The following is a 50,531-nucleotide window of genomic DNA, read 5'->3' on the forward strand; positions in this document are numbered from 1 at the left end:
CATCATACATTGGGCTCCTGAGTGGTGCAACGGTTTAAGGCACTCTCAGTGCTAGAGGCGTTACTACAGACCCTGGTTCATTTCCAGGGTGTATCACAACCAGCTGTGATTGGGAGTCCCATTGGGCGATGCACAATTGGCCCAGCGTCGTTCCGGGTTATGGTTTGGCCATCACTGTAAATAAGAATTTGTTCTTAACTGACTTGCCTTATTACATAAAGAAAATACTTTCAAAATCGTAGCAATCAAGCTAGACAAGCAGTCATCGTCGTCAATCTAAAGGCAAATCTTTTTGATCCTTGACATATGAAGAGAAATTTAGATAAAACGTATCGGTGCTCATCGGCCATAAATGCGCTACTGCAGCCCCTGGTTTGATCCCAGGCTGTGTTACAGCTGGCTGTGACCGGGAGACCCATGAGGCGGTGCACAATTGGCCCAGCGTCGTCCAGGTTAGGGGACGGTTTGGCCAGCCGGGATGTCCTTGTCTCATCGTGCTCTAGCAAGTCCTTGTGGCGGCAAAGGAACCTGAAAGCTGACTTCAGTTGTCACTTCGACAGTGTTTCCTCCGACACGCTAGTGCAGCTGGCTTCCGGGTTAACCCGAGCAGTGCAACTTGACTCTCAACCTTAGTCTAGTCCGTAAGGGAGTTGCAGTGAAGAGACAATATCCTAATTACCAATTGGATATCACGAAAAAGGGGGTAACGCCATGGGGCATAAAGGTTTTAATACATTGGCTATGCTGTCAATCCAGCATTTTAATTTTATTTAACTAGGCAAGTCAGTTAAGAACAAATTCTTATTTTCAATGACGGCCTAGGAACAGTGGGTTAACTGCCTGTTCAGGGGCAGAACGACAGATTTGTACCTTGTCAGCTCGGGGGTTTGAACTTGCAACCTTCCGGTTACGAGTCCAACACTCTAACCACTAGGCTACCCTTCTGCCCCAGCATGACTTCTGCCACGTTCAAAACACCTGGAAACTCGGAAATCTACGACTCCAGGGCGTTCAAGACAACTGGGAACTCCGATAAAACTAGCTCCGACTGGGAAAATAAGGGAAATAATTTTGATAAATCATCCAATGCGGAATTCCAAGTTGAGATTTTTCTAGAGCCCACAAGGACTGCCGCGCCACCTTCCTGCTCAAGGGAGCACAGCACAAGGTGAGTCCAATAAATTGTAATATCCCTCAGAACTTAACTACTGTTCTGACTTGATGGTGCACATGTAGCCTATAACATGTTTCGAGAAATGTAATCATAGAATATTGTGAGAACTTTCATTTTCTGTTTATATGCCCCCTTTATTTGTCCTAAGGTTCTGACTTGGTGTACTGGGAGAATACTGCAAGAACATCCCATGAATTGTGTCACTATACATTTCAAAAGTGCTGAACAAATAGTTTTGACTACATCCCTACTAGCTCGCTCAAGAATGTCTTTAAACGAAATTACGGATTTCCTCTTATTTTCTCGTAGGTTCCCTTATGCAATAGTTTGTACGGCTCAATTGTCAGTAGAAACCACATTTGTTTAAGCAAGTCAGCCATATCAGCTATGTTTTTTTTTTTTTAAAGGCAGTATATGAGGCTGTATGAACTGTTTTGCTGCCAGACAAGGCTCCGCTGATAGCCAGGTGTAGCAGTGGTAAGGATTCACTCCATGATGCTGAAAAGAAAGCTATGCTGTTGGGACAGCTGTATGTAGGCCCTAACAGTTTGTGGGCACCGTTTCTCACAGTTATAGTGCAATTAATGTATTGTGGAGTGGCTTTGCTGGCATGCAATCAAATATAAAAAATGTTTTAGTTTGCCCCACCAACATTTACATGATAAAATTGCCACCGCCTCCAGCCATGCTTGACCAAATCCAATGCATGAGGGGAGTGAACACGTGCACACTTCTGGAGAAGGGTAGAGAATCGGAACGCAGCCCAAACCTGCTGAACCCCTCTGGTGTAACTTTCTCCTCAGACCTCGTTAATCACAGATAAGCACCTATCTGAAATCCTTTGTGAAGAGCCACAGCTGTCAGAGTAGCGAGCTTCACAGAACTGAAGCAGAGGCAATTCCTTTTGTGGACAATATTAAGTTATACTTTTTATGATACAATGTCTTTCATATACTGTACAATTCCTTTCATCCATTTCTTTGTTAAAGTCCTAAGGTTTATCTTACAGTATGTAATGAAAATATAAAACAATATGACCAAGTTCTTCCTTTATTATCATCAATGCTACATTCATTTTGACATTAACATGATTGAAGAAGTAGCCACAAGCCAATCTCTATTGATGATGGTACATATTCAGCAACACGACATACCGGTGCGACCATTACATTAATTTTAGAAATAGACCTGCAACCCCTGGCAAAGGCAATTGGAATATCAGGCACTAGAGCTGTTTGTGTGTGCTGCACCACTATTCCTGCAGGCTTGTCAAAATAGACTTTCACAAACAGGCAGTCCCCAAAAATACTTACGTAAAACCGTGAGTTACACGCACTCAAACTCTGAGTATAATCCTTTCCAATCCTTGTCATATGAAGACAAATGTAGAATACATAAAACAGTAGGGAACAAATGATCACCGTACACAAACAAGTGAAGTGGTGAAAAAAAAAAGGATCAAGGACAACAACCACCCGAGCCACTGCCTGTTCATCCCGCTATCATCCAGAAGGCGAGGTCAGTACAGGTGTATCAAAGCTGGGACCGAGACTGAAAAACAGCTTCTATCTCAAGGCCATCAGACTGTTAAACAGCCACCACTAACATTGAGTGGCTGCTGCCAGCATACTGACTCATCTCTAGCCACTTTAATAATTAAAAAATTGGATGTAATGTATCACTAGTCACTTTAAAAAAATGCCACTTTATAGGTTTTCATACCTTACTCATCTCATATGTATATACTGTATCTTGCCTATGCCGTTCGGCCATCACTCATCCATATATTTATATGTACATATTCTTCTTCATTCCTTTACACTTGTGTGTGAAATTGTTAGATTACTTGTTAGATATTACTGCATGGTCGGAACTAGAAGCAGAAGCATTTCACTACACTCGCATTAACATCTGCTAACCATGTGTGTGTGTGACCAATAAAATTTGATTTGAAAACAGAAGGGCAGATGGTTGATTGCACGGAATGTGACACCTGACCACAATATTAAAGGTCAACTGTCAAAGGACATTAGAACATACAACAAATAACTAGTAGGGGAGAGACCATGGGTGACTCTGAAATGGCACCCTATTTCCCCCTTGCATGCCATTTCAGATGGAGGCCATTTGTGAGTGCAGCACACACAACTCTGTACATATGAGGTTATTAACAGGTAGAGAGGATTTAGTCACAATGAACACAAAATGATGCATTCAAAGATCCCAGATACAAGGCTGATGTCACTGTACTTCCTCAAACTGTCCTTCATCAGAATTGTCCCAAACAGTCTCAGCCACCCAGAACCAAATCTCAACTTCATACAAAAACCTTCAACAAAGTAACTTGGTCTCTCCCCACATCTTAGTCATTTGATAAAATACCACCATGCACATATGCTTAGTTCCAGATGAGATCCTGGACAGATAAAGAATACAGAACATATTATTTAAAAAGGCCATAAATATAGTAAAAGTAAAACAGACTTTACATTCAGTAAATCAACAGTCAGAACCATGTAATTGATCCGCTTGGCTTGTGATGCATTGTGACGTTGAGGCTTGAAGAATTACTTTTTTCTGCAGTGGGTCTTTGAGACAATGGGAGAATCTCAATTGCATACTACTTGCATCCGCTCTCCTCGCCTCCTTCAAGAAACCCAAAGTTACCTCCTCTGACCTTCTCCTCCAATGGGTTTTGAGAAAGAGGCGAGGACATGAGAAGTATGCAGTGGAGATTCTCCCATAGAAGAGCCCATTCTCACGCTTTTCACATTATCGTGCCAACCCAAACCGTACTGGCTCAGATTTTGGTTTCACATTTTCCTTTCTAGCGTGGTTTCAGCCAGTACAGTACAGCTTGGATTGATTCAGTAGTGTGAAAAGGACCTCTCTCTCAGGGAGTAGTATGTTTCTGTCAGTGTTATAAATGTTCTATGAGTTGGTTTAGAAACCCAGAGGGTGAGGAGCGACGATGCCTCCATTCTCCACTACGGCAGCAGATATGGCCTTCATGTTCTTAAAGACCTGGGTGGTGGAACTAGACTTCAGGTCCTTGACGTTCTTCATGATCCTGTCATAGGCCTGGTGGTGGAGGGAGGAGAGGGGGGCAGAGATGAGACTTGTGTATGTACAATGTGCACACACACAATATACTGTCAAGAAAAAATTTGTGAACCCTTTGGAAATACGTGATTTCCGCATACATTGGTCATAGGGGCGGCAAGTAGCCTAGTGGTTAGAGCGTAGGACTAGCAAACGAGGTTGCAAGATCGAATCCCCGAGCTGACAAGGTAAAAATATGTTGATCTGCCCATGAAAAAGGCAGTTACCATAGGCCAATGGTGGCAATAAATAGGCCAACCGGGAACCCATTGTTCCCCGGTAGGCCTTCATTGAAAACAAGAATTTGATCTTAACTGACTTGCCTAGTTAAATAAAAGGTTAAAACAAATTGATAATATTTTCTTTATTTAACCAGGTAGGCCAATTGAGAACAAGTTCTCATTTACAACTGTGACCTGGCCAAGATAAAGCAAAGCAGTGCAACAAAAACAGTTAAACAGTTAAAAACAACAGAAAAGTCTATATACAGTGTGTGCAAATGGTTTAAGGAGGTACGGCAATAAATAGGCTAATGGTGGCGAAGTAATTACAATTTAGCATTAACACGGGAGTGATAGATGTGCAAGTAGAAATACTGGTGTGCAAAAGAGCAAAAAAGTAAATAAAAACAATATGGGGATGAGGTAGGTAGTTGGATGGGCTATTTACAGATTCGCTGCAGCTATACACAGCCATCGGTAAGCTGCTCCAATAGATGATGCTTAAATAGTTAGTGAATGAGATATAGGTGCTCTGTTAATGGGCTGCTGGAATACGTGCTACGGGTGTGTGTTATGGTGAACAGTGAGCTGAGTTAAGGCGGCGCTTTACCTAGTAAAGACTTATAGATGACCTGGAGCCAGTAGGTTTGGCGACAAATATGTAGCGAGTGCCAGCCGACGAGAGCATACAGATCGCAGTGGTGGATGGTATATGGGGCTTTGGTGACAAAACGGATGGCACTGATCGACTGCATCCAGTTTGCTGAGTAGAGTGTTGGAGGCTATTTTGTAAATGACATCGCTGAAGATGGAGGATCGGTAGGATAGTCAGTTTCACGAGGATATGTTTGGCAGCGTGAGTGAAGGAGGCTTTGTTGCGAATTAGGAAGCCGATTCTAGATTTCATTTTGGATTGTAGATGTTTAATGCAAGTCTAGAGAGTTTACAGTTGTCCACATATTCTAAGTCAGAACCTTCCAGAGTAGTGATGCTAGTCGGGCGGGCAGGTGAGGGCAGCGATCGGTTGAAGAGCATGCATTTAGTTTTACTAGTGTTTAAGAGCAGTTGGAGGCCACGGAAGGAGTGTTGTATGGCATTGAAGCTTGTTTGGAGGATTGTTAACACAGTGTCCAAAGAAGGGCCAGATGTATACAGAATAGTGTTGTCTGCGTAGGAATCGCCTACAGCAAGAGCAACATCATTGATCTATACAGAGAAAAGACTGAGAATTGAACCCTGTGGTACCCCCATAGAGACTGCCAGCTCTTTCAGAACATCTGCTATCTGGATTTGGGTGAAGGAAAAGCTGGGGAGGCTTGGGCAAGGGGTTGAGACCCTGTTGGCTGGGGTTGGGGTAGCCAGGAGGAAAGCATGGCCAGCCGTAGAGAAATGCTTATTGAAATTCTCGAATATTGTGGATTTATCGGTGACAGTGTTTCCTAGCCTCAGTGCAGTGGGCAGCTGGGAGGAGGTGCACTTATTCTCCATGGACTTCAGTGTCCCGGATCTTTTTGGAGTTAGAGCTACAGGATGCAAATTTGATCGTCATCTAGGTCACAACAAAAGACAAACACAGTCTGCTTAAACTAATAACACACAATTATAAGTTTTCATTGAACACACCGTGTAAACATTCACAGTGCAGGGTGGGAAAAGTATGTGAACCCTTGGATTTAATAACTGGTTGACTCTCCTTTGGCAGCAATAACCTCAACCAAACGTTTTCTGTAGTTGCGGATCAGACCTGCACAACGGTCAGGAGGAATTTTTGACCATTCCTCTTTACAAAACGGTTTCAGTTCAGCAATATTCTTGGGAAGTCTGGTGTGAACAGCTCTCGAGGTCATGCCACATCTCAAATTGGGTTGAGGTCGGTACAATGACTGGGCCACCCCAGAAGGCATATTGTCCTCTGTTGAAGCCATTCTGTTGTTGATTTACTTCTGTGTTCTGGGTCGTTGTGCTGTTGCATCATCCAACTTCTGTTGAGCTGCAATTCGCCGACAGATAGCCAATATTCTCCAGCAAAATGTCTTGATAAACTTGGGAATTCATTTTTCCGTCGATGATAGCAAGCGTTCCAGGCCCTGAGGCAGCCCCAAACCATGATGCTCCCTCCACCATACTTTACAATTGGGATGTTTTAATTTTGGTGTGCTGTGCCTTTTTTTTCTCAACACATAGTGTTGTGTTCCTTCCAAACAACTCAACTGTAGTTTCATCTGTCCACAGAATATTTTGCCAGTAGCGCTGTGGAACATCCAGGTGCACTTTGCAACCTTCAGACGTGCAGCAAATGTTATTTTTGGACAGCCAGTGGCTTCTTCTGTGGTGTCTTCCCATGAACACTATTCTTGTTTCGTGTTTTACGTATCGTAGACTCGTCAAGAGATGTTAGCATGTTCCAGAGATTTCTGTAAGTCTTTAGCTGACACTAGGATTCTTCTTAACCTCATTGAGCATTCTGCGTTGTGCTCTTGCAGTCATCTTTGCAGGACGGCCACTCCTAGGGAGAGTAGCAAAAGTGCTGAACTTTCTCCATTTATAGACAATTTGTCTTTCTGTGGACTGATGAACATCAAGGCTTTTAGAGATACTTTGTAACCCTTTCCAGTCAGCAATTCTTAATCTTAGGTCTTCTGAAATCTCTTTTGTTCAATGTATGGTTCACATCAGGCAATGCTTCTTGTAAATTGCAAACTCAAATTGTGTGAGTTTTTTTTAATACGGCAGGGCAGCACTAACATCCCCAATCTCGACTCATTGACTGGACTACAGGTTAGCTGACTCCGGACTCCAATTAGCTTTTGGAGAAGTCATTAGCCTAGGGGTTCACATACTTTTTCCAACCTACACTGTGAATGTTTAAATTATGTATTCAATATAGACAAGAAAAATACAATCATTTGTGTGTTAATAGTTTTAGCAGACTGCGTGTCTACTGTTGTGACCTAGATGAAGATCAGATCAAATTTGATGACCAATTTATGCAGAAACCCAGGTATTTCCAAAGGGATCACATACTTTTTCTTGCCACTGTGTGTGTGCTCATATATATAAAACCTCAAAAGTTTGGGGTCACTTAAATGTCCTTGTTTTTTTAAAGAAAAGCAAACTAAATGTGTCCATTAAAATAACAAAATTGATCAGAAATACAGTGTAGACATTGTTAATGTTGCAAATGACTATTGTAGCTGGAAACAGCTGATTTTTTATGGAATATCTACATAGGCACACATTATCAGCAACCATCACTCCTGTGTTCCAATGGCACATTGTGTTAGCTAATCCAAGTTTATAATTTTAAAATGCTGATTGATTATTAGAAAACCCTTTTGCAATTATGTTTACAGCTGAAAACTGTTGTTCTAATTTAAGAAGCAATACAACTGGCCTTCTTTAGACTAGTTGAGTATCTGGAGCATCAGCATTTGTGGGTTCGTTTACAGGCTTAAAATGGCCAAAAACAAATAATTTTCTTTTGAAACTCAGTCCATTCTTGTTCTGAGAAATGAAGGCTATTCCATGTGAGAAATTGCCAAGAAACTGAAGATCTCGAACAACGCTGTGTGCTACTCCCTTCACAGAACAGCTTAAACTGGTTCTAACCAGAATAGAAATAGGAGTGGGAGGCCCCAGTGCACAACTGAGCAAGAGGACAAGTACATTAGACTGTCTAGTTTGAGAAACAGATGCCTCAAGTCCTCAACTGGCAGCTTCATTAAACAGTACTCGCAAAACACCAGTCTCAACGTCAACAGTGAAGAGGCGACTCCGGGATGCTGGCCTTCTAGGCAGAGTTCCTCTGTCCAGTGTCTGTTGTTTTGCCCATCTTAATCTTTTCTTTTTATTGGCCAGTCTGCGAAATGGCTTTTTCTTTGCAACTCTGCCTAGAAGGCCAGCATCCCAGAGTCGCCTCTTCACTGTTGACGTTGAGACTGGTATGTGTTTTGCCAGTACTATTTAATGAAGCTGCCAGTTGAGGACTTGTGAGGCGTATGTTTCTCAAACTAGGCACTCATGTACTTGTCCTCTTCACCGCTCCTCCACCAAATGTTGCAGTGGGAGCAAGACACTCTGGCTTGTAGGCCTCTCCAGGTCTCGCACTCAATGTGACATTTGCTGGAGGATCGATGATGATCTGGGGGTGCTTCAGCAAGGCTGGAATTGGGCAGATTTATCTTTGCTTCCTTCTGCTCTGCCAATGTTCCCTAACTCTGAGGATTGGTTTTTCCAACAGGACAATGCTCCATGCCACACAGCCAGGTCAATCATGGTGTGGATGGAGGACCACCAGATCAAGACCCTGTCATGGCCAGCCCAATCTCCAGACCTGAACCCCATTGAAAACCTCTGGAATGTGATCAAGAGGAAGATGGATGGTCACAGGCCGAGATGCTTGATTTTTTTTGGCCTAAAGTCACCCAACATCAACGTGAAAGACTGGTGTAGAGAGTGCCAAGACACATGAAAGCTGTGATTGAAAATCAGGGTTATTCCACCAAATATTGATTTCTGAACTCTTCCTAAGTTAAAACATTAGTATTGTATTGTTTAAAAATGAATATTAAATGATTTTCTTTGCATTATTCAAGGTCTGACAACACTGCATCTTTTGTTATTTTAACCAGTTGTCATTTTCTGCAAATAAATGCTCTAAATGACAATATTTCTATTTGGAATTTGGGAGAAATGTTGTCAGTAGTTTATAGAATAAAACAAAACATTTCATTTTACCCAAACACTATAAATAGTAAATTATAGAAATGGATCATTTTGCAGTGGTCTCTTAATTTTTTCCAGAGCTGTGTGTGTGTGTGTGAGTGAGTGACATGCCTCGATACACCAGGTTTCACACAGGATCTTCTCATGCTGGGCAGAGGCATGACCCTGGCTCAGAGAGCGGGAAGCCCTGAAAGAGAGAAGGAGAGAGGGAGATATCATTCCAATTCATGCTTTCATCTTTTTCGCAGAATATAGCATGTTACACAAATGTCAACCTATATTTCTACTGGGGTCGTTCCAAACCCACCATCCCATATTGTTCTGAAATAGTTTCTGTAGTTAGAAAACAGAATAGATTAGCATTCCTGCAACAACATTTCTGAGAATCTAAGCTAATTGATTCAATCCAAATTGCCCATTTTAATTTATAGGATTCATATAATGTATTGTTTAGTCATCCTAAGTAATGCATTCTCGGGGAATTTTATGTTTGTTTTTTATCCTGTTCGGAGAAATCTGTCATTGAAGTTTAGGTTTAATTCCCATCCTACATCCTGATATTACCAGGTTCTGACGTTTAGATGGTTCTGTTCCCCCCTCAATGTTAACGGGATAGTTTACTCAAATTACAAAACAACATATTGGTTTCCTTAGTCTATGGACAAGGTATGACAGCAACCCAAGCTTTGGTGATGTTTTCCTGGCCACTGTTTGTGGCACAAATCCAATACAAGTCAATGGTTTATATTAGCATTTCCCGCTTTATATACAAATCATCTAAGTAGCATAATTTTGTTACTTTAGGAGGATTTGAACACGAATCGTAACTGCTATTATATGTACCATTGACTCGCATTGGATTTGTACCACAAATGCTAAAAAGCTATAATTTGAAATAGTTTCCAACAAAACCAAAGCATGGGTCGCCGTCATACACTATGCAGCGCATTCAAAAAGTATTCAGACCCCTTCACTTTTTCCACATTTTGTTACATTACAGCCTTAATCTAAAATGAGTTAAACATTTAAAAAAATGTTTAACTCATCTACACACAATATCCCATAATGACAAAGCGAAAAGTTTTTTATTTTATTTTTAGAAATGCCTATTTACATAAGTACACAGACCCTTTGAGCTCAGGTGCATCATGTTTTCATTGATCATCCTTGAAAGTCCACCCATTGTAAATTCAATTGATTGGACATGATTTGGAAAGGCATACACTAGTCTATATAAAAAGGTCCCACAGTTGACAGTGCATGTCAGAGCAAAAACCAAGCCATGCGGTTCGAAGGAATGTCCGTTGAGCTCCACGACAGGATTTTGCCTCGGAAGGGTACCAAAACGTTTCTGCAGCATTGAAGGTCCCCAAGAACACAGTGGCCTCCATTATTCTTAAATGGAAAAAGTCTGGAACCACCAAGATCCTTCCTAGAGCTGGCCACCAAACTGAGAAATCGGGGGAGAAGGGCCTAGGTCAGGGAGGTGGCCAAGAACCCAATGGTCATTCTAACAGAGCTCTAGAGGTCCTCTGTGGAGATTGGAGACCGTTCCATAAGGACAACCATATCTACAGCACTCTATCAATCAAGCACATGACCACCTGCTTGGAGTTTGCCAAAAGGCACCTCAAGACTGACTATAGAAACAAGTCTCTGGTTTGATGAAACCAAGATTGTACTCTTTGGCCTGAATGCCAAGGGTCACATCTGGAGGAAGCCTGGCACCACCACAGTGAAGCGTGGTGGCAGCATCATGCTGTGGGGGTGTTTTTCAGCTGCAGGGACTAGGAGACTAGTCAGGATCAAGGGAAAGATGAACGGAACAAAGTACAGTGAGATACTTAATGAAAACCTGCTCCAGAGCATTCAGGACCTCAGACTGGGGCAAAGGTTCACCTTCCAAAAAAACGACCCTAAGCACACAGCCAAGACAATGCAGGAGTGGCTTCGGGACAAGTCTCTGAATGTCTTTGAGTGGCTCAGCCAGAGCAGAGACTCAAGCATCTCTGGAGAGACATGAAAATAGCTGTGCAGTGAAGCTCCCCATCCAACCTGACAGAGCTTGCAAGGATATGCAGAGAATGGGAGAAACTCCCCAAATACAGTGCCAAGCATGTAGCGTCATACCCAAGAAGACTCAAGGCTGTAATTGATGCCAAAGGCGCTTCAACAAAGTAGTTTTTTTTTTTTTTACATAAAAATGTGCAAAAATGTCTAAAATCCTATTTTTGATTTGTCATCGTGGGGTATTGTGTGTAGATTGATGCGTGACAAAAATAATTTAAGAAATTGTTGAACAAGGCTGTAATGTAACAAAATGTGGAAAAAGTCAAGGGGTCTGAATACTCCGAATGCACTGTATATACAAAAGTAATTCGACCCCCCTTCAAATTAGTGGATTCAGCCATTTCAGCCAAACCCGTTGCTGACAGGTGTATAAAATCAAGCAAAACAGCCATGCAATCTTCATAGACAAGCAATGGCAGTAGTATAGCCTTACCGAAGAGTTCATTGACTTTCAACGTGGCACCATCATAGGATGCCACCTTTCCAACAAGTCAGTTCCTCAAATTTCTGCCCTGCTAGTGCTGTCCCCGGCCAACTGTAAGTGCTGTTATTGTGAAGTGGAAATGTCAAGGAGCAACAACGGCTCAGCCGTGAAGTGGTAGGCCACACAAGCTCACAGAACGGACCACTGAGTGCTGAAGCGTGTAGCTCGTAAAAATCGTCTACATAATATTCTGTCCTCGGTTGCAATACTCACTACAGAGTTCCAAACTTCCTCTGGAAGCAACATCAGCACAAGAACTGTTCGTCGGGAGCTTCATGAGATAGGTTTCCATGGCCGAGCAGCTGCACACAAGACTTAAGATCACTATGCGCAATGACAAGTGTAGACTGGAGTGGTGTAAAGCTCGCCGCCATTGGACTCTGGAGCAGCGGAAACACGTTATCTGGAGTCATGAATCATGCTTCACCATCTGGCAGTGTGAATCTGGGTTTGGCGGATGCCAGGAGAACGCAACCTGCCCCAATACATAGTGCCAACTGTAAAGTTTGGTGGAGGAATAACGGTCTGGGGCTGTTCCTCATGGTTTGGGCTTGGCCCCTTAATTCCAGTGAAAGGAAATCTTAACGCTACATAATACAATTAATGACATTCTAGACCTTTCTGTGCTTCTAACTTTGTGGCAACAGTTTGGGGAAGGCTCTTTCCTGTTTCAGCATGACAATGCCCCCGTGCACAAGCGAGGTCCATAGAGAAAATTTGGTTTGTCGAGATCGGCATGGAAGAACTTGACAGGCCTACATAGTGTTGACCTCAACCCAATCGAACACCTTTGGAATGTATTGGAACACTGACCAGGCCTAATCACCCAACATCAGTGCCCGACCTCAATAATGCCCTTGTGGCTGAATATTTTTTTACATTTTCACCTTTATTTAACCAGGTAGGCAAGTTGAGAACAAGTTCTCATTTACAATTGCGACCTGGCCAAGATAAAGCAAAGCAGTTCAACACATACAACAACAGAGTTACACATTGAGTACAACAAACATACAGTCAATAATACAGTAGAAAAATAAGTCTATATACAATGTGAGCAAGTGAGGTGAGATAAGGGAGGTAAAGGCAAAAAAGGCGAAGTAAATACAATAAGGCAAGTAAAACACTGGAATGGTTGATTTGCAGTGGAAGAATGTGCAAAGTATAGATATAAATAATGGGGTGCAAAGGAGCAAAATAAATAAATACAGTAGGGAAAGAGGTAGTTGTTTGGGCTAAATTATAGATGGGCTATGTACAGGTGCAGTAATCTGTGAGCTGCTCTGACAGCTGGTGCCTAAAGCTAGTGAGGGAGATAAGTGTTTCCAGTTTCAGAGATTTTTGTAGTTCGTTCCAGTCATTGGCAGCAGAGAACTAGAAGGAGAGGTGGCCAAAGGAAAAATTGGTTGGAGGTGACCAGAGAGATATACCTGCTGGAGCGCGTGCTACAGGTGGGTGCTGCTATGGTGACCAGCGAGCTGAGATAAGGGGGGACTTTACCTTAGCAGGGTCTTGTAGATGACATGGAGCCAGTGGGTTTGGCGACGAGTATGAAGCGAGGGCCAGCCGTTACACTACGGGTCGAAACCGTTACAGTACGGGTCGCAGTGTGGGTAGTATATGAGGCTTTGGTGACAAAACGGATGGCACTGTGATAGACTGCATCCAATTTATTGAGTAGGGTATTGGAGGCTATTTTGTAAATGACGTCGCCGAAGTCGAGGATTGGTAGGATGGTCAGTTTTACAAGGGTATGTTTGGCAGCATGAGTGAAGGATGCTTTGTTGCGAAATAGGAAGCCAAGTCTAGATTTAACTTTGGATTTGGATTTAACTTTCCTTCGACTCACCAGACACCTAGGTATTTGTAGTTGTCCACATATTCTAAGTCAGAGACGTCCAGAGTAGTGATGTTGGACAGGCGGGCAGATGCAGGCAGCGATCGGTTGAAGAGCATGCATTTAGTTTTACTTGTATTCAAAAGCAATTGGAGGCCACGGAAGGAGAGTTGTATGGCATTGAAGCTCGCTTGGAGGGTTGTTAACAGTGTCCAAAGAAGGGCCAGAAGTATACAGAATGGTGTCGTCTGCGTAGAGGTGGATCAGAGAATCACCAGCAGCAAGAGCGACATCATTGATGTATACAGAGAAGAGTCGGTCCAAGAATTGAACCCTGTGGCACCCCCATAGAGAATGCCAGAGGCCCGGACAACAGACCCTCTGATTTGACACACTGCACTCTATCAGAGAAGTAGTTGGTGAACCAGGCGAGGCAATCATTTGAGACACCAAGGCTTTCGAGTCTGCCAATGAGGATGTGGTGATTGACAGAGTCGAAAGCCCTGGCCAGGTCAATGAATATGGCCGCACAGTATTGTCTCTTATCGATGGCGGTTAAGATATCGTTTAGGACCTTGAGCGTGGCTGAGGTGCACCCATGACCAGCTCTGAAACCAGATTGCATAGCGGAGAAGGTATGGTGGGATTCGAAATGGTCGCTAATCTGTTTGTTGACTTGGCTTTCGAAGACCTTAGAAAGGCAGGGTAGGATAGATAGGTCTGTAGCAGTTTGTGTCTAGTGTCCCCCCCTGAAGAGGGGGATGACCGCAGCTGCTTTCCAATCTATGGGAATCTCAGACGACACGAAAGTGAGGTTGAACAGGCTAGTAATAGGGGTGGCAACAATTTCGGCAGATCATTTTAGAAGGGTCCAGATTGTCTAGCCCGGCTGATTTGTAGGGGTCCAGATTTTGCAGATCTTTCAGAACATCAGCTGACTGGATTTGGGAGAAGGAGAAATGGGGAAGGCTTGGGTGAGTTGCTGTGGGAGGGGGGTGCAGTGCTGTTGACCGGGGTAGGGGTAGCCAGGTGGAAAGCATGGCCAGCTGTAGAAAAATGCTTAACCTCTCTAGGGTATGTGGGACACTAGCATCCCATCTGGCCAACATCCAGTGAGGTTGCAGAGCGCCAAATTCAATTACAGAAATGCTCATTATAAAAATTCAGAAAACAAAAAACATATTTTACATAACTCCCTGTATATAGCTCCACATTGGTTTGGTACTCCCTGTATGTAGCTCCACATTGGTTTGGTACTCCCTGTATATAGCTCCACATTGGTTTGGTACTCCCTGTATATAGCTCCACATTGGTTTGGTACTCCCTGTATATAGCTCCACATTGGTTTGGTACTCCCTGTATATAGCTCCACATTGGTTTGGTACTCCCTGTATATAGCTCCACATTGGTTTGGTACTCCCTGTATGTAGCTCCACATTGGTTTGGTAACTCCCTGTATATAGCTCCACATTGGTTTGGTACTCCCTGTATATAGCTCCACATTGGTTTGGTACTCCCTGTATGTGGCTCCACATTGGTCTGGTACTCCCTGTATGTAGCTCCACATTGGTCTGGTACTCCCTGTATGTAGCTCCACATTGGTCTGGTACTCCCTGTATGTAGCTCCACATTGATCTGGTACTGGTGCTCCCTGTATATGGCTCCACATTGATCTGGTACTCCCTGTATATAGCACCACATTGATCTGGCACTCCTTGTATATAGTTCCATTATTGTGCATTTTATTCCTCATTACTATTTTTACTCTGCATAGTTTGGAAGGGCTCATAAGCAAATATTTCATTCAAATTCAGCAAATGTGACAAATACATTTGATGACTAATTTCTCTGAACAGAAAAATAAATTCACTGAGAATACATTACATAGGATGAAGAAACAATACTCTTGAGCCACAGCTCTATACTACATGTCAGACACAGAGAACTGATACTACATACTCGTTGTTGGGGTGGGATTGGCGGGGGTGTGGCGCGATTCCTCGTCTAACTCATTGTTAAACAAAAAGCTGTCCAAATCGGATGTTAGGTACTATATTTACCGAATATTATGATTCATATAAATTTAAAAAACGGCCAATTTGGAAGCACTTAAACAGCCTAAAGGAAAATTCCACACCAAAACTATATTTTGGTATTTGTTTCATTAGTCAATTGTTGATGTAGTCCCTAAATGTTTTGCATGTCAGCAATAAAGATCTATACCTTTCAAAAACGCAGAAATTCAGCTGGTATGATGCTGCAGATCTTGATGACAGACATGCAAAACATTTTGGGACTAATGAAACAAATAACAAAATATAGATTTTGGGTGAAATTTTCCGTTAAATTTCTCAGAGATGCGACTACATTTCAACAGAATAATGCTGCAGGAATGCCAATCTCATTTGTTTCTAACAACAAATTATTTCAGAGAAATCTGAGATGGTGGGTGTGGAAATCCTCTTTCTTGTGCTTTTTGAAGTGGAACGACCCATTGGGTAAGAGTGGACCAGAGAGCAGCGTTGAGGTCACAAAAGAAAAGAACATGCCATACAGTAGAACAACACCAGACAACATACAGATTCTAATCCAGCATTTCTACAAATAAAACCTGTTTAGTAAGGATCCGTATTACCTGGACAGGACAACAACCATAGCATACAGGTCAATGGCACTGTCTGCCACTCTCTTCAGCACAAACTGCTCATCTGCAATGGAGAGGAGAAATAACATTACAATACAACCATATAATATTGGCCATTAAACACTACCCAGCTAGCACATAACGTTCTGAGAACCATATGTTTCTTAGAGCTTGGTCAGAGCGTGTTGTCCTATGGTTATTTTACATACAACCTTCCCACAACGTTCTGGGTATGGTGCAGGATACCCGGCTAGCAGCATAACGTTTTCTACAGGTTTACTCATGGCTCTATTTAAAAAAAGGCATGTTCTCAGAGCATTCAGAGAATGTTAAGAAAACTTTCTTCTGTGGGAATTTAGTACTTCAGCATAACGTTCTGCGAGGGCATTTTGAAGTTAAACCTTACTAATGCTTGTGTACTGAAATATCCGTCTTTACGCCTAGGCATTGGGCTTGAGATTGTCAAAGAAAATAACTCGATAGATAAGAGAAGTGTGTGTGTGCATTAATAAGAGGCCTGTTCTAACTGTTCTGTGTGTGTATAATGACCATGATATCTGGGCGCTCAGCCAAGAGCTGACAGAAACTAACTGGTTCCTCTTAGCTTAACTGAAGACAGAGCCGTGTTAAATTAAAAGTGTTAAATTCTGCACACCAGTGATAGAGCTATTGTTCGGTTTGGAGCCTGTTTCTGGGCGAAAGATTCATAGTTTGTGTGTGTGACCAGTACGACCATACATCATCTGGGCCGACAGTCAAAGGCACTTGCTTGCGCAGCTTGGGGGAACCGTTGAGCTACTGTTCGAGGTAGTATGTCTGGAGTGACTTCCTGTCATTCTGGCCATATTGTCCTCACTCAGTTGCGACAGACTGAGGCAACCTTTTCACCCAGTTGTCTCCACACACACACACTGCAAATGCTTGCATTGGGTAGCTTGACTAAATAAATGCTACTGTTCTCTTTGTACAGTGGGCTCTCACTCCATTTCACCTGCGTGGGTGGTGTGACCAGCCTCCTTATTATAATACCTTTTTTAATAAAAGTAACACCATGATTGATTATTGATTTTAACTCTCCTCATTATTAGATAAAAAGGTAGAATTTCCACCACCGTTTTCTGCAGGTTTCCTCATGGTTCATTTTAAACTCAAACTTCTCAGAACATTCAGAAAACTTCCCATAACAAAAACAAGAAAACATTTAGTAACGCTCAAATAATGTTCTAAGAATGATTTAAAAACATATATTCCATTTTGAGCTTCAACAAAACCTTTCTCTATCCTCTCACTTGTTATGGGGTCTGTTTGAATAGACAAATGTACAGCTTTCATTCTGGTTCTCATAACCTCCCAGCAACCTAAAAATGTATGTTCCCAGAACAGTCGAAAATGTTCGCGTCCGTTCTCAGAGCTTCCGTTCTCAGAGCTTTTAAAAAACATTTTGTTTTACTAGTGTCAGGAAATGTATGGCTTCGTTCCCAGAACCAATGGGGAAACAAAAACCTAAGTTCCCACAACTTTCAAGGATCCAAATGTGCTAGTTGGGTATCCTTAAAAATCAGGTTCACACATTTAGTTCTTCTTAGGTAGGTTGACAGTGTATTATAAATACTCACGGAGGATGTTCTTGCCGTATTTGAGCAGCATATCCTCAACAGTGACTCCAAAGTGCTCGATAGCTTTAACAGCCTGGAAGAAATACAGACGTCAATCAACTGGGAGTCTTAGACTTATGGTGACATTATGGCATGGATGGATAGATACAGCCACGGAGTTCAATGCAAGCTTTGAATCTCTCTCACCAGATTTCCACTGTGAGACAACTCCGGATGGACTGATCCCTGTAGAGTGAGCCCAGTGCTCAGACCTGCCGTCCTGGATAACAAGAAAGAGACAGATGGTTAGGGAGGGTTTTTTTTTAATTGGTCGACCAAGAGTTGTCTGTTCTTTCGACCAGTCGATTGGTTGTCATTTTAAAACATGTATTTTTCCATATATTGACACATCCTATGTGTTTGAATCAAATCAACTATATTCACTGAGCTTGTCTGATGATTTAAGCACACGGTTTGATTAAATAATTAAGACACACAAATGACTAGAGGGAGTCCAACCAACAATTGATTTGATTGTGCCGGGCCGGGCTCAGACTTGCTGTGCTGTGTTTTTAAAAAAAAGACAGTGACTGACTATCACCCGTTGTCTCACTCCTCCCTGCTGTAGCGACCACCACAGAACATCAAAGTGTTAATCACGCTGTCCGTGTTGCGGGAGCTAAAACATAACTACAGCCATTTCTGACTGAAAAGTTGTGTTACCGAAAACCCTCATTTGTTTAGGAAAAACATTCCCTATTCCCTCAACCCTTGCTCTCTTTACGTGACACATGTATGTATCGCACGCAAGTAACCTAAGACCTAGTCGCACTGGACTAGTAATACTGGAGAACGTTGGTCATGTAATTAAAACCTCAGAATGTCTGTAATTCCAGAGGATGATTCAGACGGGACTAGTATTACTAGAGAACGTTGGTCATGTAATTATTACCCCAGAATGTCCGTTATTCCAGAGGATGATCCAGATGGGATTAGTTTTTTTCTTTATTTTTCCCCCAATGCATTGACAGTTATGAAGGAAGCCTGGAGGTTTTTAATTCTAGGCGTGAAGATAAAGTATTTCAACATGTCCAGGTGATAAGGTCACACTGAGAACTCCAGCTTTTTCCCCAAGTTTCTAATCCATCTCTCCTATCGTGTCCCCATCATATTTGAATTGAGGAAGTGTGATCATAATCACTAGGATATTTTATCGAGCTGCAGTACGTCCTAAATTCCCCCCAGCCTTCAGATGTGAGCTAAACAGTGCAAGTGCACTTGAGATGCATTTTAAGGCTATGGATGACAAAGTTATCATTTTCAAGTGATTAGGTCAGTTGTATGCTGCTTTGCTATCTATTAACAGCAAGGGTTGCATTAATGAGGCTCAGTATTTCTTACTGATGCATTTGGTAGTATTCAACTGAAAAGCACACAACAAACAAAAGCATTCACTGTAAGTTGATCAACTCTATATGAATGGCCTACATGTAGCCTATGCGCAGCACTTAGTTCAATTTATCCAAATCAGTTGTTGTTTTCTTGTGAAAACCGCAAGCAACACCTGTCAAACGCAGGCATTTCTCTGAAAACACAGGGATGTCGATTCACACGGGACTAGTATTATCAGAGGACCTTGGAGTTCGCCAAACAAATGGTGGTTATTCTGGTTGGAAATGTTACTCTCCATAGGCGAGACCAAAAAAATAAAAATGACAGCCCAAAAGGTGTCAGTCAGTGCTTACCGAGGTGTAGCCTACAGCTTGTGTAACCGATGTGAAATGGCTAGCTAGTTAGTGGTGGTGCGCGCTAATAGCGTTTCGATCGGTGATGTCACTCGCTCCGAGACCTTGAAGTAGTGGTTCCCCTTGCTCGGCAAGGGCTGCGGCTTTTGTGGAGCGATGGGTAACGATGCTTCGTGGGTGTCAGTTGTGGATGTGTGCAGAGGGTTCCTGGTTCACGCCCGGGTCGGGGGGAGGGGACGGACTAAAGTTATACTGTTACACTTGCACGAAAATAATTTGATGAACGCCCATCTGTGATAAGCCTCCCGTTTGTAAAACACCAAAACGCAACATCCAGACAGGACCAAAAAAAGATGTCTGCTCCTGCTTACTAGGTTGTAGCCTACCATGTCGACCCACAATGTAATTTTACAAATGCCCATCCATGTGGTAGGCCCACTGTTTGTAAAACAGGCTATTGAGTGGGCTTTATTAGTCCTGATTCCTGTGACTAATCAATTTGGCTATTTAAGCACTGAATTTCAGCTACCCAACTTTGTCAGGAGTTATCCCCAACCTATTTGCAATGTGTTTACACTGCGGTAAATGTAGAAGTATTTTCTTTTTTGTAATGATCAGCTGGTCAAAGAAAATGTACGGATACAAACTTTGAAACCATCGATCAATGGGTTGAAACTCCTGGACAACAGTTCTGATTGTCCACCTTAATTACCGCAAAGACTAAAAACAGTTGCATTCATTAGTGAATTCAATTTCCAAAACCTAACGTTTATTTATTGTTTAAGCTAATTATTCAAGGCAATTCAATTAGTATTTATTCAATTTATTTTAAAACTAAAATGCTCGATTGCATTTCAAATCGTGAATGACATGAACAAATTCATGATTGATACAGTAGCCTGTAAAAGTATTGAAATTTAGGTGGAAGTTAAGGTATTAAGACTAAACAGAATGTGCTTAGGCAGACAGCTTGATAGTGGTTATACAAGGCTGCTTATTAAGCCTCCTAATGATAAGGACATTACTTATTATACAAATAATAACAATAAAAAGGAGTTATTAATTTTAAATATTTTTTATATTCCAACAATTTAGAAAAGTGTAAACAGTAAATAAATGATAAATAATACCAGAGGCTGTTTAAAAAAAGTGTAGCCTTTATTACAGAAAAGTAAAGATTAAAACAGCCGAATTCGTGAAATTGTTTACTTGACATGTTTTGCTAGGCTTGGTGGTCATCAGTAGGCTATTAAATAAACACTCAAACAGGCAACAGAAGCAGGATCTGTCTTATTGCTGTAGATAGATATACACTGCTCAAAAAAATAAAGGGAACACTAAAATAACACATCCTAGATCTGAATGAATGAAATATTCTTATTAAATACTTTTTTCTTTACATAGTTGAATGTGCTGACAACAAAAATCACGCAACAATTATCAATGGAAATCAAATTTATCAACCCATGGAGGTCTGGATTTGGAGTCACACTCAAAATTAAAGTGGAAAACCACACTACAGGCTGATCCAACTTTGATGTAATGTCCTTAAAACAAGTCAAAATGAGGCTCAGTAGTGTGTGTGGCCTCCACGTGCCTGTATGACCTCCCTACAACGCCTGGGCATGCTCCTGATGAGGTGGCGGATGGTCTCCTGAGGGATGTCCTCCCAGACCTGGACGAAAGCATCCGCCAACTCCTGGACAGTGTGGTGCAACGTGGCGTTGGTGGAGGGACTGAGACATGATGTCCGAGATGTGCTCAATTGGATTCAGGTCTGGGGAACGGGCGGGCCAGTCCATAGCATCAATGCCTTCCTCTTGCAGGAACTGCTGACACACTCCAGCCACATGAGGTCTAGCATTGTCTTGCATTAGGCGGAACCCAGGGCCAACCACACCAGCATATGGTCTCAAAAGGGGTCTGAGGATCTCATCTCGGTACCTAATGGCAGTCAGGCTACCTCTGGTGAGCACATGGAGGGCTGTGCGGCCCCCCAAAGAAATGCCACCCCACACCATGACTGAACCACCGCCAAACCGGTCATGCTGGAGGATGTTGCAGGCAGCAGAACGTTCTCCACGGCGTCTCCAGACTGTCACGTGCTCAGTGTGAACCTGCTTTCATCTGTGAAGAGCACAGGGTGCCAGTGGCAAATTTTCCAATCTTGGTGTTCTCTGGCAAATGCCAAACGTCCTGCACGGTGTTGGGCTGTAAGCACAACCCCCACCTGTGGACGTCGGGCCCTCATACCACCCTCATGGAGTCTGTTTCTGACCGTTTGAGGAGACACATGCACATTTGTGGCCTGCTGGAGGTCATTTTGCAGGGCTCTGGCAGTGCTCCTCCTGCTCCTCCTTGTACAAAAGCGGGGGTAGCGGTCCTGCTGCTGGGTTGTTGCCCTCCTACGGCCTCCTCCACATCTCCTGATGTACTGGCCTGTCTCCTGGTAGCGCCTCCATGCTCTGGACACTACGCTGACAGACACAGCAAACTTCTTGCCACAGCTCGCATTGATGTGCCATCCTGGATTAGTTGCACTACCTGAGCAACTTGTGTGGGTTGTAGACTCCGTCTCATGCTACCACTAGAGTGAAAGCAGCATTCAAAAGTGACCAAAACATCAGCCAGGAAGCATAGGAACTGAGAAGTGGTCTGTGGTCAAAACCTGCAGAACCACTCCTTTATTGGGGGTGTCTTGCTAATTGCCTATAATTTCCACCTGTTGTCTATTCCATTTGCACAACAGCATGAGAAATGTATTGTCAATCAGTGTTGTTTCCTAAGTGGACAGTTTGATTTCACAGAAGTGTGATTGACTTGGAGTTACATTGTGTTGTTTAAGTATTCCCTTTATTTTTTTCAGCAGTGTATATACAATGGGGCAAAAAAGTATTTAGTCAGCCACCAATTGTGCAAGTTCTCCCACTTAAAAAGATGAGGCCTGTAATTTTCATCATAGGTACACTTCAACTATGACAGACAAAAGGAGAAGAAAAAAAATCCAGAAAATCACATTGTAGGATTTTCAATGAATTTATTTGCAAATTATGGTGGAAAATAAGTATTTGGTCAATAACAAAAGTTTCTCTCAATACTTTGTTATATACCCTTTGTTGGTCAATGACAGAGGTCAAACTTTTTCTGTAAGTCTTCACAAGGTTTTCACACACCGTTGCTGGTATTTTGGCCCATTCCTCCATGCAGATCTCCTCTAGAGCAGTGATGTTTTGGGGCTGTTGCTGGGCAAAACGGACTTTCAACTCCCTCCAAAGATTTTCTATGGGGTTGAGATCTGGAGACTGGCTAGGCAACTCCAGGACCTTGAAATGCTTCTTACGAAGCCACTCCTTCGTTGCCTGGGCGGTGTGTTTGGGATCATTGTCATGCTGAAAAGACCCAGCCACGTTTCATCTTCTATGCCCTTGCTGATGGAAGGAGGTTTTCACTCAAAATCTCACGATACATGGCCCCATTCATTCTTTCCTTTACACGGATCAGTCATCCTGGTCCCTTTGCAGAAAAACAGCCCCAAAGCATGATGTGTCCACCCCCATGCTTCACAGTATGTATGGTGTGCTTTGGATGCAACTCAGCATTCTTTGTCCTCCAATTACAACGAGTTGAGTTTTTACCAAAAAGTTCTATTTTGGTTTCATCTGACCATATGACATTCTCCCAATCTTCTTCTGGATCATCCAAATTCTCTCTAGCAAACTTCAGACAGGCCTGGACATGTACTGGCTTAAGCAGGGGGACACGTCTGGCACTGCAGGATTTGAGTCCCTGGCGGCGTAGTGCGTTACTGACGGTAGGCTTTGTTACTTTGGTCCCAGCTCTCTGCAGGTCATTCACTAGGTCCCCCCATGTGGTTCTGGGATTTTTGCTCACCGTTCTTGTGATCATTTTGACCCCACGGGGTGAGATCTTGCGTGGAGCCCCAGATCGAGGGAGATTATCAGTGGTCTTGTATGTCTTCCATTTCCAAATAATTGCTCCCACAGTTGATTTCTTCAAACCAAGCTGCTTACCCATTGCAGATTCAGTCTTCCCAGCCTGGTGCAGGTTTTACAATTTTGTTTCAGGTGTCCTTTGACAACAAGTTCAAACAGGTGCCATTAATACAGGTAACGAGTGGAGGACAGAGGAGCCTCTTAAAGAAGAAGTTACAGGTCTGTGAGAGCCAGAAATCTTGCTTGTTTGTAGGTGACCAAATACTTATTTTCCACCATAATTTGCAAATAAATTCATAAAAAATCCTACAATGTGATTATCTGGATTTTTTTTCTCTTGTCTGTCATAGTTGAAGTGTACCTATGATGAAAATTACAGGCATCATCTTTTTAAGTGGGAGAACTTGCACAATTGGTGGCTGACTAAATACTTTTTTGCCCCACTGTATATAAACATGTATATGATTTATAAAGCCAGGCACATTAACAGTTAGACTGTTGATTATAAACCTAATTATGTTGGGGTCTCCTCTCTCTTCTTAGACAATAAGTCAAGGGCTGTCTTGTCATCTCCTCATTCTGCTGCCCCGCATATTGTTCTCAACACCAATATGCTGGTTACCTTTGCTAGTATTCACATAGCAACATGGTCTAGGAAAAGGCACCGATTCAACAGCGCACTGATGTGTTTCAGAACCGCAGACAGCGACGACTATCTAACGTGGGAGAAAGCGCATTTGTTTTCAAATATCCTTTTTATTAGTGTTACACCATCGTTCTCATGTAATATATCCATATACAATTTCAGCAGCACGTAATGGACTTAGCCATCCCCACGGCCTCCACAATGGATCAGTCCACTCAGTTCAAATCAGACGGGTGTCTTGTACAACATGAGATTTTTTGGTATTTGTTTTTTTTTTGCTACTGCTCGACTAAAGAGATCTCGGTCGACCAAACTATTGACTAGTCGACTAAATGGGGCCAGCCCTAGTGTGTTGACAAGTGGGCTTCTTAAACAGCGTGTTACACACTGACCTCTTGGCCCTCTTGGTGATCTCTCCAGCCAGCAGCCCAGCGTTGCCCAGAGGGTTCTTCAGAGCCTTCTGTAGAGACTTCAGGTGCTTCCCTGCATCCTGGAAACAACAGGAAGATCAATACCATTCACTCTCCATATCGCACACTGACATTGAAAACGCCATAGGAATAGAATTACTACAACAGGGAGATATATTGGGTAAATTGAATATGGCCTCCAGCCCACCCATCATGAGACAGTGACTTGAATGGGGATTGCCGTTCTTGTAATTCTATTTCAACTTAAAAAACAAAGACAGTATGATCGTTCAGACAAAAGGTGACATGTAGTGTACCTGGAATCCGTTGAGAGCCACAAACAGTCTGAGAATGTCATTGGTTCCCTCAAAGATCCTGAAGATTCTAAGATCCCTCATCACCCTCTCCACACCAGAGCCCTGGATACAGACCACAGGAAACAGCCATAAGATGTCAGTCTTCAGGGCCTCCCGGGTGGCACAGTGGTTAAGGGCGCTGTACTGCAGCGCCAGCTGTGCCACCAGAGACTCCGGGTTCGCGCCCAGGCTCTGCCGTAACCGGGAAGTCCGTTGGGCGACGCACAATTGGCCTAGCGTCGCCCGGGTTAGGGAGGGTTTGGCCGGTAGGGAAATCCTTGTCTCATCGCGCACCAGCGACTCCTATGGCGGGCCGGGCACAGTGCGCGCTAACCAAGGTTGCCAGGTGCACAGTGTTTCCTCCGACACATTGGTGCGGCTGGCTTCCGGGTTGGATGGCGCTGTGTTAAGAAGCAGTGCGGCTTGGTTGGGTTGCCGTACCAGTCGAACTTGAGTCAATCACAATAGTTAAAACTAAAGATGCCAAAAACTGTAGGCTATTATTTATCATTACATGTCAGTCGCATGAAACATGAGCGAATGGACTTGAAAACATGTAGTGTGGATCGATGAGAACAGGGAACGGCTGAGTGGCTGAGACTGAAACGCACGGACGACATCAATTCAGGTTACTTGTAGGTAGGCCTAATAAATTACAAATGTCAGTCTTCAGGGCCTCCCGGGTGGCGCAGTGGTTAATGAAAATTCATTAGATTTGTTTTGTAACAATGTCTTTTCCATTCATTAAAATGGCAGGTGTACAGTAGTATGTGCAGGAATTATTTTAGAGTGGACGAAATGACAATTTAAAATAATTTAAAAAAATATTGTATAAAAAAAAAGTTACAAATCTTTTCTTCCAGGTCCAAAGAGATCCTATTGAATTAATAGGGATTCTATATGTCATTCTATTAGGCCCATAAAAAAAGGTTTTGTGCATTTGCATACCGCTAAGAAATTCTATACATTTTCATGCCTGTATAAAGCACTATATTTCTATGTACGACACACACATAACCCCTCCCAACAATCCAGTGATTCAGACTCACCTTCATGAAGCCCATTCCTCCCATGACCTGGATACACTCATCAGTCACTTCCCAGGCAGCCTCCTACACGAGAGAGAGACAAGGTTATTATAGTTTTATATTTGTTTTTACTTCTAATAGTTAAGATTATTTCGCTTTACAAAAAACATTTCCATTTTATTTAGTTTCAGTTTGAGTGTTAAGGACAGAAAATAGCCAATGCGTGGGAGGCTAGGAGTTATTTATGTGTGGTATAGCTTGTGTGTTTTTGGGGATGTCACTTCCTGCCACTGTGGGGCAGTAGTGCATAAGGTGATGGGGCAAGCCACAAGTTAGGTTGGGTTTAAAGGTCGACTGAGTGAGATGACCTAGAATAGATGCAAAGTAAACAGTAGTAGCAGGTCAATTTCCGCACCAACCAGGAGCATTGGAGCGCGAGGCTAAACTTCTCTGCTGTTGCGGTCCTGTAGCGTGTGAGTTGTAGCAGCGTGAAGTAGAGGCATGGGTCTGACAGATCCGATATCCGACCCTGGACCCGAGCGGGTACGAGTCCTAAATTCTGACTTTTTGTCTCGGATCTGGGTCAGTTTGATATAATTGCCATGAGTATCAGGTATGCGCAAATCAAATGGATTTGCCGACTGGACCTGACCGAACCATGCTCAGTTAATTGAATGTATGCGAGTGGATGAGAACTGTGTTATCGGTGTCAGACAATTGCAACAAAATAAAACCTATAAAACTTATAGCTTATGTCCAGCTGAAACTGGTTTCGGCTGCTCACGTCACATGTTCCTGCTGAGAGCGAGAGAGCGCGCAAGTGAAAGTAGCCTTGGCTACTGTTGATAAACAAAAAAGGCCTCCATCTTTGCTAAGTAAAATACAAGTTAGAGGAGGAAGATTATAGTGAAAAGAAGCCTATAAGGGGAATGTCCTTGGGGACAAGTTTTAGAGGACAAAGGTAAGAAGAATGTTGGCCCGGCCAAATAGAATGTGTGCTACTCGCTAATCAGGTTTGATGCAAATTTTCGAACTTATTTATTTTCGTATTTATTATCATTAGGCTATAATCATGACTATTATAGATGTATTTAAGAATCAAAACCAGTTCTTTATATATGCAAAGTGTTTTGTAGAATTTTGTTGATACATTTATAATTGGCTAAATTAAGTTTGGACTGTCATTTTAATTGTGTGCTATATTTAGTTAGAGATGGGTTAAAAATAGGGCTGTTGGAAAATAAATGGCCTTAGCAATTGCTGACATTTGTTGAGTTCTTTTGAGCCATTTTCATTGGCCAAATTAAGTTAATGTTGTGTTTGCCACAATCTAATAGAATTACCGGTAGGCCTATTGGGTTACTCTCACTCAAACCATGGAAAGGGAAAATCCTAAGGCAAGATGCAAAACTTAATGACGCAATGTAATAACCTGTTCCTATTTTCCTTATAAACATTTAACTGACTTGTAGACTTGATATTAACCTAATAAAGTGAAGAAACCTTTGAAGGTTTCTTCCTCACTAACTCTCCGACAGGAAGAATGTTTTAGGCCCAACAGCGTTCCAACTAACTCTCCGACAGGAATAATGTTTTAGGCCCAGCAGCGTTCCAACTAACTCTCCGACAGGAATAATGTTTTAGGCCCAGCAGCATTCCAACTAACTCTCCGACAGGAAGAATGTTTTAGGCCCAGCAGCATTCCAACTAACTCTCCGACAGGAAGAATGTTTTAGGCCCAACAGCGTTCCAAGTAACTCTCCGACAGTGAGGCGAGGAAGAATGTTTTAGGCCCAACAGCGTTCCACCTAACTCTCCGACAGTGAGGCGAGGAAGAATGTTTTAGGCCCAACAGCGTTCCAACTAACTCTCCGACAGTGAGGCGAGGAAGAATGTTTTAGGCCCAACAGCGTTCCAACTAACTCTCCGACAATGAGGCGAGGAAGAATGTTTTAGGCCCAACAGGTTCCACCTAACTCTCCGACAGTGAGGCGAGGAAGAATGTTTTAGGCCCAACAGCGTTCCAACTAACTCTCCGACAGTGAGGCGAGGAAGAATGTTTTAGGCCCAACAGCGTTCCAACTAACTCTCCGACAGTGAGGCGAGGAAGAATGTTTTAGGCCCAACAGCGTTCCAACTAACTCTCCGACAGTGAGGCGAGGAAGAATGTTTTAGGCCCAACAGCGTTCCAACTAACTCTCCGACAGTGAGGCGAGGAAGAATGTTTTAGGCCCAACAGCGTTCCAACTAACTCTCCGACAGTGAGGCGAGGAAGAATGTTTTAGGCCTAGCAGAGTAACTCCATTAATCTAACAATATAATGCTCATCTTTATTTTTTTTAAAGCCGATTGAAAATATGATAGATTAGCCTCCTTCTGAACACCTGACAAGTAGCAGACAGGTTGCTGGATCAAATCCCCGAGCTGACAAGGTAAACATTTGTCATTCTTCCCCTGAGCAAGGCAATTAACCCACTGTTCCCCATTCAGTTGTACAGCTGACTAGGTATCCCCCTTTCCCTATAAAGAAATGCATGTCGGTGTTGGGAACATGGCGCTGGTATATCTAGGCCTAAACTTCTCTTCCTTTAGATTTAGATTGTAAATATTCATATCATACAGTGGACAACTAGACCTATGGGCATACAATGCCCTGTTGCATTCAGCACTCAAATCTCAGACAGCTGAACCATTGTTTTAGGAAAGTAAAAACCAATAAAACAATATGCTATAAATTTGAGTGTGCTACATATCGATTTTGATTTGTTAAAGACAGTTAAGGACACGTAACTGTGGATCATTTGGCCAATATAGCTTGTTCATATTGAGGAGGTTTCTTTCTCTTTCCCCCTTTCTACTCTCGAATATGAACGGGTCTCTCAGATCCGAACCGGCACGGGTCTGTTTGGATCCGTTTATCCACGGGCCTTTTTAGGTCCGACTGCCCTCAGGTCCATTCAGAACGGTTCTGTTAAAAAAAATATGTATTTATGCATATCTGGCCGGGTGGGAAAGCCAAGGATCCAGAACGGATCTAACTTTTTGGACACCTCTAGTGTGAAGGGCACCCGTCTTGAGTCGTGCACATCTCAATGGGCTTTTGTTAAGTCAAGCCTTTCAAAGTGGGTTGCATTCTGGGCAGGCAACTTGTCTTACAGTCAGAAAACACACTAATCTTATTTTAGTATTTACAGTCTATGCTGGATCAATCAATACATTTTCTGACGGATTCAAATATACATTGTGTGTCCTGAAGTTTCTTAACAAAATGCATTCATTTTGCAATGCATCTTATGGAATATTTATACAATTGAAGTAATAGTTGTGAAATGCTTAAAAGAGGATAGGATAAAACCCAGACAGTGCTGTACTCACAGAGGCAAAGATTTTGCTGATGGCCGCTTCAATGTGGTAGTCTTTGGATCCACTGTCCATATTCCCACTGATCATGTAGGCCATGGACTGAAAGAAAGGGGAGGGGAGAAGAGGACATGAAAATCCCAACAGGATACCAAAATAAGCTCCCCGTCATCAAGGCAAAGGGAGGCTACTCTGAAGAATCTCAAATATAAAATAGATTTTTGATTTGTTTAACACTTTCTTGGTTACTACATGATTCCATCTGTGTTATTTCATAGTTGTGATTGTCTTCACTATTATTTTACAATGTAGAAAATTGTAAAAAGAAAGAAAAACCCTTGAATGAGTAGGTGTGCAAACTTTTGACTGGTACTGTACCTACATGTACGGTCACAAGAGTCAGGCCTCCTTATTGTTCCTAGAATTTCTAAGTAAACAGCTGGAGGCAGGGCTTTCTCCTATAGAACAACATTTTTTATGGAATGGTTTGCCGATCTTTGTCTCAACCTTTAAGTCTTTTACTGAACTCATCTCTGTAGTAGGTCCTATGATTGAATGTAGTCTGACCTCTGACCCTATTATGTGGGCTGAGTCACTGGCTTGCTAGTGCTCTTCCATGCTGACCCTAGGACGGGTGCATCACGTCTTGCCAGGCTTTTTCGCTATACTTGACTTGAGTGGGTTAAGTCAGTGACGTGACCTTCCTGTCCTGTTTTGCACCCCTCGGGCTCGTGCCGTGGGGGAGATCTTCGTGGGCTATCCTCAGCCTTGTGTAAGGGTAGTAAGTTGGTGGTCTGTTGATCTCCCTCTGGTGGTGTGGGGGCTGTGCTTTGGCAAAGTCGGTGAGGTTATATCCTGCCTGTTTGGCCCTGTCGGGCGGTAACGTCAGACAGGGCCACAATGTCCCCCAACCCCGTCTAAGTGCCCAGTATCTATGCTGCAATAGTCTGTGTGTGTGTAGGGAGTTTTTCCGAGCCCCTGTGCTTTTACACCTGCATTGCTTGCTGTTTGGGGTTTTAGGCTGGGTTTCTGTACAGCACTTTGAGATATCTGATGTTCTATAAACACATTTGGTTGATTGAGTAATGGATTATGATGTGCATTATGCGATGGCTTCCGTCTTTCTGCCAGTGGCTGTAAGCAGACCATGCACAGGTGGCGCCTTAATTGGGGAGGATGGGCTCGTGGTAAAGGCTGGAGCGGAATAGGTGTATTGGTTTCAAATGCATCAAACACATGGTCTCCAGGTATTTGATGCCATTCAACTTGGTCCGTTCCAGCCAATATTATGAGCCGTCACCCCCTCAGCAGCCTCCACTGATACCATGTCAGCTGAAGTGTGGTGAGCATTTTGAAGTAAAATGGCTGCCAGGGCATCACCCATAGGGTGCTACACATGGTGGTGGTTGAGGGGAGTTTCTCCTCATACTATGTAAAAGAGTGTTGAGTGTGTGGAAAAGCAAGATATAAATTGATCATCAATCATTAGATAGTCTGTGTACCTCAGTGACATATTGCAGCATAGTCATGCGTGCCAACTTCTCCTGGATAGCTCCATAGGTGTGGATCTTACTGCCAAACTGGACCCTGTTGGCTGCATGGTCCACCTGGGCAAAGAGACAGGACAGGCGTCAGTATGGGAGGTCAAGAAGTGCTAAAACCAACACAGTAACAGAGCTTCAATGAGACTAGACAGACTCAACTGAAGGGCAAATAGGAGGTAACACTTTATTTGGATAGTCCCACACAGCGTTACTCACAGCCTGGGTGATGACTCCCTTCATGGTGCCGGAGAGGGCGGCGGCCATGCCGAAGCGCCCGTTGTTGAGGATGGCCATGGCCACCTTGAAGCCGCCACCTACCTCTCCCAGGACATTCTCAATGGGTACCGGGACGTTCTCAAAGTACACCTCCGCCGTGTTGGACGCCTTAATGCCCATCTTCTTCTCAGGGGGACCGCTGTAGGAGGTAGAAGGTAAGGAAATGTTAACGATAACGATACACGTCGTCACGTTGTTGTGTCTTATCTACCTTCGATGAATGCATTGACAATATGTCACCTGGATAAGAGTATTTGTTTAGTGCCTCCCAAGTGGAGCAGCGGTCTAAGGCACTGCATCGCAGTGGCGTCACTACAGACCCGGGATCGATCCCGGACTGTGTCACAACTGGCCATGACCTGGAGTCTCATAGGGCAGCGCACAATTGACCCAGCATCGTCCGGGTTAGGGGAAGGTTTGGCCGGGGTGGCTTCACTTGGCTCATCGTGCTCTTGCGACTCCTCAAGGCGGGTGTTTCCTCTGACACATTGGTGCACCTGGCTTCCGGGTTAAGCGGATGGGAGTTAAGGAGCGCGGTTTGGCAGGTCATGTTTCGGAGGACGCATGACTCGACCTTGGCCTCTCCCGAGCCCGTTGGGGAGTTGCAGCGATGAGACAAGATCATGAATTGAAAAATGGGGAGGGGGGGTGTATGCGAAAGGTGGTTGCTTAAAGCCCGAAATTAAAACGTTTTTGTTTTGTCTTTTAGTCTGCAACTTCTTTAAAATGTGGATGTGCATCTTCAGGACAAAAACTTCTTAAAATATTCACTAAAAACAAGACTATGGACAGACAGAAAATATAGAGACTGGGATAGTCTTTAAATCAACAATCATGTGAAGCTTCTAACAAGAAACATACAGTACATACTCTTACGTAAATTCCCCCATTTCAGACCTCCCTCTTCCAATCCCTCACTTTCTCCATCCTTCCATATCTTTATCCATCACCCATCCGCTCTCCATCCTTTCACCCATCCCTCCATACACCACTCACTGTGTCACTCCTCCGAAGCTCCTCTCCACAATAAAGGCTGTGATTTTGTCTTTCATTTGTCCTGTCTTCTCATCCATCATGGGCATCTTGGCAAACACTGTGAAGATCTCAGCCAGACCACCATTACTGACAACACAGACACAGGATAAGTCAAAGAAAACAATAGCAATACTGTATACAACCACAACTCTATATTAGGACCCCCCTCAGAACAGCCTTAATTCGTCAGGGCATGGGCTCCACAAGGTTTCAAAAGCATTCCACAGAGATGATGGCCCAATGTTCCAACGCTTCCTACAGTCGTTGGCTGGATGTCTTTTGGAAAACTGTGGAGCATAAAAAACCCAGCAGTGTTGCCGTTCTTTACACACTCAAACTGGTGCGCCTGGCACCTACTACCATACCCGTTCTAACGCACTTAAATATTTTATCTTGCCCATTCACCCTCTGAATGGCACACATACACAATCCATGTCTCAATTGTCTCAGGTCTTAAAAATCTTTTCTCGCCTTCATCTAAACTGATTTAACAGGTGAAATCAGCAAGGGACCATAGCTTTCAGTCTATGTCATGCAAAGAGCAAATGTTATAAAGCGAGAATGCTTTACAAAACCATTTTTTTCTCCTATCACCCAAAGCTGACAAGACTACATGACTCCATTTTATCCCATCTAACTACTATCACTTTTCCTTTAATGTGTCTGTAGACTGCAATTCAGCATGTACAGTTCAAGTCTTCCAAATGGACAATGACCCCAAGCATACTTCCAAAGTTGTGGCAAAATAACTTAAGGACAACAAAGTCAAGGTATTGGAGTGGCCTTCAAAGCCCTGACCTCAATCCCATAGAGAATTTGTGGGATGAACTGAAAAAGTGTGTGTGAGCAAGGAGGCCTACAAATCTGACTCAGTTACACCAGCTCTATCAGGAGGAATGGGCCAAAATTCACCCAACTTATTGTGGGAAGCTTGTGGAAGGTTACCCGAAACATTTGACCCAAGTTAAAAGGCTACCAAATACTAATTGAGTGCATGTAAACTTCTGACCCACTGGGAATGTGATGAAAGAAATAAAAGCTGAAATACATCTTTCTACTGTTATTCTGACATTTCACATTTGTAAAATAAAGTGGTGATCCTAACAGACCTAAGACAAGGGATTTTTACTAGTATTAAATGTTATGAATTGTGAAAACTGAGTTTAAATGTATTTTGCTGTGTATGTAAACTTCCAATGTAGCTATGACTGTGTACAGGACATAAACCACAGTGTTTGCGCCATACTAAATGATAGCACAATGTTGGTGGTCCTGCAGTACCTGATCCAGATCTTGCCTCCATTGAGGATGTAGTGTTTTCCACAGGGAGAGAGGGTAGCGAGGGTCTTTATGGACGCAGCGTCGGAGCCACTGGCTGGTTCAGTCAGACAGAAAGCAGCCAGGGTCTCACCTAGATAAAAGAGGAAGAAAAAGAGAATTAAGGCCAACAGATTTGAAATGCCTTATACGTGGAATTACAGTCTAGGTATAACAATACATAGGCAGAACCAAATAAAATGACTAAGAGAGAGTAACGACAAAGCCTCTTTATTTTACTAGGCAAGTCGGTTAAGAACAAAATGTTATTTTCAATGACGGCCTACTGGGGATCAGTGGGTTAACTGCCTTGTCAGGGGCAGGAGGACAGATTTGTACCTCGTCAGCTCGGAGATTAGACCACTAGGCTACCTGCCGCCTCTCTCACCTGTGGCCAGCTTGGGCAGGTATTTCTCCTTCTGGGCGGGACTACCAACCAGCAGGATGCCCTTGAAACCGATGGACTGGTGGGCACCCAGTGTGATGCCAACCCCCAGGTCATGCTGACCCACGATCTCCACCAGCCTGGCATACTGTTCAATAAAAAAATAACGTTAAAACATTAGTGTACTTAATTTACACAGTACTCTAACAGTCTGTGTCCTCTGACAATAGTACACAAAAGGTAAAAAAACAAAAACAACTGAGTCTTGAAGGTTATTTTGCAGCCATCCTTATCAAGAGCAACATACATAGCTCAGTTTCATGCTGACTTTTTTCGACGTGGATATTCTACCACAGGCACATCATTCTTTATCCAGTGGTCTAAGACATGGCTTGAACTTTATGGTAGTATCCTTCACAAACAGCAGCTACGCCACCAACACCTTACAGTGTGTTTCAGTGTGTTTTTAACTATGCTTGTTGGGAACCAGAATTCCCCACAACAATAGTAAACAAACAAAAATGACCAAATAGGGACATTTTGTTGTCCGCACAAGGTCAAATGCTATTTCAATGGGGTTTAGTGTTAGAAACTAGGGTATGGGTTAGGGAAAATATATAATTTTTGGGAATTGTGTGTCCCCACAAGGTTAGTTGTACAAGACTGTGTGTGTGTATAGAGATAAAGGTGTATGTTCTCACCTGTGTGTTTGTGAGGCCCACACCCCCAAGGTCCTGGGGGACCTGCAGACCAAAGGCCCCCATCTCTTTCAGGCTTTCCATGGTGCTGTCCTCCACCTTCTCCAGGGAGTCATTCTTTGCTGGGTCATTCACCTCCTACAGCATACCATATATACAGTTGAAGTCGGAAGTTTACCTACACTTTAATCTGTGAAGAGCACAGGGCGCCAGTGGCGAATTTGCCAATCTTGGTGTTCTCTGGCAAATGCCAAACGTCCTGCACGGTGTTGGGCTGTAAGCACAGCCCCCACCTGTGGACGTTGGGCCCTCATACCACCCTCATGGAGTCTGTTTCTGACCGTTTGAGCAGACACATGCACATTTGTGGCCTGCTGGAGGTCATTTTGCAGGGCTCTGGCAGTGCTCCTCCTGCTCCTCCTTGCACAAAGGCGGAGGTAGCAGTCCTGCTGCTGGGTTGTTGCCCTCCTACGGCCTCCTCCACGTCTCCTGATGTACTGGCCTGTCTCCTGGTAGCGCCTCCATGCTCTAGACACTACGCTGACAGACACAGCAAACCTTCTTGCCACAGCTCGCATTGATGTGCCATCCTGGATGAGCTGCACTACCTGAGCCACTTGTGTGAGTTGTAGACTCCGTCTCATGCTACCACTAGAGTGAAAGCACCACCAGCATTCAAAAGTGACCAAAACATCAGCCAGGAAGCATAGGAACTGAGAAGTGGTCTGGTCACCACCTGCAGAACCACTCCTTTGTTGGGGGTGTCTTGCCAACTGCCTATAATTTCCACCTGTTGTCTATTCCATTTGCACAACAGCATGTGAAATTTATTGTCAATCAGTGTTGCTTCCTAAGTGGACAGTTTGATTTCACAGAAGTGTGATTGACTATGAGTTACATTGTGTTGTTTAAGTGTTCCCTTTATTTTTTTGAGCAGTAATATATATATATATTATATATATATATATTTATTCTACAGCACCCACGAGCCAGCCTGAGAGACAGAGGTCAGTTACAACCTGGGCCATGTTCAGTAGTATTGAAATGGAGGAATACGGTCCAATACAGACAATAATCTAATAGATAATCAAAACTATTGAAACTTGTCCAATAAGAAACCTTTTGCTACAGTGTTCCCTAATGAAGGTGACCCTTATGACAAATCTAGTGGCAGTAAAGACATTTAGCTTGAATAACTTAGAGGAAATATGTGTTGTGGTTTACTCTTTGTAAAATAAAATAAACATTTAGTCACAAAAACAAAAAAAAAGGTGAATTGAAACTCACTTCAAAGAATTTGGAAACGGGTGGGACTAACTCCTGGAGGAACTGGGTCTGCTCCTCGTTCATCACTGGAAAACAGCAAAAAGACCACAACCGTTAGATGTTCCAACATGTCTCCGTTACATCATCCCTAAGTGGCTGCATAACAATACATGACTAGTCCATTCACCTGAGGGGAAGGGAAAGACCTGCGAGGGGTTGATCTGGCCCTTGAACATGTTGACGGCGAAAGACTGGGACTCCTACAAGAGATACATGGGGTCATGTTGATATATCATCAACTGTCACAAAAAAAAGCAGGAAATGCATACTGTACTTCCTAATGCATTTCAGAGGGATCTAAGCGCAGCTCAGTCATAATTGTTGATCTTGAACTTTAAAACATGGAGACCCAAACAGTAGCCACATCCAGTATGGACAACCTCAGTGAAGCAGTACTCTATAGGGAGGAAGGCTGATCTAAGAACACATACCACGCTCTGTGCCTTCTTGGCAGTGGCTGCCTTGGTTGCTGTGGTGGTGCCAACAGCCTGCTTGTCCAGTACTGCCTGTAGAGAGACAAACACAAACAAGCAAAATCATACAGAGAGAAGAGATTACAACCATAGAAATATAATCTCATTCTAGTTCTATAGTTACAATATGTTAGAGAGATAGGGACTGAAAGAAGTGAATTTCCAATGGATTATTGATAGGTAGGATCAGGATAATTGAATGGAGTGGTACAGTACTTTAGACAGGGGAAATGGGCAACAATCGAAGGGGTTTGTGAAAGCTACAGTAGGAGACCCTGCTCCTATACACAAGGATTAAATATGAAAGATAAACAATATATTACTCTTAAGAATTTGAGTGTTCATTTAAAAACAAGGCAACATTAAACATGTCCCCCACGAATGATGCCACGCCCCGGGGTGTCTTGGGTCAATTAGTGACAACAATTTAAGCTGAAAATGGGACAACATGCTTGATATAAGTTGCAGTTGATTACTATAGTACCACCCTTGGGCCTATCAGTGTAATTTTGTAAATTACAGATATCTATGGCAAGACACATCATTCACCCAAGTTGTCAAAATCAGGCCAGTGGTGTCTGGGATGTCGAGTGGCTTAGCAAGACTCATAGCTTTAAGTGTTTTTCACAGAATTGTTAATGGCAGAAAATCCATCATGGTGGACCGTATGGGTCCATGAGGCAAATGTGTTCCTTGTGAGGAGAGGGACCTATTGTCGCATTCAAGACAACTGGGAACGCTGGAGAAGAAAAAAAAAGAAGCTCCAACTGGGATTTTTTTTGAACGGTCATCCAACTCAAAATTCCAAGTCGGAAACTTAGGCCTCTTTCTAGAGCTCTGACTTTCCGACCTGGAGATCACTGACATCATGATTTGACCTCTTTTTTTCCCAGTTGAAGTGAAAGCACCATATGTACAGAATATCATGACTTTAGATCAAACGGGGTGAGGGGCGTGACCTTTTCATGTATGCATTTTCAATCACTTGTTATAGCGCCACCATCTGGTCTACCAGTGATATTTTGTAAGTGCCGGATATCTATGGCAACAATAGCCCATCACTTGTGAATGACGCCCAGCTTAAGGCAAAAACAGCCCAATTACTTTTTTTTTGCAACTTTTACAAATCATAGTCGCACACCTCATGTAGCCCAGCCCATAGTCCTATACGTTTTGATAAGGTTTGTATCACAACTCAAGTGGCCGAATAACTTCTTAAAATTAAGCACATTAATCCGCTTTACAATGGGTGTAGAGTCTAACTGGCATTCCTACACAGAGCATGAGATTCAAGTTAGGGGAAGATCATTTTCACCATAAGAATGCACCTTTATAATAAAAGCATTACATGCATAATCGCATTTGGGTCACTTTTGATAATGGTGTTTTCAAGCTAATGGGACATTCACATTTCAAGCCTATCGCGGTGTGCACATTGCTGTGCTTATAATGTGTAGAAATAGCCTAATAGCTGGTCAACATTTTAAGCTAAACGTTCTGATGTTGTGTCAGCCACATTGCGTAAAATATGTTTTTTGATGCTAGAATTTGTATTCATTTGGGATCTATCGCATCCCAACAACTGTCCCAGACTATGTTTGGAATATTTATTTCTCGCACAGAATAGAATAGTTGACCTTTGTACTATGGGGATAGTAGATTGACATAGGCTAGAGCTGTTCGTTAGGCCTACTCATCTTGTTGGCTGACGAAAAGTAAATGCAGACAGTTCTTCCAATATGCACCTTGGAATGGGATAAGGACATGTGCAGTTGCGTCCCCGATATGCTCACTAGCATGTGAGAAAAACCCAATCGTGTGACAGAGAACCATGTGAATGACAGGTGCTTTGGCACGCAGCCAGGAGAAGGGAATTATAATTATTTTTTCATCCAAAGGGCACAACGGCCACTAACCGCAAAAGGTCTGGACTTTTTTTAGGGCGCATTACGGCCACACATATAGATGATGCAGCTGGGAAATTTGAGGCATTATCAAGTGCTTGTCAAATTGTGAATGAGAGACTGATGAAGTGTATACAGCCTGCGCAAAAAAAAAAGTAGAGCTCATGCCTTTGATGTGACTTTTTTCAAATCCTCATTACTCTCATCATGCAGCCTTACAATGCATTAAAAATCAAAAGCATATAGCCCAGCATATGTATGACAACTAAAGTTACATAACTATAAATGAAGCATATTGGAGTACCTGTTTCTTTGTTAACACTCAACACAGAATAGCCACATGTGTGCACTCCCTCAAATTGTTTGGAGAAAATATCCTTTATGATAGCCACATTAGCAGCTAATTAGCATTTCATTTTTGGGAGGTGAATACAGGCACATATATTGATAAGTCACCTTGTCTGAGAGAGATTTACATGGTTATCAAAACGTCACGCCAGGGTAAGCCTACACCCAACAGCCCTTATTTTAAGTGTTTCTACAATCCCCTATGGGAAAAATGTATGGTGGAAAAACAATTGGAACCATTTCCCTGTTTGACCACTAGGTTTTATGGTTATTATGACTCATACTGTGGTACTCTATTGACATGGTCATTGGTCAGACACATGTACTGTGTGACCTGGCTGTGTCCTGCTGTCCCCTGTCTATCATTGAATGGAAATAGAACTCAGCGCCACCTATAACCTAGATTGGAGTCACGTGAGTCCACGGTGAACTTTCCCCCACTTCTCGATGCTACTACATATCCTGATGGATATGGTAGGTCCATATAGGTTACCTCCACTGGAAGCAATGTCATCCTTTTATCAGTTACGCTTATCTCATTTGGATAACATTTTATTGATACAACATTATGACGCAGCATGGTTTGTTTCAACACCTGAACACATAACCCATGAGCTGTCAAGATGGCAACATAAACGCCCCTGTTTAGAATAATCACTGTTACAATGTTTGATCATTGATACAATGTTTCCAATTTTAGCAGGAAAACCAGTGCATGGCTGTGAGTGTTGTGTTTTATGACAGCGCACTGCCTACCTCCGCGGCCTGCGAAGAAGCATAGAGGCGGGCATTCTGCGTGGCTGCTGCTCCGATCTGCTTCTGAATCCTACACGAATACAAATACGAATTGAAAATTATTTAATGTATATAAATAAATCGTTTTAAAGCGGTTTTGTCAATGAGAATGTATTTACTTACCCGGAAAAGGCAGGGGAGATACGAAGTGCTGTGCACAAAGCAGGAGTCAAACTCACTTTGCCCAAAAGCATATTGAACGACCGCCTTAACTATCTATAGAATTTGGTTAAAGAGAACTGTTTGATCTTGTGTCCCGAATCAGCGCTCCAAATGGACGAATTTGTCCTTCTGAGTCAAAATCTGTGACTTATTCAAGTAGGCTGCTGCCGTTGTGTAACCTAGAAAAAATTACACTGAAGAAAATGGCCAGAGCATAGAAAGAGTATTCTAGACACACCAGCTGCCTGTCTGACCGGGTCTAGACAGCGTATACGGAAGACTTGTCTAGCTTCTTGGAATCTATGCACAGGACACAGCGGAAATACGGAAGTGTAGGCTGCATAGAGTGACGAGGTGGAGGAGGAGCTACGTAGACTCTTCCGGTCCAGAGGTAATTTAGCAATTCATTGTAGCTCTGTAGAGTCTCTATTTGATCTACTTTTCTCGAGCCAATTAGCTTGTTCCATTCCTGGATTACTCATTATACTAATACATTCCGATTTAAATCAACAAATGCGATAGTTTAAAAAAGGTTAAGGGGCATAGGCTGTGTTGGCAAAATCACTACATATCCCATCCAGTTGTCATAGTTCCAAGACCAGTCAGAAACGTCTAGGTACGCAAATGACTCCTGTGGAACTCAAAACTGAATTTGCATCCAGATTAACGCCTTGATCACGCCGACAGTGTTTCGCGCAAAATGGTACACAGCATCATCTGAATATGTGTGCAACAAAAGTTCAACATTCACCTTCTGCTACAATTTCTGTCACGCCTTGATCCCAACGATAGTACTTTTGCGCAAAATAGAACGTATCATCATCTGAATATGTGTGGAACAAAAATTCATCATTCACCTTCTGCTAGAATTTCTGCAAGGCTAATGCCGCATTCAATACTTCTGATGTACCAATATTCTGTTGGTGTAATCAAGGTGTAAGCAGCAATATAATAATTGTTTTACCACAGGACAGATAAACTGAACCAGTCATGGCTATTCACCAAAACAATAAATAATTGTCAAGTTTCTTTCCAGCGAATTTCTAAGGTACATGGTTGTATAACTAGGAGTTTTGAAGATGAGGGTGCAGTATTTATGAAGCGTGGCAATGTGAATGAAACATAGTTGTAGTTTTTATCGAATTAATATTTCCTATTACATGACAAGTTACAACTCGAGTAAAGGGTCCTGCCTCTTTTATTTTATTTGAATCTGAAATAAAACAATATAAATGTTTTTTAATTTTTTTTATTATTGTCTAAGGAAACATTACATAACGAGAAATTGAATAACCAATCATTTGAATAATCAATAATTTGATTATTAAAATATTGTGTTTTAATTATCGGTTCTGGTTCAAGCCATACTCTACCTTTTTTTAGCCAATTAAAAGTCGTGGCTTCCTGACAACACAGAACATGATAAATGGGTTGTTTTCATGTTTTTGATCTGCATATTGTTACATTTTTTTTTCTCATTTGTTTTGAAGTTGGACTTTAGCACGTATAGCTAAAGTCCAACACGTATCTGCCCAAGTAGTGATGTGTGATGTGCAGTTCGCGAACGATTCGTTCTTTTTGAACCACTCATTTTACTGACTCAATAGTCATTATTCTTTTTTTTGAGTGACTGGTTCATTTTAATCACTAATTCTTTTGACCTTCTTGCTGGCTGGAATGAATTCTACAGCAGGATTACAGTCTATTTATGCTTGATCCGAACATGTGGTCCAGAGGCTCTGTGTGGAGGGTGTGACACAATTGCAGAGCCTCCGAGGCTTGCGAAGGCCAAATCGAGCTCAGTACGGTGATGCCATGAGCCTCCCAGATTTTGTAACAATGTGGAGGGCTCCACATAGCTCCGTATAGCTCTGTATTGACATGATTGGGTGATAGTAGGTTTGGGCGGTACATCCTGTGTATAAAAACAAATTAGCTTCCTTGACAACAAACATGGCGAACTTTACCAAAAGGCTATTAGAACAAGTTCACAAAAAAATACATCTTAAGTTGTGTGGAAAAAGGACTGGGGGGGGGTGAAATATACTTATCCCATTGGCAACGAAACTCAAAAGGGGTGATGATATTCATTAACAATCATTTTGCTTCTAATGTGCAAATTGTCCTAACAGATCCAAGTAAATGGATTATTTTAAGTATGTTGTTGGACTATAACAGATTTGGCTCATTAATCTGTACGGTCCAAATAATGATGGTCCACGATTCTCTGAAAATACATATAATAATTTATCTACCCTACAAGCAATACAAGACTCTATTGTTATGGTGGGAGATTATAATACTGTTTTAAATACCTCAATGGACCGTAAATAATTCAATCTGGACCCTTTCTTTCTAAAATTATCTGCCCGAAATTGTTGCCACCCCTATTACTAGCCTGTTCAACCTCTCTCGTGTCGTTTGAGATTCCCAAAGATTGGAAAGTAGCTGCGGTCATCCCCCTCTTCAAAGAGGGGGACACTCTTGACCCAAATTGCTACAGACCTATATCTATCCTACCCTGTCTTTCTAAGGTCTTCGAAAGCCAAGTCAACAAACAGATTACCGACCATTTTGAATCCCACCACACCTTCTCCGCTATGCAATCTGGTTTCAGAGCTGGTCATGGGTGCACCTCAGCCACGCTCAAGGTCCTAAACGATATCTTAACCGCCATCGATAAGAAACAATACTGTGCAGCCGTATTCATTGACCTGGCCAAGGCTTTCGACTCTGTCAATCACCACATCCTCATTGGCAGACTCGACAGCCTTGGTTTCTCAAATGATTTCCTCGCCTGGTCCACCAACTACTTCTCTGATAGAGTTCAGTGTGTCAAATCGGAGGGTCTGTTGTCCGGGCCTCTGGCAGTCTCTATGGGGGTGCCACAGGGTTCAATGCTTGGACCGTGTCGTGGAAATTTCCTGTATTACCAAATCATGAGAGAGCAAACCACACACAAGTCAGAGCTATATCATAAAGTCCATATTTAATTATATGAGCTTCACCATAGCCCTGTGACTCTCAGATCAATTCAGTGTCTATAAATGAATTCTCTGAGAGTGCTTACAAAACAATTCTTAGTATCATTTATAGCCAAGACACACCCCTCTCAACTCACATGACAAATAACAGATCTTAGGAACATTACAAAGGAAGACTTTACTTGAGAGAGGAGTATCCCATAGCCAGACAGCATTAGCTATAAATTATCGTTCAGTTTGGTCTCCTAAACGAAGTTCCTATCTCATTCTTGGTTCCACTTAGGACCAAAACATTACCTCATCCAATGGCATATATCAATTGTCAATTCTAGATACCCCCGTCTCAAATACACCCCCTCCTGGACAAGATCAGAAAAGACAGTGAGCCACCTAGGCCATATACTAAATCAAGATAAGGGCAACCTCAGAGGGGACATGTAATAGTTACAGACACATTCCCATAAGAAGACAAGCCTGACCTCTCATCTCTCTGGGGCCCAAGTAACTTTTTCCCACATAAGCATACTTATGAAAATTGATAAAACATCTTATTTATCAATGTTACCAAAATAATTCTGATTCTGCCACAACAACCGACTCTCTTCTCTGTATACATCAATGATGTCGCTCTTGCTGCTGGTGAATCTCTGATCCACCTCTACGCAGACGACACCATTCTGTATACTTCTGGCCCTTCTTTGGACACTGTGTTAACAACCCTCCAGGCGAGCTTCAATGCCATACAACTCTCCTTCCGTGGCCTCCAATTGCTCTTAAATACAAGTAAAACTAAATGCATGCTCTTCAACCGATCGCTGCCTGCACCTGCCCGCCTGTCCAACATCACTACTCTGGACGGTTCTGACTTAGAATATGTGGACAACTACAAATACCTAGGTGTCTGGCTGGACTGTAAACTCTCCTTCCAGACTCACATCAAACATCTCCAATCCAAAGTTAAATCTAGAATTGGCTTCCTATTTCACAACAAAGCCTCCTTCACTCATGCTGCCAAACGTACCCTTGTAAAACTGACCATCCTACCAATCCTCGACTTCGGCGATGTCATTTACAAAATAGCCTCCAATACCCTACTCAATAAATTGGATGCAGTCTATCACAGTGCCATCCGTTTTGTCACCAAAGCCCCATATACTACCCACCGCTGCGACCTGTACGCTCTCGTTGGCTGGCCCTCGCTACATACTCGTCGCCAAACCCACTGGCTCCAGGTCATCTACAAGACCCTGCTAGGTAAAGTCCCCCCTTATCTCAGCTCGCTGGTCACCATAGCAGCACCCAGCCGTAGCATACGCTCCAGTTGGTATATCTCTCTGGTCACCCCCAAAACCAATTTTTCCTTTGGCCGCCTCTCCTTCCAGTTCTCTGCTGCCAAATGACTGGAACGAACTACAAAAATCTCTGAAACTGGAAACACTTATCTCCCTCACTAGGTTTAAATGGCTGCAATCCCGCTAACGGGATCGATATGACAACTACCAGTGAAAATAGAGGGCGCCAAATTCAAACCACAGAAATCTCATAATTACAATTCCTAAAACATACATGTGTCTTATATCATTTTAAAGGTAATCTTGTTGTTAATCCCACCAAAGTGTCTGATTTCAAATATGCTTTTCAGCAAAAGCACTACAAACGATTGTTAGGTCTCCACCAAACCACAATAAGCACAGCCATTTTCCAGCGAAATATAGCATTCACAAAAAGCAGAAATAGAGATAAAATGAATCACTAACCTTGAATTATCTTCATCAGATGACACTCATAGGACTTCATGTTACACAATACATGCATGTTTTGTTTGATAAAGTTCATATTTATATAAACAAATCTGAGTTTACATTGGCGTATTAGATTCACTAGTTCAAAAACATCAAGAGATTTTGCATAGCCACATCGTTTCAACAGAAATACTCATCATAAATGTAGATGATAATACAAGTTCTACACATGGAATTATAGATATACCTCTCCTTAATGCAACCGCTGTTTCAGATTTCAAAAAAAGTTTACAGAACAAGCAACCCATGCAATAATCTGAGACGGAGCTCAGAACATTAGCCAAATTAGCCGCCATGTTGGAGTCAACAGAAACCAGAAAATACATTCCTTACCTTTGATGAACTTCATCAGAATGCAGTCCTAGGAATCCCAGGTCCACAATAAATGTTTGATTTGTTCAAAAATGTTCGTTATTTATGTCCAATTAGCTACTTTGGTTAGCACGTTTGGTAAACAATTCCAAAGTCACAAAGCGCGTCCACTATAACGTGACGAAATGTCCAAAAGTTCCATAACAGTCAGTAGAAACATGTCAAATGATGTACTGAATCAATCTTTAGAATGTTGTTTACATATATCTTGAGTAACATTCCAACCGGAGAATTAGAATGACTTCAGATGACCGGTGGAACACAGGTCCTTCCCCTGTGAACGCGCATTGGTGAAAGCATGGTCAACTCGTGGCAGTGGTGACTATTTCCTGTCTCATTCGACCCCCCTTCACATTAGAGTCATCAGACAAAGTTCTATTGACTGTTGACATCTAGTGGAAGGCGTAGGAAGTGAAAACTCATCCATATTTCGCTGTAATTTTAATGAGAGCTTGGTTGAAAATCTGCCACCCCCAGAAAAAATCAAAACAGGAAGTGGAATTTCTCAGGTTTTTGCCTGCAATATGAGTTCTGTTATACCCACAGACATAATTCAAAAAGTTTTAGAAACTTCAGAGTGTTTTCTATCCAATACTAATAATAATATGCATATATTAGCAACTGAGACTGAGGAGCTGGCTGTTTACAACGGGCACCTTTTCATCCAAGCTACTCCATACTGCCCCTGCAGTCATAAAAAGTTAAGCACCAGCTGTCAGAGCAGCTCACAGATTACTCCACCTGTACATAGCCCATCTATAATTTAGCCCAACTGTATTTATTTATTTTGCTCCTTTGCACCCCATTATTTCTCTACTTTTCACATTCTTCCACTGCAAATCAACCATTCCAGTGTTTTACTTGCTATATTGTATTTACTTCGCCACCATGGCCTTTTTTTGCCTTTACCTCCCTTATCTCACCTCACTTGCTCACATTGTATATAGACTTATTTTTCTACTGTATTATTGACTGTATTGTATGTTTGTTTTACTCCATGTGTAACTGTGTTGTTGTATGTGTCGAGCTGCTTTTCTTTATCTTGGCCAGGTTGCAATTGTAAATGAGAACTTGTTCTCAACTAGCCTACCTGGTTAAATAAAGGTGAAAAAAAGTAAAAGTAAATCACTACAAACTATCACCCTCATGCACTTAAGGAGATCATGAATATCATGGATATATTGGAACTAGTGGATATATGGAGGCTTTAATATGCTGACCTAGTGAGATATACATGGATATAATAGAACTAGTGGATATAAGGAGGTTTAATATGCTGACCTAGTGAGATGTACACGGAGGAGGCTTAATCAACCTTGATGTCTACTTTCTTATGTCATTGGAAATGCAATCAAAGCCTATTGGATGATAACTTGTTTTTAACTAGGACAGTAGAATTTATAACTTATTTTTTTCTGACATAACATGCAGTACCAGTCAAAAGTTTGGACACACCTACTTATTTAAGGGTTTTTCTTTATTTTGACTATTTTCTTCATTGTAGAATAATAGTGAAAACATCAAAACTATGAAATAACACACATGGAATCATGTAGTAACCAAAAAAAGGGTTAAACAAAGTTCTTTAAAGTAACCATCCTTTGCCTTGATGACACCATTGCACACTCTCTGCATTCTTCCAACCAGCTTTTTGAGGTAGTCACCTGGAATGCATTTCAATTAACCGATGTGCCTTGTTAAGAGTCAATTTGTGGAATTTCTTTCCTTCTAACTGCCTTTGAGCCAATCAGTTGTGTTGTGACAAGGTAGGGGCGGTATACAGAAGTCAGCCCTATTTGGTAAAAGACCAAGTCCATATTATGGCAAGAACAGCTCAAGTAAGCAAAGGGAAATGACATGAAGGTCAGTCAATCCTGAAAATTTCAAGAACTTTGAACGTTTCTTCAAGTGCAGTCGCAAAAACCATCAAGCGCTATGATGAAACTGGCCCTCATGAGGACCACCACAGGAAAGGAAGACCCAGAGTTACCTCTGCTGCAGAGGATACGTTCATTAGAGTTACCAGCCTCAGAAATTGCAGCCCAAATAAATGCTCCACAGAGTTCAAGTGACAGACACAGGCCTTCATGGTCAAATTGCTGCAAAGAAACCACTACCAAAGGGCATCAATAATAATAAGAGACTTGCTTGAGCCAAGAAACACGAGCAATGGACATTAGACCTGTGGAAATCTGTCCTTTGGTCTGATGAGTCCAAATTTGAGATTTTTGGCTCCAACCTTCGTCTCTTTGAGAGGTGTGAGGGTGCTTTGCTGGTGACACTGTCAGTGATTTATTTAGACTTCAAGGCACACTTAAACCAGCATGGCTACCACAGCATTCTGCAGCGATACACCATCCCATCTGGTTTGCGCTTAGTGGGACTATTTTTTATTTTTCAACAGGACAATGTCCTAACACACCTCCAGGCTGTGTAAGGGGTAATTGACCAAGAATGAGAGTGATGGAGTGCTGCATCAGATGACCTGGCCTCCACAATCACCCAATCTCAACCCAATTGAGATGGTTTGGGATGAGTTGGATCACAGAGTGAAGGAAAAGCAGCCAACAAGTGCTCAGCATATGTGGGAACTCCTTCAAGACTTGGAAAAGCATTCCAGGTGAAGCTGGTTGAGAGAATGCCAAGGGTGTGCAAAGCTGTCATCAAGGCAAAGGGTGGCTACTGAAATATATTTGGATTTGTTTAACACTTTTTTTGGTAACATCAAATCAAATGTATAAGGGGATCTTCTTACATCAGCTGATATCTCAAAATGCTGTACAGAAATCCAGCCTAAAACCCCAAACAGCAAGCAATGCAGGTGTAGAAGCACGTTACTACATGATTCCATATGTGTTATTTCATGGTATTCATGTTGTCACTATTATTCTACAATGTAGAAAATAGTCAACATAAATAAAAACCCTTGAATGAGTAGGTGTGTCCAAACTTTTAACTGGTACTGTAGGTACAGCAGATCCCCTTATTGTATGGGACACTTTAGAAGTGTTAACTATTAAAATCGTATCCAACAATAATATCAAGGGGCTAGAAATTCAGGGCTTAAAAGCGAAGGTGTAACGTATATGCTAGGAGTCAGGTGCAGAAGATGAGTTTAATAATGAGCATGAGCCGATTAAAAACAGGAAAAACATACTGAACGTGAACAAAAACCAATATGCCTGAATACTGGGGGTTAAATAAAGGGAAAATATTCAAGGTAAGGATGAAGTCCGTGTGTGCATAACGATGGGGAGCAGGTGGTTGCCAGGTATGCATAAATGTGGGTTGACGGGACCGGTGGTTAGTCGAGCAGCGACGTTGAGCGCCGGAGAGAGGGAACGGGAGTAGGCATGACAAAAGGTGTCATTGTACGCCGATGATTCATGTTTTCTTTTAAATCCACAGCTTCAGAAGATCTAGAAACGTTTTCTAACCTCTTTGGATTACAACCAAATGATGATCAGTGTATTATGTATTGGATTATTAAAATATACTACTTTTACATTACCGTGTAGTTTACCAATAAAATGGTCTGATGGTAATGTGGATATACTCGGTATACATATCACGAAATAAATCAATTATCTCACTCCAATACATTTTTATAGAAAGTTACCAAAAATAGATAAGATCTTGCTAACATGGAAAGGTAAATACCTGTCTATTTGTGGAAAAATCACTCTGATTAACACATTAGTCATATCCCAGTAGACCTGTTTTCTTTACCTAGCGACCTGTTTTTTAAAATTAAATGAGCAAATCATTATATTTTATTTGGAATGGCATGCCAAACAAAGTTAAACTGGTCTATTTATATAATGAATGTGAATTCGGAGGGCAGAAATTAAGTATTAAAGCATTAGAACTCTCACTAAAGGCTTGAGTCATACAAAAGGTATACTTAAATCTGAGCTGGTTATCTAGCAGATTAGTCAGAATGTTCAAGAATAGCCTTTTCACCTTTATTCAGATGAAGACCTCTCACTGTCGGTTATTTGAAAAAATGAAATCCTCTCCAAAATATCACCATTGTTAAAACAAGCCATAGAAAGTTGATTGCATTCCACCAGAAAAGACAGAACAAATAATGCAAGAAATATTATGGTTAAACTCAAATATACTAATTGATAAAAAATATTTATTTGGGGAATACATTTAAAAAATATATATATTAACTTTGTAAATTATATATATAGGGCTGGTGGAGATGTCACACATGCAGATTATAAAAATATGGAAATATCTGCTCTCCCCAAAATTGCAGCATTACTGCAAAAATGGAAGAGGCAAGTGGAATCAAATCATATTTTATTTGTCACATGTCCCGAATACAACAGGTGTAGACATGCTTACATGTCTTACTTACAAGCCCTTAACCAGCAATGCAGTTTAAAAAAAATAAGTGTTAAGACAAAAATTACAGGAGCTACATACAGGGGGTACCGGTTCAGAGTCAATGTGCGGGCGCTCAGGTTAGTCGAGGTAATTGAGGTAATATGTACATGTAGATTGAGTTAAAGTGGCTATGCATAGATAATAAACAGAGAGCAGCAGCAGCAGTGAAAAAGAGGGGAGGGGGGCGGGTCTGGGTAGCCACCTGATTAGCTATTCAGAAGTCTTATGAAGGGGGAAAAAGGAACTTGTCTGTCGGCCCTGCTTTAAAAATTGGTTAAATTAAAAAGTATACCAGTTTCATTTTTTGTTGTATTTTTAACCCCTTTTTTCATGACATCCAACTGGTAGTTAGTCTTGGCCCATCGCTGCAACTCCCCTGGAATGTAACGGATGTGAAACGGCTAGCTTAGTTAGCGGTGCGCGCTAAATAGCGTTTCAATCGGTGACGTCACTAGCTCTGAGACCTTGAAGTAGTGGTTCCCCTTGCTCTGCAAGGGCCGCGGTTTTTGTGGAGCGATGGATGCTTCGAGGGGTGACTGTTGTTGATGTGTGCAGAGGGTCCCTGGTTCGTGCCAGGGTATGGGCGAGGGGACGGTCTAAAGTTATACTGTTGCTGCCTTGTTGCTGCACTGCTTCTTGAAACACTGCTCAATATAGATTCAGGTTCACTCAATATAAAATCCCCAAATCAGCTGTAACTATCAGTTGAAAAACAATGCTTAAAATGTTTGAGTGAACCTGAATCTAGAAAATCAATAGTGAAGTTGCCAGAGGAAGAGGCAAAGCGAGAGGGATAACTGGGCCCAAAATCTGTCTTCTCCAGCAGGTGGTGTTTTTTGTTTTTTCTCTCACCAAGCAAGGAGTTTTTGTATGTCAATGAGTGTCGAATTTGGTCAACAACAAAAAAGTATGTGGACACCTGCTCGTCAAACATCTCATTCCAAAATCATGGGCATTAATATGGAGTTGGTTCCCCCTTTGCTGCTCCAACAGCCTCCACTCTTCTGGGAAGGCTTGCCACTAGATGTTAGAACATTGCTGTGGGGACTTGCTTCCTTCCATTCAGCCACGACTATTAGTGAGGTCGGGCACTGATGTTAGGTGATTAAGCCTGGCTTGCAGTTTGCGTTCCAATTAATACCAAATGTTTTTGATGGGGTTGAGGTCAGGGCTCTGTGCAGGCCAGTCAAGTTCTTCCACACCGATCGACAAACCATTTCTGTATGGACCTCACTTTGTGCATGGGAGCATTATCAAGCTGAAAGAGCCTTCCCCAAACTGTTGCCACAAAGTTGGAAGCACAAAATCATCTAGTGAAATTAAGATTTTCCTTCACTGGAAAAAAAAAAAAAAACTATAGACCAC

General features: G+C 42.3%; 1 protein-coding gene across 1 annotated transcript; it reads right to left on the reverse strand.

The window, feature by feature from the left end:
* Positions 1 to 2,208: 2,208 nt before the first annotated feature.
* Positions 2,209 to 39,884, reverse strand: acadvl (acyl-CoA dehydrogenase very long chain). Its single transcript, XM_042300043.1, has 20 exons — positions 39,572 to 39,884; positions 39,410 to 39,479; positions 36,360 to 36,434; positions 36,056 to 36,128; positions 35,890 to 35,954; positions 34,606 to 34,740; positions 33,908 to 34,052; positions 33,484 to 33,613; positions 32,164 to 32,289; positions 31,108 to 31,306; positions 30,850 to 30,954; positions 29,363 to 29,449; positions 26,009 to 26,071; positions 24,921 to 25,022; positions 24,586 to 24,683; positions 18,057 to 18,129; positions 17,871 to 17,943; positions 16,246 to 16,318; positions 9,334 to 9,409; positions 2,209 to 4,255 (listed from the first exon to the last, which is right to left on the reverse strand). Exons 1-20 carry the CDS (start codon positions 39,640 to 39,642, stop codon positions 4,118 to 4,120), a joined length of 1,977 nt encoding a protein of 658 aa, XP_042155977.1. The 5' UTR covers positions 39,643 to 39,884; the 3' UTR covers positions 2,209 to 4,117.
* Positions 39,885 to 50,531: the final 10,647 nt, after the last annotated feature.

The sequence above is a fragment of the Oncorhynchus tshawytscha genome, linkage group LG17 (genome assembly GCF_018296145.1).
Source record: "Oncorhynchus tshawytscha isolate Ot180627B linkage group LG17, Otsh_v2.0, whole genome shotgun sequence".
Taxonomy (NCBI): domain Eukaryota; kingdom Metazoa; phylum Chordata; class Actinopteri; order Salmoniformes; family Salmonidae; genus Oncorhynchus; species Oncorhynchus tshawytscha.

What these genes read in the sequence shown, in the direction of transcription:
- acadvl (XM_042300043.1), bottom strand. Translation starts at nt 39,642, where the DNA reads ATGCTTTTGGGCAAAGTGAGTTTGACTCCTGCTTTGTGCACAGCACTT. An exon ending in CCAAGAAGGCACAGAGCGTG is followed by an intron (nt 36,129 to 36,359) that starts GTATGTGTTCTT and finishes TATCTCTTGTAG; the next exon opens with GAGTCCCAGTCTTTCGCCGT. An exon ending in TGTCTCACAGTGGAAATCTG is followed by an intron (nt 17,944 to 18,056) that starts GTGAGAGAGATT and finishes TATTTCTTCCAG; the next exon opens with GCTGTTAAAGCTATCGAGCA.